This window comes from Silene latifolia, chromosome 8, assembly GCF_048544455.1.
Source record: "Silene latifolia isolate original U9 population chromosome 8, ASM4854445v1, whole genome shotgun sequence".
In the NCBI taxonomy this organism is placed as follows: Eukaryota; Viridiplantae; Streptophyta; class Magnoliopsida; order Caryophyllales; family Caryophyllaceae; genus Silene; species Silene latifolia.
The window spans coordinates 68,691,684-68,763,772 of record NC_133533.1 but is presented as its reverse complement, the minus strand read 5'-3'; the positions used below and the strand labels follow the sequence as shown (position 1 = coordinate 68,763,772).

At 36.2% G+C, this 72,089-nt stretch overlaps 3 protein-coding genes across 7 annotated transcripts; all 3 read right to left on the bottom strand.

The window, feature by feature from the left end:
- Positions 1–36,475: 36,475 nt before the first annotated feature.
- Positions 36,476–39,346, bottom strand: LOC141596923 (sucrose transport protein SUC2-like). Its single transcript, XM_074417199.1, has 6 exons — positions 38,723–39,346; positions 37,791–38,243; positions 37,100–37,405; positions 36,939–37,002; positions 36,808–36,851; positions 36,476–36,664 (listed from the first exon to the last, which is right to left on the bottom strand). The coding sequence occupies exons 1-6, from the start codon at positions 39,161–39,163 to the stop codon at positions 36,521–36,523; spliced, it is 1,452 nt and encodes a 483-aa protein (XP_074273300.1). The 5' UTR covers positions 39,164–39,346; the 3' UTR covers positions 36,476–36,520.
- Positions 39,347–41,525: 2,179 nt separating this feature from the next.
- LOC141596920 (protein PSK SIMULATOR 1-like) lies at positions 41,526–50,288 on the bottom strand. Of its 5 annotated transcripts, none has more exons than XM_074417195.1 (13): positions 49,972–50,288; positions 48,807–49,401; positions 47,280–47,605; positions 46,879–46,971; positions 46,704–46,794; positions 45,822–45,915; positions 45,150–45,247; positions 44,184–44,253; positions 43,724–43,827; positions 43,170–43,286; positions 43,006–43,082; positions 42,861–42,905; positions 41,526–42,407 (listed from the first exon to the last, which is right to left on the bottom strand). In XM_074417195.1, exons 2-13 carry the CDS (start codon positions 49,131–49,133, stop codon positions 41,885–41,887), a joined length of 1,965 nt encoding a protein of 654 aa, XP_074273296.1. In that variant the 5' UTR covers positions 49,134–49,401; positions 49,972–50,288; the 3' UTR covers positions 41,526–41,884. The 5 variants fall into 5 exon arrangements, with proteins under 5 accessions (XP_074273296.1, XP_074273294.1, XP_074273298.1 ...); XM_074417193.1 differs by having other exon boundaries at positions 41,526–42,425; positions 49,972–50,274; XM_074417197.1 differs by having other exon boundaries at positions 41,526–42,339; positions 49,972–50,274.
- An 819-nt stretch (positions 50,289–51,107) lies between these two features.
- On the bottom strand, positions 51,108–55,611 carry LOC141596919 (protein DETOXIFICATION 54-like). The gene is made up of 3 exons (XM_074417192.1): positions 55,307–55,611; positions 53,833–54,762; positions 51,108–51,829 (listed from the first exon to the last, which is right to left on the bottom strand). Exons 1-3 carry the CDS (start codon positions 55,358–55,360, stop codon positions 51,242–51,244), a joined length of 1,572 nt encoding a protein of 523 aa, XP_074273293.1. The 5' UTR covers positions 55,361–55,611; the 3' UTR covers positions 51,108–51,241.
- Positions 55,612–72,089: the final 16,478 nt, after the last annotated feature.

Here is a 72,089-nt window from a genome sequence, read left to right as displayed (position 1 = left end):
GGCGGCAAAATTGATCGTCCGCCTCCTCGTACTCCAGCAGTTGCTTGTAAACTTTCCCTAAGGGTATTGCACTATTCCCTTTCGCCACCCCGTACGCTTGCCGCCATTTATCCTTCAGCTCCTTATTCTCGGGATCGTTGGACCCCTTCTGCGAGCTCACAGGCACCAAAGGGAGAGGGTTGGGTCCGAAAGGTAACAAGAAACAGTCATGCACGTCATGCTTACTGATCATAAACTCCTTCTTCCGCGAAGCCCTGAACATATATGACCCGTCGAGAAGGACTCTAAGAACAGTGAACGTGTGCAAGTGGGAAGTCGCTAATCTTGAGCTCCAAAAGGCCACCAAACCCAATTTTCTTAACAAATGACACACGATCCTCATTAAGCTTTTCAATGAGAGAGACAAGTCTTTGAGGTCGACACGAAACCGTGATTTCATGCACCCTCTTTACCCTTGGCTTGACCTCAACCATCCTGGGAAAAGCAAGGACAACACACAAAATTAGACATATTGTAGTTGCAATTAGAGATATTTGGAACAAAGAAATAGACATACTTTGTGAATTAAAGTAATACAATAGATAGTCGAGTTATACAAAATATAAGTAAAGTTATACATTCGATAATAGAGTTAATCGAGAAAATATCAAGAGTTATACATTATGACAAAGAAAAGTTATTCAAAATGAAATCGAGTTATACAACAAATGACAACAGATTATAAAAAGGTCAAACTTTGAACACAGGGAATCGGCTCCCTTCTCGGTTACTTGGTGCATCATCCATCTCAGAGGCGACAAACAAAAAGGGATTACCATTAACAAGATACATTATACATATACATATAATCTGTAGCTGACAAACAAAAGAAGAGATAATCACTAGAGTTATACAGAATAACAGTACAGTTTGATCTATTATTAGAATGTATAATTTCAAGTATATACTGTATAACTCTAGGCATATCCTGCATAAATCTAGGCAAATATTGTATAACTCCAATTATACATTATGACAAAGAGGTTATTCAACAAATGACTGCAATGAATCTATAACTCTAGCAATAGAAAGTATAACTCGGCCATGTCTTGTATAACTCTAGCCATACAATGTATAACTCGGCCATATATTGTATAACTCGATTATACATTATGACAATGCAGGTTATTCAACAAATGACTAACAATAGAATGTAAAACTCTAGCAATAGAAAGTATAACTCTGGCCATGTAATGTATAACTCTAGCCATACAATGTATAACTCGGCCATATATTGTATAACTCCGATTATACATTATGACAAAGAAGTTATTCAACATGTAATCGTAGTTATACAACAAATGACTGCAATAGAATGTATAACTCTAGCAATATAAAGTATAACTCGGCAATATAAAGTATAACTCGGCCAAATAATGTATAACTCGGCCATACAATGTAAAAAAACGTAAGCATATACAAGATAATCTATAACTCCAGGAATAACTCCAGGTATAACTCTAGGTATAACTCCAGGCATCTAATGTATAACTCCAAAGTATAAATTGTATAACTCTAGCTATACATTGTATAAATTCAGGTATAAATAGTATAACTGTAGGCATATATTGTATAACTCTATGCATGGAAACTAATTAGAAGTATAGTTATACATATAACAATTAGACTTTGACATTATGAAAAAGGAGTTGGTCACAGAATCAAAAGAGCTATACATCTAGAACCCAGAGTTATACATCTAGATACCAGAGTTATACATATTGCGTACTAAAGTTATACATCTAGTAACCAGAGTTTTACATTAAGTAACCAGAGTTATACACATTGAGTGCTAAAGTTATACATCTAGTAAGCAGAGTTAGACATCTAGTAACGTATAAATCAAAAACAAAACTTTTAACCTGGATATCAACTCCCGTGTCAATACTTTCTACAACATCCATCTGTAGATGACAAACAATTGGGATTAGAGTTATACAGATATTTAAGTGAAGTTACACATCATTCTATAAGAGTTATACAAACAAGACGACATTTTTTACCTTCGATTCAGATTTCATGGCATTTTTCTTGGCAAAAACCATTGTTAATTATCAAATGACCTCGAATTTGATCTGCACAACCATAATTAACAATTGGACAAATCAACATCAGCAAACCCATAATTGAAGATTGAAAAATCAAATGAACTCTTTTTATGTGCGTTTAACAAAGGCAATAATTAACAAAAAACAAACTACAAATCACTAAATAAGGAATGGAAAAAATACCTTATAAAAAAATGGAGACAGACGAGTTTGCAGTCGAGTTGGAATTAATTTGTAGTGATGAAAATAGCGTTTGTTAGGATGGAGTTAATTGGTAGTGATGAAAATGGAGTTATCAGAATTGTGAAGAAAGAAAAGGAAGACGAAATGACAGGAAATAGAGGGAAAAATACCCGCAAGTTGTTTTGAATTGTCTAGAAAATGAGGAGGGAAATGATCATAGACTGATGGACAAACAGTGTAGCATGCATGGGTTAGTGGGTAAGAGGAGAGAGGTAAATCAAAAATATTAGTTTAATGGGGTTTAGTGGGGTTTGACTGCGAAATCGTGGCCATTCGTTTGATTGATCCAACCGTCCACATTAGGACTTATGGACTTAATATATCTAAGGACCTTAGTTGATCTCTTCTCTCTCTCTCTCTCTCTCTCTCTCTCTCTCTATATATATATATATATATATATATATATATATATATATATATGTGTGTGTGTGTGTGTGTGTGTGTGTGTGTGTGTATACGTATACGTATACTACCTTATGTATATATACCCCCACCTTACCCATTCATCTTTTCGATTCCATATCTCAACACAATCTCCACCCATACCACTCATCCTTACCTCATTTCCTTATCCACAACCAAAATTTAGAGAGAAGTCCTAGAGAGAAAGAGAAAAAGGAAAATGAAGATTTTGTCCCTCCGCCTCGAGATCGTAAGGTAAAACCGTCTTAAACTAGCATTTATATTATTTAATTTATACCGTTTACTCACCCGCGACTTGGACGCACCGTGTGACCTACCGTGACCACCATAGGACCACTGTTGACCGCCTAAATGGTGGTTTGACCGAGCATATAAAGGGTGTTATTGTTGTTGTTGTTGTGTGACCGTCTTAAGACGGATTTTGATCCCTCTTTCGTGGCCTGACTTGGGGAGACTTTGGGTGTTTACTGTTGTGGGTAAAATGGCGATCACGGTGGTGGTTAGGGTGGCCAGAAAATGGGTGTCAAAGGTGGTTACACGGCTGTTTTGTGTATGTTGTGTCGATTGTTGTTGTTGATGATGTCGGCTGCTAGGGTGGTTGTTGTCGGGTTCTGGGATAGTGGCTGGGTCCACCGTGGTTATGGAGAGGTCACTGTGGTGGTTCGGTCGGTCGTGGTGGCTGGTGGTGGCAAAGAGGGGAGATTGTGTCGGTGTTTGTATCTGTTGAACAATGTTGTTGTTGCTATGTATGTGTGTCGTGTTGGGCTGCCGTGGTTGTGGGCTGCTGGCCGTGGTCCACCACGGCTGGTGATGGTGGTCCACGGTGGCAGCGGGGCGTGGTTATTGTCGGGGCTAGGGTACGAGTATGAGTCGGGTTTTTTAAATAGCTTAAGACGAGTTTTATTTAATTAATTAATTCGTATTTAATTTAATTAGATTAGTTAGTAATTAAATATATTTAGTCATTATATTTAGGTGACGGTTTTTGTGGAAGATTATTATTAGCCGGATTGCTTTCGGAGTATGCTAAAAGGTAGGTTAATCCTACTCAGTTTTAATAGATGTTTGAATGGTCATGTGAGTCGTATTTTAGTGGTCATTACATTATAACATGATATTGGTTACGATGACTTGATGAGTCGATAATTGGCATATTGTGTGGCATCTTGTATTTATTGTGTTGTCATGTATATTGGAGGATATGACGGTTTACGTTGGTTACTTGTTATTGAGGAGACGTGAGGCGGTTGGGAGACCGTCTCACGCTTAGTTCGCCTCTTGGAGCTTCCCACTCCAAGAGGGATGTGCACATTAATGGCTTGAGTTACGAAGGACTCGTATGGTTGAGACACGACGTCTAGCAAGGAATCCGGTTGGCTTCCGGACCCGGTACGTCTGGGCGTGTCCCGGTACCTATTTGTGGTTGTTGGTATGTCTGGGCGTATCCCACTTTATTTATTGAGACTGGCATTTTGTATCTGTATAATTGTCACCTATTTCCGGGGTGGCATGTGTCGATCCATTTGATATTTTCGATCATATGGGGAGCAGGTTAAGTACAGGTTTTGCTTGTTGACGTGATCAGGATTTGGGCCGCGTCTTGGACTTGGAGTCGAGTGGTGTAGCATGGATGACATAGTCATAGACGAGTTGTATTTCATTTATTCATTAGTTTATGTTTGTAATAACTAAACTTGTTATTTAGTTAATGAAGTTCTTAATTGTAATTCCGATTTCACTGCCTCGGGAAACCGAGACGGTAACATTTCCTAATTACCTTGGCCGGGTAAAAAGGGGGTGTTACAAAGTGGTATCTGAGCGACGATTTTGGAACCTAAACCAATGAACCAAAATGAATATAGGAGTGTCTAATAAAATGAACCTGACATGAGTACACACTACAACAAATAAGGTAATTGGCGACCATATAAGGCGACTGAGAACAGTCGCCATTTAGAATAAAGCGACTAAGACCCGTCGCCCGCACTTCGTAGCTGGGTTTGGTCGCTTTTGGCGACAGCGTTAAATCGCCAATTTTGGCGATCTGAATTTTTTTAAAGCGGGCGACCGAAATTGCCGCCAAAATTGGCGATCATCATTAGTCGCCAATTTAGCGACTGCTATTTGTCGCCTTTTAAAAAAACACGTCATCTCCATATCCTCCAAAATGGCGACGGGTAATGGTCGCCATTTTGGCGACAGAACTTGGTCGCCATTTTGGCGACTGATATCCGTCGCCAATGGCACTGTTTTCCGTCGCCAACGTCCCTAAAATTAATTCATGATCAGAGACTTAGCGACGGAATGCCGTCGCCAAATGCCCAGTGTCCGTCGCCAAAATTACATGTTTTTTTGCCTAAAAATCGTTTTTGACCTAGCCAAATACGTAAAACCTGCAAATAAACCAACACTTCCAGCAGAGAACACATGGGAAGCCAACACAACCAAACTTCATAAAGAAAATCAAGTTCCATACACACAACTACGAGTTCTACGAGTTTGGTCATCTAACATTATCCGGGAATAACTACGAGTTCTACTACATAACTACGAAACAGGGAAACTTGCTCCCGCTCCACTACCACCTCCATGATTAGGATCTCTAGGATCCTCCATTTTATGCTAATTTCAAGATTTCAATTGGGTCCTTATCACTCCAACCTAAACCCATCAATGTACGTTTCAAGTCACTAGCAAACACACATTTGTGAATTATTAATGAGAAAAAAATCGCGAAAATTCCCCTTAGTTCTCCAAATACACAATGTGGAAAAGATACATATTCCACATATGTATTCAGAGAACATTGGAGAAATTTGCAACCAAATTCTTTTCTCATTAATAAAATCACAACTATGTGTTTACTACCTAAGTGACTTGAAACGTACAAAGACAGTCCCAAAATGGGGACTATTCAAGAATTGCTCCTAATGAGTAATTCTTGAACGGGTACTAGGTCATTATATATTAAACAAGTTGTCAAAATTATAAGGCAAATTTATACAATCCCCTAATCAAATGACATTACTAATTTAGCAAATTTATACATCATGCTCATTGTATTCAAGAAAAATGCTAATTAATTAACAAAAATGCTAATTAAATTATTCTAACTTAATTAATTTGGTTAATTATACAAGTTGTCAAAAATGCTAATTTCTAACCCTAACTCAAATTAATTAACAAAAATGCTAATTAAATCATTCTAACTTAATTTGGTTAATTATAAGGCAAATTTATACAATCCTAACATTATACTACCTTCATAAAACTATACTACCTTCAACAATACTACTTCAATATTACTAATTTAACTAAAACTAAGCATCACTAATCAAATCACATTACTAATTTAACAAAAACCCCAATTTCTACCTTCATAAAACTATACTACCTTATACAATCCCCTAATCAAATCACATTACTAATTTAACAAAAACCCCAATTTCTACCTTCATAAAACTATACTACCTTATACAATCCCCTAATCAAATCACATTACTAATTTAACAAAAACCCCAATTTCTAACCCTAACTCAAATTAATTAACAAAAATACTAATTAAATTACAACTACATACAATAATAAGCATCACTAATGTATAAATTACAACTAGATACTAAATAAGGATCACAACTTAAACAAAATATGAAGGATTGAAGTAATTAAATCGATTTGAGTCGAAAACAAACCTTTATTATAAACAAAGGGTCGGTAGGGATGTAGTGTGCGGATGGCGGCGGCGAGTGGTGGCGTCCGGTGGTCGTTGTAGTTGGTGGTGGCGTCGGAACTCTTGGCGATTTTTTTTTTGTTTTGTTGATAGATAGAATGAATGAGGGACGGGGAGAAGAATCTCAAAAAAAAAAAAAGAAACAGGCTATTGGCGATAGTTTTTGGTCGCCAAAATGGCGACGGTAATGGTCGCCAATTTGGCGACTGATTTCGGTCGCCAAATTGGATAATATTTCGTCGCCCGTGGATTTCATACGGATTTTGGATAAAAAGTTATAGTCGCCAAATTGGCGACGGATAGTGGTCGCCCGTTTTTTTTTCCCTGTCGCCAATTTGGCGACTGTAGTATGTCTGTCGCCTTTTTCGTGTTTTCTTGTAGTGACAATAGAAGGTCGGTTTTGGGTGAGAAGGATCCCTCATTTCAAAACTAGATCCTATTATTTCGGTTGGTCACTACGTGGGTGGTTATGAGTTGGGAAACGTGAAGTGAAATGTCGCATGATTATACTTGTGTTATGATTTTATTGAATATCTTGCATGATTTACTCACTCAAATGAAATGTGACCATGTATGGAAGTTGGATGAATTAATCAATGAGTGTAACATGTTTTGAAGCGATTGTTATGAATCGATGTGTGAAGACTATGTGAAATGTGATGTGCTTACATGTATTCTATACAAGTTGATAGGATTCTTACATGATGTAGTTATTCATTTGGTACATTTAATATGTGAAAATTGAATGAAAAGAGTAATGTATATAACATGTTTTGAAAATGGTTATTGCGTGTTAGTGTGTGAGGGGCACTAGCCCCGTCCTTTAACATTTTATACCATATATATGTTTGAATTTCATTAATACCATAGTAGGATGTGATTAGTAGTAATTGTTAGTAAGATAACCGCTAGTATAAGAAAAGTAATCCTTGGTAGGAAATTGCAAACCATAGAGAGGCACCCAACCGAGTGCGAGCTAGTACTCGACCGAGTACCAGTCACACGACCTAGTGAACCCTACCACTCGACCAAGTGGACCAATTTACAGAACTTGAAAATTTCTGGAAGTGAGTCACTTGACCGAGTGGAGAGGACACTCGACCGAGTGGACTTAGCACTCGACCGAGTGCCAATTTCTAGGCTGTAAATTTCGCAAAATTTTTGTTATTACCTTATTTTATTTTACCTCTTTATTATTTCGTCATTTAAAACTATATCTAAATTCCCTTGTTGATGTTTATTGTTCGGATTCGAAATTTCTACTTGATTTATCCCATAACTTGGCTAATTTCATCATATAAATGATGTCTTCTTTTCTCTTATTTCTTTTCCGAATTGGATTTTGTTTAAAACGCTAATTCCTTCAAATTTTGTCAATTAATTGCATGTTTTGCTTGATTCATGATATTAGTTACCTTTAATATCATTTATGATGTCAAGTGTAACATTTTATATTGAATTTTTGCCCAAAAATTTTATGAATCCGAAAATATGTATTCTCGAGTCAATAATTGATTTGGTGTTTGTTGCATGGTTAATTGTTTAACAAGGAATAAAGTTTGGTTGTTATTGCTAACTCTTGCCATACATTTGAATTTGGTCTTGAAAATTCTACTCCAAAATTTTCAAAGCTTTGGTGTTCATGTTTGAAGCTCATTTATTTTAGTGTTTAAAAACTTAATTTAATTGACTAATGAGACACTATCTTTGTTGGTAACGGCATGCACCATCTTGAATCAAAATCATATCTTAAAATGTTGTCCAAATCTCTTGAAATTTCATCTTAAAACGAACGATTTTGATCGCACTCAAAACATGCATGATAATTGTTCTTGATATTTAATGCTTGTTAATGTTGCATTCTATTATATTGAGCTAGCAGTTTTTTAGTTATATTGACAAATCCGATTTTATACTCCATCTTTGTTTAATTATGTTTTAAAGATTCAGATGTTGCTTAATGATGTCAAGCATGGTCTAAAAATTTGAAAATCCATTTTTAGAATTTTCTTGATTTAATTGAGTAACAAAATTTCAATTTTGTTAATAATGTTACGTATTGTCTGAAGTCAAGAAACCCACCTCAATTTTTTTTATACCATAGCTTATATAATTGAATTTCAAATTTATATTTGAGACATAGTTCCCTTGTTCCATTGTGTTGCAATCATTGCTAATGATGTATTATTTTGCTTACATATGGGTCTCAATGTTTGTTTACCGCGCGAGTTGTATGGTTTTGATGAGTAAAGACGTATAGACACACGTGGTTATGATTGAGAGGATGTGAAATGAGGGTGAGTCAGCAAGCTTATGAGAATAAATCGGCAAGTACTAATAATGTGTTATGAGTGGTATTGCATCTTGGATGTTATAAATGTGAAACATGTGTTTTATTAGGATTGGTGTAAGTTGTTCATTTTATGTGGATTTGAACCATGTGAGTAGGTAGGTGTATGATTCATGTTTGGAAATTGAAGCAGAAGAAAGTGACTTTAGCTTGCATAAGATGTCTTGAATTGAGTAAAATGATTGCGTGAGGTAATTGTGGATAATGAGTGATGTGTGATCTAAGTTGAATATCTGTTGAGTATTTGAATTTATGGATAGTGAATGAAATTTGAGTTCCATATTAAGGAATATTAGTGTTAAGCATAACTTGGAAACTTTGGTTGATAGATGATTGAGATATATGATGGTGAATTTAGTATTATCAAGTTTGGTGTTGCGGTCATGAGAGTAAGAGTGTGGCAAGTAATGCTTGAGGATTCAATCATATTGTGGAGGTATTTGATCATTCATATTATAAAGGGTAGCCGTTTAATTTGAGTAGGTGGGTATAAGTGTGAAAGTGGTTGTGTAGGAATCCGACCCTATGAGTGGTAGTATAGAGGTTGTTTGTAAATTTGCCTCCAAATCGTCCAGTAAAGCGTCTGTGGTATACATCATGATCTTGTCGTAGTGTCCATTGAGGTTTGATGTTGTTAGAGTCGTGTCCATAAGGTAGTGTAAGTGTCGTGGATACCGATGTGGCTATTGCGATTGTTGGTGACGGCATGCATGGTGATACCGTCACCGGGTATAGGGAAAATGCAATGCTTATGAAACGGATTTGAAATATCATGTTGTATCTCATTTTTTTTTAGTTGGGTTGTAATAATGGCCATAAGGCCGTGAATTTGTTTTAATTTGGTTATTTCAGGATGTAGTAGTCACCATCGGAGTCTATTAGCATTTATGTGATGAAATAAGAAAGTTTGGAATCGAGTTGAGAATGAAAACATTCTGCCCAGGTGACACTCGACCGAGTGCAACATGCATGCACTAGACCGAGTGGTCGCCTACTCGACCGAGTGGCCTCCTACACTCGACCGAGTGGCCTGCTTTGACATTTGTTTTGTCGACATTTGACCGAATATTAAGTGTGTACCCTTATTTCGAGCTTTATATTTGTTGACTTGTGCTTGGATGAGCATGTTGACCTTACATGGGTGATCTTTTGTGAATACGTTTGATTATATGGTGTGGCAATTTGCAAATAAATGGAAATCATTCATTCGACATGATTGGATTGATGACAGAAATGATGTGAATTTTTTATTTGATGTGTATTAATCGACGTGATTTTATTTGGTTGTGTAAAAGTAAGATGAAATATGCAAATTTTGTGTTGCATAGTCATCATTTGCATAATTGTGTATTGTGGCCTTCCGTATGAGCGGAAGTGTTGATGATGGATGGGAACGGATATTGAAACACAAGTGTGATCATGTGGTGGATTTGACGCGGTATATGCGTGGCATGATGTTTGGAAATGGGAATGTTGATCATGGTTGAGTCACATAACGAGAAATTTTGCATTGTTTGACTGTTTCATAGAGTCCGTATATTCGTGATTGATGTGTATGCATGTCAATGTATGAGATTTGACGTGATATAGATACGTAATAATAATCGTATTATACCCTGTGATAGATATGTATACATAATTAACACGAATGTGGAGTTATCTATAGGATTATAGATTGGAACCGTGGGTTTGACCTGACACTTGACCTTTGGGAGGCTTGTAGATGGGAGATTATATAAATAAAATTATAACTATATGAGATTTGATTACGGATTTCAGAGATAAATTTGAACCTGGATCATAGTCATTTGTGGAATTTAGTACTGATCGTATGAGAGCGGAATGTGAGGTTTGATAGTTGAACTTCGGGACGAAGTTCTCTTTTAGGGGGAGTGAATGTAACAATTCCAAAATTAAGGAAAGAGAAAGTACGGAATATGAGAAAGCAATGAGAGTGGAACAAAGAACCTTGATGTGAGAGTGATAATTAGAAAGAGCGTATACGGTTGATAAGCATGTGCGGCAAGAGAGAGTGCATGGGAATCAGTGATGAGACTTGAGAAAAGGAGAGAGAGAGGGGGGGCGAACTTCGGGGACGAAGTTCATTTTAAGAGAGGAAGACTGTAATACTCTGTATTTTATAATTATATATATTATATTGTATTGTATTTTTACGAGTTATGTTTGAGACGAAATAATAAAATAATAAAAATAACTATTATAAGATGGTAATGATGATAATAATAATAGTAGTAGTAGTAGTAGTAGTAGTAGTAGTAGTAGTAGTAGTAGTAGTAGTAGTAGTAATAGTAGTAGTAGTAGTAGTAAATAATAATAATAATAATAATAATAATAATAATAATAATAATAATAATAATAATAATAATAATAATAATAATAATAATAATAATAATAATAATAATAATAATAATACGTAATACGATACATATATACATATACGTATACTACCTTATGTATATATACTCACACCTTATCAATTCATCTTATCCATTCCATATCTCAACACAATCTCCACCCACACCACTCATCCTTACCTCATTTCCTTATCCACCACCAAAATTTAGAGAGAAAAAAGGAAAATGGAGATTTTGTCCCTCCGCCTCGGGATCATAAGGTAAAACTGTCTTAACCTATCATTTATATTATTTATTTTATACCTTTGACTCACCCGCAACTTGAACCCACAGTGTAACACACAGCGACCACTATAGGACCACCGTTGACCGCCCAAATGATGGTTTGACCGAGCATATAAAGGGTGTTATTGTTGTTGTTGTTGTTGTGTGACCGTCTTAAGACGGATTTGTATCCCCCTTTCGTGGCCTGACTTGGGGAGAATTTGGGTGGTTATTGTTGTGGGTAGAGTGGGGATCACGGTGGTGGTCTTGGGTGGTGGTTAGGGTGGCCGTAGGTGGTGAAAAATGGGTGTCAAAGGTGGTTACACAGGTTGTTTTGTGTATGTTGTGTCGGTTGTTGTTGTTGATGATGTCGACTGCTAGGGTGGTTTTTGTCGGGTTGTGGGATAGTGGTTAGGTCCACCGTGGTTAGGGGGAGGTCATGGGGTGGCTGGGTCGGCCGTGGTGGCTGGTGGTGGCAAAGAGGGCCGATTATGTCGGTGTTTGAATTTGTTGAACGATGTTGTGGTTTCTATGTGTGGATGTCGTGTTGGGCTGCCGTGGATGTGGGTTACTGGCCGTTGTCCACCACGGCTGGTGGTGGTGGTCAACGGTGGCAGTGGAGCGTGATGATTGTCGGGCCTAGGACACGGGTATGAGTCGGGTTTTTAAATAGCTTAAGACGAGTTTTATTTAATTAATTATTTCGTGTTTAATTATTATTAGTCGGATTGCTTACGGAGTATGCTAAAAGGCCTAGATTACTTATTAATTAAATATATTTAATTATTATATCTAGGTGATGGTTTTTGTGGAAAATTATTATTAGTCGGATTACTTACGGAGTATGCTAAAAGGTAGGTTAATCCTACTCAGTTTTAATATATGTTTGAATGGTCATGTGAGTCGTATTTTAGTGGTCATTGCATTATAACATGATATTGGTTACGATGACTTGATGAGTCGGTAATTGGCATATTATGTGGCATCTTGTATTTATTGTGTTGTCATGTATATTGGAGGATATGGCGGTTTGCGTTGATTACTTGTTGTTGAGGATACGTGAGGCGGTTGGGAGACCGTCTCACGCTCGGGTCACCTCTTGGAGCTTCCCACTCCAAGAGGGGTGTGCACTAGGGCTGAGCAAAACCGTATACCTGATACGGTTTTGAAAACCGTATCGGGTATACGGTTTTTAAATTCACAATTTTTTCGATACGGATCCGACCCGGTTTAACCATATACCCGGTTTTCGTATACCCGGTTTTTCCGTATATCCGGTTTTCGCATACCCGGATACAGATTTTAGTTGTTTGTTGTTCAATTTATTGCATACGCAATAAAACCGCTACACCCTAACTTAAATTTAATAATAGGTTACATATTAAAATAATTAAAATTTCAATATTCATTATACAAATGCATTAAGGAAAAAGAAAGTAGACAAGTTAAAGTGATTTTGGTTAAATTATTTAGTTTTTTGTAAGATATTTTTGGTTTTTTTTATTTCTTTTCAAAAACCGTATCAGAAACCGTATACCCGGTTTTGGTTTTGCCCGACCCGGATACGATACGGTTATTTGAAAATCGTATCGTATATACGGAAATTCGTTTAATTGAAACCGTATACGGTATAGTATCCGTATATTAAAACCGTTTCGTATATTTTTGCTCACCCCTAGTGTGCACATTAATGGCTTGAGTTACGGAAGGACTCGTGTGGCTGAGACACGACGTCTGGTAGGGGATCCGGTTTGCTTCCGGACCCGGTACGTCTGGGCGTGTCCCGGTGCCTGTTTGTAGTTATCGGCGTGTCTGGGCGTGTCCTTGTACCATGGTGGTGGTTGTTTGATAGCATGTCATTCATATCATAGTCATGTTGCATATTCTGTAACGCCCTCATTTATTCAGGAGCCTTTAGCTAGGCCTCCCAAGTAATTGAGAGTGTTACCATCTCGATTTCCCGAGGTAGTGAATAACAAAGTACAGCATACCAAAGTACTTCAGATAAAATTTAGCGATTACATGTTTATTACAAATTAACCAACTAAACAAGCTTAATATAAAATAAATTACAACTCGCAGCAGAATTAAGTAAATTGAATAATTAACTATGTGGTGTAGACTTCTAGGTAGACTGGCCAAAGTCCCCACACATTTTCTTAAGCTCTCAAGTCAGCTAATATTAAGTACCTGCCAAGTCTGCTCCCCAGTTACAGTTCATCACAATTGTTCACGAATAAACTGTCAACCACGAGGTTGAGTAAAAATAAACTAAACAACAATAATTACTTAATATAAATAAATAATTGCAGTAGCACAACCAATCGATATCAAACCATTGCCAACTCAACCAATCATACCGTAAATAAATTAATGATTTCACTGGCAGTAGCACAACTCTCTTAACACCGTGCTATGCTCAACTATATAACTGGCAATAGTACTTTTGTACCATGCTCAACTGGCTGTAGTACCCTCCGTACTATGCACAACTGTGTAACTGGCAGTGGTACTCTCATACCATGCTCAACTGGCAGTAGTACCCTTCGTACTATGCACAACAGGCAGTAGCAACTCTCTTGCTATGTACAACTGGCAGTACCATCTCTCATGCTATCCACAACTCACCACAATACTCGTATGACTTATCAATAATAATCGTAGCGGTATAAATAACAGTGACATCCATCACGACATCTAATACAAGAACGTAACGCAAGGTTGAGTAGGATATTCCTACCTGGCAAGCAAATCTTTGAGTCACACGAGTCACACAAGCAATCAAAATTGATCCTTTACAAATCCATAACCTACATAACATAATTTGTACAATTTTATATAACCAATTAACTAATCATGCACTTATCCTATGCTCATCACGTCCTAATCCTTTTGACAACTTCAAAGCTAAATTTCTAATTCTACCCTTTTACATCACAGTTCAGCCTCACTATAAAATTCATAATTAATTCAATAAAATTCCAAACGACACAAGACCAATGGAGTTAGAACCCTAAGACTCATCTCTACGGTTCTTGTGAAATATATTTTCATAAAATTTCAAACTTATCAAGGTTTTGTTAAAAGATTTATAAATACTAACGAATTCCGTCGCATAAAAAGTATCGATTCATAAAACAAGTTTAACATATGATTTTTGAGAAATTCCAATTCGTAGCATCATCTAGACTCTTCAAAGTTAATGTATGAAAAAGACGTAGAATATTTTTGACATATAAGTTAGGGTTTAGAAGCATTCTTTACAACACTAGCACATTCGCGGACCTTTCGGCGATAGGTTCATAAATAAATCACCTAAGACAAACCGTATGGAATGTTGCTACGAAATTATATATGCATAAACTAGACTTGAAATAAACCCTAAACTCTTAAATAACTTTTCGAAAAATTGCTAAAACTTTCTTTCTTTAATCTAATCATATTTAACCTAATCTTTATGTAATTAAGCTCGACTTCTAGCATAATCGTACTATAATTTAAGTCTTTAAGATGAACAATTGAATCTTAGAAAGATTAAAGGCAACTTACAAAATAAAATATCGAATCCAATACAAGCAGATGCAAAATCCTCAAATTGATTGCTCAATTCCCTTTTCCCATTTTTTCCCTTCTTATTCTCCCTCTCCCCCTCTAACCCTGATATTTTTAAAAGTGAAAAGTGATTTATGAATAGGTCTACCCTTATATTTATAATAGTAAAGGTAGGTACAATTAGGAAATTATTAGGAAACTTACCTAATTATAATATGTGTATTATTATTACTATTATTAAATAATTATTGTATACTACATATCAAATAAATTATTGTATACTATATATACGGTTACACCCCCCCAACACGAGTCACATATGCCATCCTGGCTCATCTACCATTTATTATTTATTTCCGTCTCACAACATAATTCTCTAATTAATTATAATTTATAAAATCTATTTTAAAACACATTTTAACATTTCTACCGTCTGACTAACCACTAACCAAGCCCTAAAATATGGGTTATTACAGTATTCCCTCCTTAAAAAGAACTTCGTCCCCGAAGTTCGCCCAAACTACCCAAAACTGACACCGTACATACTAATAGAAATGCTATCATTATCGACTAAAGATAAAGCAATCGTATTAAATACACATTAAACACTCACAAGAAAAATATAGCAACTCAAAACTTTAGTAGTATCACATATTCACACACTTGTGTCGTGTCACGCTTTATTTATTGAAACTAACGTTTGTATGTCTGTGTAATTATCACCTATTTCTGGACTGCTGTGTCGATCCAAATGATATTTTCGATCATATGGGGAGGAGGTTAAGTACATGTTTTGCTTGTTGATGTGATCGGGATTTGGGTCGTGCCTTGGACTCGGAGTCGGAGTCGAGTAGTGTAGCATGTATGACATAGTCATAGACGAGGTGTATTTCATTTATTCATTAGTTTATGTTTGTAATAACTAAACTTGTTATTTATTTAATGAAGTTCTTAATTGTAATTCTGATTTCACTGCCTCGGAAAACCGAGACGGTAACATTTCCTAATTACGTTGGCCGACTAAGAAGGGGTGTTACAACAACCAAAACAACTAAAAAGGAACTAATGTATAAATGTCAGCGGAAGCTAGCTAAGTGATCGGTGATGACTCAACCCCATCCAAACCCGCAAGGTATCCACAGCCATACCTGCTCAATCAATTGCTCATCATCCCCGAATGGATCACCACAGTTTTGAAAACAATAACGGGGTCAGTCAACTATATAACCAACATAAGAATTCACAAACACAATCAATACAGCCAATCCAGTTGTAGTATCATTCTCCAAACTCCATTAGTAATCAGTTACCGACTACACACCTACATGTGTATACTTGCCAGGTTACCCATCGCAACATGTAACCCTCACCAGGAGTGGAGGACCGCAGGCTTTCCCACCTAAGCCCCGCTCATCGCAACGAGTGCACTCAGATCATTAATGTGCACATTCCCCTTGTGACGGGAGCCACAAGAGGCGAACATGGGGTTGGAACCATCTCCCGAACATGGTCCCATCACAACAATTCCAACCACAATATCATCTCAACCAACATCAATCCAACAAAACATGTTATACAATTAATCACAATCACAATCAATCTCAAATCCATTATACAGTCAACTGAGTAGGAAAACCCTACCTTATTCGTAAATCTGAAATCAACAACAACAATGATGCTAGAATTGTTCTTCTATGAACTTGTTACTTAGCAAGAATAAACAATAATACTATATCACAAACCATACTAATCAGCCTTTACTCTCATCCTAATAAATTAGGACAAACCTTAAAAGATAACCACAAACTAATTAACAAGGCACTAGAGACTTACCAATGAAACCAGTACGGAAAGACAAGATGTAGACTCACGATCGATCACACTTGACTTGGGAGTGATTAGGGTGATTAGAGAAGTGGTAAACGTAGTTTAAGTTTTTGTAAAATGACTTAGTAACTGGTAATACGAAAATATATAATCTCAAATCACCTTAATCAAACTACGGAAATTAATCCCGTCAGACCGGGTACTCGGCCGAGTACGACCTACTCGGCCGAGTATCTCACAAATCGGCCGAGTGTTCCCAAACCATAGCCTATTTAAAAACACTTGACAGTCTACTCGACCGAGTATGGACTACTCGACCGAGTAAGCTAAGACTAGAAAACCATAGTATTACAGATATGACGTTGACTGCAGAGCCATCAAGCACCAGTGTCATGGGTACATTTTTCTTGAGACATGTGACAATGATATATAGAGCCACATTATGAGTGACACCAAATTGCGGTAGGTTTTCATCATCTGAGAAAGTAACTGGGTTACTTAGCTTGACAGAGTCCTGGAGGACAAGGTTGACTACATCATTGGGAGTAGAATCGGATGATATGTTTAGCTTAGCCAAAGCCTGCAGCAAAGCTTAGTGGTGTGGAAATGAACTAGCTATCAATTGACAGACTGAAAGATTAGCCTTAGTCTTCTGCAGTTGTTTATCAACACGTCAATAGCGAAATCCTCGTTTGTGTCAGTTTGAGGTATGGCACTTCCTGTAGCAGTTCGACTACTTGTTTACCTTTGAGTGGTGCTTTGGTATAGACGGTCTGACTGAGTGAGGTGGTCAATGTCGAGATCATCTAAGCTCTTGACTAGAGGACGCTCAGTGAGGTAAACATCTTCAATGTCATCACTCCACACACCATTAATTTCATTCTCCTTGAGCGTTTTCATTTGAACAATTTCAGCTTCTATTCAATAATTTGTTGGACTAAATCATCAACTACCGCGACAACCTCCTGTATAGTGGATTTTTTAGATAGAGTAGTGGCTATTTGCATAGCCATTCCCTTTGAGGTGTGGCGCTAGATCCTTTTAGCTGAGCGGCAGTGATTTCTAATTTGGTGACTTGTCGATTCACGCTTTTTGCCCATGCAACGAAATCTGAGATAGTGGGTGCAGTAGTGGAATAGGGCCCTTCTCCTTCTATCACATTGATCTCATCTTCGATTGGAGAAATAATATGGGAGCAATCGAAGGTGGATTCCTCTTCTGCAATCACTAAAATTCCAAGAGGATTTTGAGTGTTATTAGGCTTATCTGGAGGGGAAGAGGTAATTTACCATCCTCGATCATATCTTGGATGACATGCTTCATCTTGTAGCAACTTTCAGTGTTGTGCCCTTTACCCCTATGGTGCTCACATTAAGCATTACAGTCCCAGTATTTAGTCTTCTTTTCAGGAGCTAGATCAGGTGTAGGCCCTATTAGTTGCAGCCTACCTTGCTTAATTAGTCTTTTCAGTGCATTTGAGTATGTATCACCTATGTCAGTGAACTTCCTTTACGCATTATTCCTCTTAGAATTTTCCATGAGGTTAACTTCATCAGACTTGCTAGTGGGACCGTAAGAACGATTTTCAGTAGATGTTGATCCTTAATATCCGTGTCCCATGATTTGGGACAAGAGTCCTTTGCGAATATCATCTTCAATTCTCGTGCCTAGCACGGTTAGATATTTGAAAGACTTGATATTCTGGTACCTCAAATGGCTCGCATAGATTGGTTTCAAATTGACCACGAACTTCTCCACAAAAGTGGCTTCATCTGGACGTTCAACAAGTTGAATGCTAGTTTTCCTCCACCTATTAAAGAAATCAGTGAAGCCTTCTTTCTCATTTTGAGTCAAGACCTTTAAGGTGCGTATGTTGACCTGGATCTCAGTGTTATCCGTGTATTGCTCGGTAAATTCGATCGCAGCATCATCCCATGTAGTGATTTTCTTGTGGTCCAGAGAATAAAACCACTGTCTAGGGATAGTGTCTAGAGATGAAGGAAAGATCCTTAAGAACATCTCGGGTTTGATGCCCTTGATGGACATATAGTCTTTGAATGCATGGATATGATTCAGAGGATTTTCATGTCCTGTGAACTTTGGAATATCAGTCATGGTGAGGTTGGTAGGAAGTTGGGCATTCATAGCTTCATATTTCCGATTATTCTCTCTATAGATGTCATCTCCCTTGAAGTACATGAGTTACTCTTCCAGGTAGCTAAGACTTCTCGGCTTCAGTGAGCGCAGAAGGATTGGTCTCAGTTGCGCTTTTAGGCTCGGGCGTTCCCAATGGTTGAGGACTCTTAGGAGTGGGATGAGTATTTTTAGGTATGAGGCTTTATGTGGGAGGAAGTCTAGTTTCTACCGCAACGATGCGGTCTTCAATTGTTTGCAGGCGGACGTATGTGACGTCCTGACTTGTTTGGAGGCGAAGAAGTGTAGCCAAGATTTCATTCATACCATTATAATTGGGTTGGGTTTGACCATTGATGCTTGCGTGACTGTCGACATTTCCGGACATCTTGGACTGAGAAGAAACCGACGGTGTACCAATACTCATTCGACTACATTGCACACTTACCCAAAGAAAACAAAAACTCGCATATAAGGATAACATGACATGGGGTCGAGCAAGGTGAGTTCTCGAGGATGACGTGTAAATGGTGTAGAAAAGACGGGTTTTGAAATTGATTTTGAAATGTGATGCCTAGTCAATTATTGTGTGTGATTGTAGGTGAGCTGACCCTAAATGATTTGACTCGAGTGTTGAAAATGACGGCATAATTCCTAGGAATTTGACTCGAGGAACTGAAGTAAATGGAAATATATTGCAAAATCCAACACAGTTTTGACATGGTCGAATTTGATTTGAGCTATTTAAGCTTAAAAATCATTTACATTTTACATTTTGAAAAACGAAATGTTATGCTTTTAAAAAAAAGAATTTTCGGAAATTTTGAGGGAGAAAGAAGGCTTTTGAAAATTTTGACATGGTTTTGTTTATAAAAGGTGATATAAAGATTCGAACAACGCACTGAGTGTAGGTCGATTCCTAGTTCCATTCGTTCGAGTAGTGAAAGCTCTTGATACAAACATGAGTATGCATCACGGTGTGGTTGAGGTCAATCGTTATCCATCTACTAAGAACAAATAATAATTTGAGCTATCGAGACGGGACAATTGGTCGAATTGGTTTGGTTAAGAGCCTAGGAAGGCTAAATAAACGATCTAAGAAGATCGAGTAATGAAAATCAACAACTGTCTATAAAATATTTCCCCAACCTTGTTCAAGTTTCACCACGGATAACACAAAGACTTAAGTCTAAGTGTATCATCTGCAGCAGAGTCGCCAAACTGTGGACCAAGCCACCCGCGCCACGCGCATTGGAGGGAGTTAAGGCGGCGGCACTTCTCCCACTGAACTTTGTAAACAAAGCACGTCATGGGTCGTTACCGATTTGAACGCTTTGAAACAAGTGAAAGGTTGAACAAGTCTGCATTTGAGGAGTCGCCACCAATTTTTGTGGAAAATTGGAAACCGTTCGAATACTTCATGGTATGTCAACATGAAGCGTGACATAGACACTAAAGACATTTGCTGACCCTTAGCATTTTATATCTAGAATGACTCTCACGATTCCAACGAACAAGGATGTCCAAAGAGATCTTGAGTAAGGGGTGAGGGTACGTATTAGGAAGTTCTTTAATCGAACACCTAATCCCGCTCGCCTCGATAGTGGCCTCAACTAATGACCAGGGAAATCGTTTATACTCGATGTGTTGTTGATTATATGCATGCAATGCCACATCCAAAATATTAAACCTAGCATGTGAGAATTAACTATGTCGGTTGACGAACAATTTACAATTAAAGGGTCGAAATAGGAGTTTAGATTAATTACATGTGAGAAGCCAAATAAATAAATCAGATAATGCGTTATGAAAATTACATGATAAACATGGAATTAATATCGTAAAACACTCCTAAAAGAAGTTTGAAAAAAAAAAAGTTAAAAAAAAAAACTGAGAGAAGAAAAAAAAAGGTGAAAATATTAGAATTAGACAAAAGAAATACGCATTACTCGGTAAATAAAAGAAACAAACTAATTAAGTCGAGGCGAGCTGAGTTCAGAGGCAGAAATCAACTCAGAACAGGCGCAGCAGATGATGCGCCCTCTGGAAGTGATTTACGTATATTTAGTCGATTGATTTATTACCTAGACTCGAAGGAAGTGATTTAACTATATTTTGATACATTAGAATCGTCATAAATTAGGTCAGAGTAGGATTTAACGTATATTATACGGCGTTTTACAAGAACCAACCAAAGTCGGAATCAGTTTATAAATTACAAACGCGAAACTCGAACTACAAATTAGACGAAACTCAGGTTAGTTACAAAGACCGAAAGCAAAGATTTAAAATAGGAAAACGAGTTAAAATAATGTACAAAAGGCGAATTTAAGTGACTCGATATGGAGAAATCGAGCCTCTTTAATCCGGATTTTGAATTAATGACGAAAACCCGCAAATATTGAGTTATAAGGGATTTAGGGCGAAAAGGATTTGATAAAATAAATAACAAATATTAAATTGAAAGAATAAAGAATAAAGAAAGAAAGAAAGAAAGAAAGAAGAGAAAACAGAAGACGAAGTAAAAAGATACTCGAGGAAGAAGAAGAAGAACAATATCAAATAAGTAGCCTCTAGAAGAGGCGCAACAGATGCTGTGACTTTTACAGGAGGTGCATCAGCTGATGAGTTTCTTCTCGACGTCTTTCCGCTGCTGTTTCGTATAAAAGATTTAAAACTTTGATTTTTAATGAAAATTATACGACTTTAGGGATATTTTACGACATAAATTCTTACAATAAATTATAAAATAAGTAAAACAAGATTAAAAGTGGGATTTACACCCTCAGACTTACATTTTAGGGAAGCGAGATTAACTAAAGTCGTCTTTTAGCGGTAAGTAGACTCGATGTATGTAAAAAATGCCTTTAAAAAGTATTTTATAAGATTGATTGATTGATTAAGTGTAGTTGATCAAATTGGTCGGTCATGCAAATGACACTGGTACCACGAAATGATTCGGGCTTACTTGGTCGAATTAATCAAGAACGTAGACGTCAATAGCAATAGCAAGGACTTACATAGCAAAGAGAGAAGAAAAGGTCGGACACTCGCGTGAAAAATATGTGAGGCGAAGACCTCTATTTATACTAATCACGAGGGATAGGATTTAGGAAAGGAGATCCGAAAAATATCTGGAACTGACGGAAACTAAGCCCATGAGAAGGCGCAGCAGGCACTGCGACCTTTCCAAGAGACGCAGCATCATCTGCGTCCTCTCCTGTGGCCTTTCCTCCTCAGCAGGAAAGATTTCCGCGGTTTTGAAACAGGAAATAGGGAAGATATAGACTTCGTTACTCTGTAAGGTAAGATATTTCGTTAAAAATAATACTAAAATAATATTTAGAACTAATTTGCAGAATATTCCGACTCGAACTAAGACGGATTTAGAAAATAAAGACGGTTTTTGACCCGGACTCCAAATGTACTCTAATTACTGTCAAAATGACCGTATCGGCATGTAGATGATGACCAAGGGGTTGACACGACTGTTTGAGCTACCACTTGTCGATAGACTTACAAAATGTCATAAAATCGCAACGTATGCTAAACATGCGGCCTAATTATCACTGAGTGGTTGGGGGGAGGTGTAGAAATGAGGCATCTATAGAAAGCCCAGGTGCAGCAAAGTGTTCTGCCCAAGCACTGGCTGATGAAGAGGTTACTAATGCATACGATTTATTGTGATTGTCCTCCAAACAATGTCCAAATGGTTTGTCTCAGGAGATCGTTGAATCCTTAGCCGACTGCTAAATGTTAAGACAGTAGAATTATAATAGTCCTCGCTGCCTGTATGTGTACGCCGTTTCTTATTCATATATACGGATGAAGCAAAAGTGGAATAAAATTTTCTAAATTTAGATTTCTAAGCCCTCGTTAATTAAAATACGGAGATGCATATGTTTGTGTTATCTGAATTATCCAAGCAAGATTAAGTGTAATGTCTATAGTTAGATAAACTACCACTCTCTTTCAAAAATGTAATCTTATTTCCCGTTTTTAATAACCAACGTAACTTTCTTCATTTACGGTGACATATTATCCAGTGTCATCCATACAAGAGCACGTCATTAATGGATTACCTTTTTTCCCTGTTTGAGTTATGTGTAGTTGGACCAAGACTGATGTATGTGGTTTAGTTACTCCACAAGCTCCGACATACTACTAATGTCTTACATATTCCATGTAATTGTATTCTTCAACAATAAACCATTCAAACAAAAGGAGTACTTATTCTAATGCCCATTATCTAACCATAGTTTAAATGTCAGCTAAGTTTTTCTTACTGTAGTAATTTTTGTATAAATTTACCCTCTCAGTTACATTTGGAATATTATAATTTTGTGACTATCTTATAATTTGCGGGAACCCTTAAATCACTTGGATAATGTAGTTAATTTAGTAGAAAGACTGCCTCATACAATCATCTGTTCAATTATTTGATTGCTTTTCGTAATCATATCTCCCAAGGCTGTTCGATTTTTGGTTATTCTTATTGCAATTGGTGTTCTCAGTATTGATACGGTATAAAAAGATTTTACGGTAGCTTACGTTATTAAGGCGTATAAGTTATTATACTGTTGGTGTGATATGATGTTAAATTTGAGAATTTTAGTTGTTATTGTGGATGATTTTTTGGATTCTCTCCTCTATAAAGTAGGTTTCGTAATTCAAGTATAATTCAGTCTATTTAAGAGTGTTTATAATTTGGTTTTGCAACCGATTCAGCCATAAAAACAATACAACAGCAATGGTTTCATTGTGAACGTCACTCAACATGTACATACGGCCAAACCGAAATAAACAAAGAAACGTTTATAGGTGAAACACTCTATGATGAAAATATCTTGGGGGACCGTGCGCAAAGCCCATGGTGCAACAAACTAGTATATATTAATGAGGTTTTGGATATTTCACCCTCAACCTCAAACTATAATGTTTTCGTGTAAATTAAAGAAATTATTTCTTTTTTTTTTTTTTTTTATGGAATTTCGGTTTTAACTTGTACTCCGTAATTCTCATACATTTGCAAGGGAAGGAGGTATGATTGTAAGAGCTAAAATTCCACTTATTATTGTTGAGCCATCTCCTAGTAAAAATGCTGGTAAATTGCCACCTTCAAATAAACTATCCCGTGGTCCACTGATTAGTGACACCAACATCTACACAATAAACAAGAAAAAAATGCTTAGTTTTTACTTCTTTTTTTTTTGGAAATTTACAAAATGAAAGTGACGTATGTTTAGCACATATATAATTATACGTTCATAAGAGTAATTGATTTTGTTGAACTAAGTATTTACCTGTGGTACACAGATTGCCAGATTCATCAATCCCAGTGACAAACCTATTGAGAAACAACAATGATAAAGGGTCAAATAATTATGACTAATTTCTTTACTTATTTTTCATCCATGTTCATATCAAGAGCAAAAATTTTACCATGACCAGCTCTAGATTCAGATGAGTACATTGAGGCCAATGCAAAATGAATACTATAAGTGGCCTGTTACACAAATTATATACATCGGAGCTCGATCAGTAATGTAAAACGAGCAAAGAGATAGTTGAATATGTTTGTATGTATTAGAAATGGAACTTACTCTCCTGTATTGGATACAACTACTTTTTGTTATCTGATAAGTCTAACTATGAGGGAGGGACTTAGTTTATGTCTTATGGATGTTGTCTCGACTTATTTCTATGGCTCACTTGATAATGAAATATACTTGAAACTCCCTGAAGGTTTTAAGCTTCCCTACACATTAAAATCAAGTCCATAAGAGCAATATTCAATCAAGCTAAACAAATCTTTATATGGGTTGAAACAATTCAGAAGTATGTGGTATAACCGTCTCAGTGAATATTTGTAAAAAGAAGGTTATAAAAATGACTCTATTTGTCTGTGCCTATTCATAAAGAGGTCAAAATCCGAATTTATGATTAATGTTGTTTAAATTGATGATCTAAATACTCTTAGAATTTCTGAAAAGATTCCAAAAGTTGTCGATATAGGGAAATATCCGTAAAAATCCCTTAAATGTTAGGACTATAACGTATCTTTAACATGTGATTATGGTCATAAAACAAAAATACAAGAGAAAACGATAAAGAACAAGAATCAACCTCGGGTCCTTTGTGAATGCGGCCTAAGAACAGAAATCAATATAGATTTCCTCCTAATCGTTGCACCCAAGACCGTCTGAGACTATGCCCCTTGTGCTAGAAAGTACTCTCTAATTGCCTTGCAATATTGAGAGAGTTTTGTGAGGTTTTCGATGTGAGATCTAGGTTTTAGAGAGAATGCCTCCAAAAACCTAATTTTGTGTGCAAAATGAGATGATTAGGGCAAAAGGAGAGGGAGCCTCTCCTTTTGTTTGGTTCGGCCAAACCGTGTACATGGAGGAGGGAGTGGGCTTTCCACTTCCTCCTTATTTTTGGCTCGTGGTCCGACTCAAAATGCTAAAATGTATATGACGGGTTTTTATTATAAATCGTCATCGGTTATTAAAATATCAACTAGTAACATGACTCAGTCGATATATTAATACTTGTCCGACAATGACAATATTGTATAATTAATTAATTCAATATACATTAATTAAATATAATCGTTTATATTCAATTTACGAATTAACCGCTTAATTCGTCTTAGCCATTATTATTTAATCCGTATTAAATAATTATCTCACATCGCGTTTGACTAATTATTAGTCAATAACTCCGACTAACTGATTAGTCATATTAGGCATCAACATGACTGTATTTTCATACCGTCACATCTCTCAAACGTATCCTATAGGTGTGACTTTTAGGGACCAGTTGATCACCGCCATCAGTATGACAATAACGTCAAACTTATCTAGCAAGCCAACCGTTATTGATAAACGTGGACCAACTGATAATAATACAAAAGTATACCCTTTGATCCTTTTAGAGATTTATATGTCATTGCACTAACTGTAAAGGACACCAGCCCCAACAAGCTCCCACTTGTCCGTACAAGTGCATGTGCAATAACGTTATCCGCACTAACTGGAGGACACCAGCTCCAACAAACTCCCACTTGTCCGTACAAGTGTATGTGCGATAACCGGTTCTCATATCCATTTAAAATTTCTCCCACTCAATGTAAAACAATTTGCAGATCCGTATCCGGAAAGGTCGTATTTTACAATCGATCTGTATCAAGAGTGGTTTCCTCGACTAGAGAGTAACTTAACTGATAAAACGAATCCGCATTCGAGCATGGCCATGCATTTCAGTTACAGCTCCTCGAGTGGCCCTGAGAAATATCGAGTACCTGATAAAGGCTGAATATTTCCTTCAACTCGACTCCTGCCGATCTAAGCACAGCATGAAATGACCCAGAAAAAATCTACTTGGCCCTCTGTTACGGATGACCGTGAGAAAGAAACCAAAGTCACCCAAAATCCGCCTTAGTCTCAAGAGACAATCGATAGTCAAAAGAATCGACTCTTAGGATCACCATGGAGGTCCTATCCACGACCTGGCACCGAATGTTATAAAACATTTAGGACTCCACGTCGTTGTCACAATTGTGTCCTACGAGATATCCGTATAACTCGCCTCTGTGATTGGTCAGTCAACCGTTTGACTTATGGCTCGTTGAACCCACCATCAACCAACGTCACAAAATAATTGCCGAGTTATCACTCACGTGGGCAATTAAGGACCAAAAATATAATGTTTGTTCAGTTCACTTTGTGGTGTTCAAAATTGTCGTACAAATCCACATGAAAAACAAAATATATAAATATCAAAACGATGATGTCGTATAGAGTACAAAAGAGAATAAATCTAATCCATAAAAGAGTACTACAACTCAGGAACACGTTTAATTCCCATGGAATTAACATGCCCTTCATGCTTATCTTGTCGTAATGGTTTAGTGAGAGGATCTGCTATGTTATCATCTGTAGCAATCTTTTCTATCACTACCTCCTTTTGCTCCACGTAATCTCGGATTAGATGAGCTTTCCGTTGTACATGTCTAGACTTGTTGCTAGACTTAGGCTCCTTAACTTGGAAGATGGCACCTCTATTGTCGCAATAGATGGTGATCGGGTCATTCGAACTAGGCACTACAGATTGTCCTTGTAAGAATTGACGCATCCATATCGCTTCCTTTGCAGCTTCAGACGCGGTATAGTACTCGGACTCAGTCGTAGAATCTGCTGTAACACTTTTTTTGGAACTCTTCCAGCTGACTGCAGCGCCATTAAGAGTAAAAACGAATCCAGACTGAGATTTCGAGTCATCTCGATCCGTTTGGAAGCTAGCATCTGCAGAATCGGTTGCGCATAGCTTTTGTTCGCCTCCATAAGTCAATGCCCAATCTTTAGTCCTCCGTAGGTACTTAAGAATGTTCTTGACAGCCATCCAATGTGATTCACCTAGATGCTGTTGGAATCGACTTGTCATACTCAATGCATATGCCACGTCCGGACGTGTGCATATCATGGCATACATGATTGATCCTATTGCCGAGGCATAAGGAATCCGTGTCATGCGCTCTTTCTCTTCCGGTGTCTCTGGTGCCTGAGACTTGCTCAAATGCACCCCTGGAGCCATAGGAAGAAACCCCTTTTTGGAGTTAGTCATGTTGAATCTCTCTAGTATCTTGTCTATATAAGACTCCTGACTGAGAGATAACATCCGTCGTGATCTATCTCGATAGATACGGATGCCCAAAATTCTTTGTGCCTCACCCAGATCTTTCATCTGGAAATGGTTCTTCAACCATACTTTTACCGAAGTTAAGAGAGGTATGTCATTCCCAATCAGGAGTATGTCATCAACATACAATATTAGGAAGACAATCTTGCTCCCACTCGACTTGATATATAGACATGGTTCCTCGACCGATCGAGTAAATCCATTTTCTTTTATCACTTGGTCGAAACGATGATTCCAACTCCGAGAAGCTTGCTTAAGTCCATAAATGGAACGCTTAAGCTTGCACACTTTCTTAGGATGTTCAGGATCGATGAAACCTTCGGGTTGTACCATGTACAACTCTTCCTCCAAAAAACCGTTTAAGAAGGCGGTTTTCACATCCATCTGCCAAATTTCATAGTTATGAAAAGCGGCAATCGCTAAGATAATCCGAATGGAACGCAGCATGACTACGGGTGCAAAAATTTCATCGTAGTGCAAACCTGGCACTTGGGTGAAACCTTTAGCAACTAGTCGTGCTTTATAGATATCTTGTTGACCTTCCACAGAATGCTTTATCTTGTAAAGCCATTTGCATTGAAGGGGACGAACCTTAGCAGGTAAGTTAACAAGATCTCATACGTTGTTCTCATACATGGAGTCCATCTCGGATTGCATGGCCTCAAGCCATAGCTTTGAGTCAGAACTAGTCATGGCACCTTTATAGGTTGCGGGTTCACTACTCGTTAAGAGTAGAATGTCATCTATGTCATGTTCCTCGACCATACCAATGTATCTCAGGGAGGAATAGAGACTCTTCCCGACCTCCTAGGTTCCTCAAGAATATTAACTGCACTGGGATTGAAGGAACTGGTTCCTCCAATGGTTGCTCGGTATTTGGTTCTGAATCTCCGATACCGAAGGTTCTATTAGTCTTTGCATTCTCGAGAAATTCCTTCTCTAAGAATGTCACACTAGCCGCAACAAATACACGTTGTTCGGTTGGCGAATAAAAATAATGACCAAGCGTTCCTTTAGGATAACCGATAAAGTATGTCTTGACCGATCGCGGGCCGAGCTTATCCTCGTGTCTCCACTTGACATAAGCCTCGCAGCCCCAAACCCGTATAAAGGACAAGTTAGGGACCGTTCCCTTCCATAGTTCATATGGAGTCTTGTCAACAGACTTTAGACGGACTTGATTTAAGTATTAGAGCAAATGACAGAATAGCATAACCCCATAATGAGTCGAACAACACGGTGTGACTCATCATGGATCGAACCATATCAAGTAGTGTTCGATTTCTCCGTTCGGACACACCATTCAACTGAGGTGTTCCAGGTGGAGTTAACTGCAAGGCAATCCCACAGTCTTTGAGGTGTTGATCAAACTCGTGAGAAAGATAATCGCCACCACGGTCGATCGCAGTGTTTTAATCTTTCTACCCAAGAGGTTACTGTACCCGATTCTGGTATTCCTTGAATTTCTCAAAGGATTCACTTTTGTGCTTCATTAAGTAGACATAGCCATATCTACTTAAATCATCCGTGAAAGTGATGAAATACCTATAGCCTTCTCGTGCGGTGATTGACATAGGTCCACACACATCCGTATGTATGAGTCCTAATAGGTCGCCAGCCACGCATTCCAACACCTTTGAAAGAAATTCGAGTCATCTTACCAATGAGACATGATTCACACGTGCCAAATGATTGAAAATCAAAAGCCGAGATAGCTCCATTCTTTATGAGTGTTTTACGCGTTTCTCATTAATGTGTCCCATACGGCGATTACCATAGATACGTTTGATCTTTGTCACCAACCTTTAACTTCTTATTCATTACGTGTAATATTTCGGTGGTCTGATCTAAAACATAAATTCCATTCATGGAGACTGCCTTGCCATAAATCATATCGTGTAATGAGAAAATGCAAGTATTATTCTCTATTACAAATGAAAAACCAAGTTTGTCAAGTGCAGAAACTGAAATAATGTTTTTAGAAAGACTGGGTACATAATAGCAGTTATATAAAAATAACTCAAATCCGCTGGGAAGCTGGATCACGTATGTTCCCCTCGAGACGGCAGCTACTCGTGCTCCATTCCCGACACGCAGGTCCACCTCACCCTTTACAAGGGGTTCGATGTTTCGGAGCCCTTGCACATGATTACACAGATGAGAACCACAACCAGTATCTAGTACCCAAGTTCCGTAACTTGCGTGGTTAATCTCAATCATATGAATAAAAGTAGAAGAGGAAGAAGACATACCAACAGGTTTAACGCGACCTGCTTTTATGTCCTCATGGTAAACAGGACATGTACGCCTCCAATGCCCAGTCTTGTGGCAGTGATGGCATTCCATGTTTTCGGTCTTGCTCTTTGTCGCGCCTGATGAGTTGCTTGACTCACCAGGCCCACTCTTACCTGATCCCGACTTCTTAAACTTCGGTTTACCTACCGCTAGGTCTGCCTGAGCTTTGCCCTTACCCTTGCCCTTGTTTGACACAACGAGAACATCCTGTTTCAAGCTCCCACTAAACTTCATATCCTTCTCGGTCTGTACGAGAAGGGAGTGTAGTTCATGAGGACTTTTCTTCAAATCATTCATATAGTAATTCGCTCTAAAGAGCGTAAAACCATCGTGGAGTGAATGAAGCATGCGGTCAATCACGATGTTCTCGCTGATTTTACAATCAAGCGCCTCCAGTCTCTCGACATTCTCAATCATGCTGAGAATGTGTGGGCTAACCGGTTGGCCCTTCTGGAGTTTCGCATCAAAGAAGCGAGTGGTATGCTCATAGGTCACGATTCTCGGTGCTTTCGAGAATTCCTTAGTGAGCGTGGTGAAAATCTTGTTTGCACCTTGGGCTATGAAGCGTTTCTGCAAATTGGATTCCATTGCATAAATGAGTACGTTTTTAATCGCACCGGCTTCCATGACGAAATCGTTATACTTGGCGATCTCGTTAGCTCCAGCCGTGGGGCCTGGTTTGACGGGATGGGCTCTGTCGGATATTTGAGCTTCCGTCGCCGCCAGCGCAACATTCCGTAATGCCGCCTCCCGGTCCGCGAAGTTTGATCCATCATTCTTCGATTGAGTAGACTGATTCATCTGATTCATGAAGATCCGAAGCCGGGACTCACGGTCCAATGTGGCACTTGGCATTGGGTCGTCGACGGCCACCATTTTGTTATTAGCGATTTAAGTGATCGTGATCTACACTAAAAAAGAAAGGAAAAACAAAACGAAATAAGCAACTCATCGAGGTGATTTAAGTCTATTTAAAATTCATTTTAATCGTGTAGACTCATTGCACTTGCATAATTGATCTCCCTCAAGAATAATACAAGTGATCCCAAGACTCAATTTCCGTAAATTGATAAGCCAACTGTTTAGCTAGTTCTATCGTTAGAACTCTTGGTCGAAAGATTTCCGTAAATCCTATCTATAGTCCACCATAATCACAGGATCGTATTTAGTGACCATAGTGTTGAGATAAAATAGGTCAATCAGTTCCAACTTACCCGACGTAGAAGGGGTCATATTATGCCTACCGACGAAGAAGGGATTCATTGGAGTTTGACCTATAAAGACTATTCTCAATTTTTTGGTTATACGAGAAAGATCCCATCAACTTAGTTTTAATTCATTTTAAGTGAACGAAAAACTAGCATTACGTGAATGAATTAACTTAGGTGATGGCTTAATTAAAAACATGTGATATCTGTATATCAAAGAAAACTAACGCGTGACCTCTATATGAGTCAGTTTTCATGCAATTATTAGGTGGTTTGGTTTTAGGCGGAAAATGATGCAAACTATTGTTACGATAAAATAAATAAAATAATGCAAAACGTAAATAAAAGTCCTAGTGTGGCCTATCCTAGTAAAAAGAACATAATACAACTTTGGAATCCACCGTTGGACCCAAGAAGCTTGTCTTGATGTTCCATCTTTGTCCATGCAGCGGGAGTGAGGATCCGATCTCCATCTTTGGTCTTCTCAAAATTACAATTAAAATTTACAAAAATAAACCTATTTACATTCTAAATAAAAAACTGTAATTACAAGGAAAAACCAAAACGGAGATTCAAGATCTCAAAATACAACCAAGACCGTGTTCCATCATTACGGTAACACGTTCTACTAAGGCCACACTAAGTTACAACCGTTTGTAAAATTAAATACGTAATTAAAAAAACATTCAAGGCATTCAAAATAACGATAAATAAAATGCATCAACTAAAATAAAATTTATTCGTGACATAATTCCGTAATTATGTTAAATTTATCCAAACCACCTTTAATGATTAAAATTATGTGACAAAACCGCTTTAATCAACTTAATTTTAATTCATTACAATCCGTTACTTTAAATCGCTTTAAAATAACTAAATGGTACGTGAGTGAACCGTTTCACTATCAAGCGAATGCATAAAATCCGTATTATGCACAAAACATGGCCGAAAAAAAAAAATAATAAAACATGAATTTTTTTTTTTTTCTTTTCACGATTGAACCGTGACAAACAGCAAAAAACAATTTTTTTTTTTTTTTTTTAAATTTCCAGCAGCATTGCCGAGACCAAAAAGGAGAAAAAAAAAATTTCAGCAGCTAAACCGTGAGCTACAACAGTCCCAAACAAAAATCGATTTGATAAAACCAATTGCAAATTAAATCTAATCCGTATAGAAATGAATTTACAATTGATAAAACATAAACCTATTGCAATAATAATCGTTTATAATAACAATATGCAAGAACAAATCGAGAACAAAAGACCGTCTGATCAGACATGAATCGTGTGGCACAGTTTCCAAAACAAAAAAACGCAACAGCCGTGTAAAAAAAAACTTTCTGCCGAGACAAAAAAAAATGCTGCCGCACGTTTTTTTATGCAAAAAAATTATCGATTCAATTTGTTTAATGAAAATCACAATGAAAAAATTACGTGGCCTCGCTCTGATACCACTTTTAGGGAAATATCCGTAAAAATCCCTTAAATGTTAGGACTATAACGTATCTTTAACATGTGATTATGGTCATAAAACAAAAATACAAGAGAAAACGATAAAGAACAAGAATCAACCTCAGGTCCTTTGTGAATGCGGCCTAAGAACAGAAATCAATATAGATTTCCTCCTAATCGTTGCACCCAAGACCGTCTGAGACTATGCCCCTTGTGCTAGAAAGTACTCTCTAATTGCCTTGCAATATTGAGAGAGTTTTGTGAGGTTTTCGATGTGAGATCTAGGTTTTAGAGAGAATGCCTCCAAAAACCTAATTTTGTGTGCAAAATGAGATGATTAGGGCAAAAGGAGAGGGAGCCTTTCCTTTTGTTTGGTTCGGCCAAACCGTGTACATGGAGGAGGGAGTGGGCTTTCCACTTCCTCCTTATTTTTGGCTCGTGGTCCGACTCAAAATGCTAAAATGTATATGACGGGTTTTTATTATAAATCGTCATCGGTTATTAAAATATCAACTAGTAACATGACTCAGTCGATATATTAATACTTGTCCGACAATGACAATATTGTATAATTAATTAATTCAATATACATTAATTAAATATAATCGTTTATATTCAATTTACGAATTAACCGCTTAATTCGTCTTAGCCATTATTATTTAATCCGTATTAAATAATTATCTCACATCGCGTTTGACTAATTATTAGTCAATAACTCCGACTAACTGATTAGTCATATTAGGCATCAACATGACTGTATTTTCATACCGTCACATCTCTCAAACGTATCCTATAGGTGTGACTTTTAGGGACCTTTGATCACCGCCATCTGCATGACAATAACGTCAAACTTATCTAGCAAGCCAACCGTTATTGATAAACGTGGACCAATTGATAATAATACAAAAGTATACCCTTTGATCCTTTTAGAGATTTATATGTCATTGCACTAACTGTAAAGGACACCAGCCCCAACAAGCTCCCACTTGTCCGTACAAGTGCATGTGCAATAACGTTATCCGCACTAACTGGAGGACACCAGCTCCAACAGTCGAATGTTTAAGAAAAAAATTTGAGATGAAATATTTAGAAAAGACAAAATTTTGTCTTAGCCTACAAATTGAACATCTTAAAAATGGAATTTTACCATATCAAGGGATCTATATTGATAAAGTATTTAAAAACAGTTTAAGATGAATAAATCACATCCTTTGAATACTTTCATGGTTGTAAAAACACTTAATGTGAAGAACAACCCGTTTCGAGCTCGAGAGAAAAATGAAAAAGTTCTTGGTTGCGAAGTACCATATTTGAGTGCTATTGAAGTTTTGATGTATCTTGCTAGTCATACATGACCCGACATATCATTTTCAATAAATCTTAGAAAGATATAGTTGTTGTCCAACTCAGAGGCATTGGAATGGAGTTAAACATCTACTTCGCTATCTTCGAGGTACGTCTGATATGAGTTTATATTATTCTAACAAATGCAAAACAGAGTTAGTTGATTTTGTATATGCAGGTTATTTATCTGACTCACATAATGGTCGCTCGCAAACTGCTTGTGATGTGTTTATATGTGGTAATACTCCCATCTCAAGGCTCTCAGTGAAGCAAACTATAGCCGCCACTTTTTTCAAATCACGCCGATTTATTAGCAATTCATGAAGCTAGTTGAGAATGTGTATCGTTGAGATCAGCTATTCATTATATTGAAGGATCATGCGATCTATCTCCAATAAATAAGTCACCAACTATTTTACATGAAGATAATACAGTGTGCATCGCTCAACTCAAGGCAAGATTCATCAAGGGTCATAGAACGAAACACGTTTTACCGAAATTCTTTTTTACTCATGATTATAAAAAAAGATGGTGTCATTACTGTTCAATAAATTCGCTATATTAAAAATCTCGCAGATGTGTTCACTAAGGCGCTTGCGAGCAAGACATTTGAGAAGCTAATCAATCAACTCGGGTTACGTCGTCTCAAGGATGCAAAGCGATGTTTTGATGAGGAGTAGATACGCGTTGCACTCTTTTTCCCTTAGCCATGGTTTTGTCCCGCCGAGTTTTTCAGGCAAAGTTTTTAACGAGGCAACACCTAGTCCGTATTACGGAGATTGTTGTAATCTCTTTTCTTTATGAGATTTTTTTGTGTCATAGGATTTTTCTAATAAAGGATTTAGCGAGACTTTTTCTCTGGTGATGGACTTCAAAGGGAGAGTGTTATGAAATATCTTATAGATGTTATATAGATGTCCATATATTACAATATCTTTAAGAGATATTCTGTTACATAAATACAATGTAATCTTCTACTATATATACCCCCTCCCTATGAATAAAACTTTTTACTCTTTATGGTCTCTACTTTCTCTCTTATTCATAAAAGAGAGTAGATTTTATTTATCCCGCGAAATATGAAACATTTAAGACTGCTCTCAAGACTGTCTTCTTATGCTCTAAAATATATGCATGTAGGGGTGTCAACCAAGTCTTATATGAGTTATATCCCCTATCTCACGATAAAGTGGATATATCCTACAAATATGCGTGGAGAAATGGTGGGCCTTTAAGTCCTACTGTAAGTAAAGGAAGTATTAATATTGAAGATTATATACTTGAAATAATACATTTCATGCGTTCAAATTCATCTAGCATTCTAGCTTGCTCAGTTTTATATTGAGTTTAGTCTTTGGTTAGCTTTCCTATACCATATGAATATGAATTACAATATATGAGATATGCAAATATTAGTGGATTGTTTATTTCCCTAAATCAGATGAATCGGAATTCTGCGAGAACTCTAATCCTCCATTATGTAGGAAGTGATTACCTATTCCCTCGATACCTCCCATAGGTAAGTGAAAGTTTCTGTAGAACTCACTTCCTCTATTTCTACCAAACAACTTTCTCCCAATTTATGTGACATACAAAATCGTGGGAGTCGCATGTTTTTTCCGTAAAATTACAATTCTTCATATAAACTAAACGATCCCTGACTTCTACGCATTGATGACCAATGACAGTGAATGGTATAAGCGCGACTAATAAGTAGTCATCTTATTTATCCATGATTTCTTTTTGTGAAAAATTGTTTAGCTTATTGATTGGCTTTGGTTATGTCAATGAATGTCGTATGAATCCTTTTAAGTTTCACTAATTTTGGGAGAACTTGTCATCTCATAGCAGATAATACAAACTATGAAATATAAAATCTTATATATAATGTCCTTGTTTGTTAGTTAACAAAGGATGAAAATAATCTATTAATCTAAATGGTTGTTTACTAAACACCGTTAATAAAGTATTCTAGATGCATATGTTTATCAAATATGTCAATAAATCTTCTAACTAAAATGTGAATTCACAACCTGTTTTTGCCAATTTTAATCAGTTCTTAGTGAAACATGACCAATACTGTATAAATAATTTTCAATTTTAGCTATTTTAAGATTATTTTTCATTTTCTAGTACAAGTAATAACAAAATCGAGAAAGATTATAGTCCTTCTTACCATTCAAAAATAGGAAATCTTATATATCATTCTTTTTTTTTCTTTCAGAGATAAAGACGATCTTACAACATCATCATAACATTAAGATTAACTCATGTCTTACACATAGCAAATTATTCTTGAGACATTATGAAGTATTTCATAAGGATACACTTTTACAAACTTGTGCAAGTATCCTATATAACACAATCCGATGACATGCCTTATGAATAATTTGCGTCATTTGAGGTGAGAACAATATATAAATGAGGTTTTGGATATTTTACCCTCAACCTCAAAATATAATATTTCCGTGTAAGTTAAAGAAAATGATTTTCTTTTTCTTTTTTGGAATTTCGGGTTTAAGTTATACTCTATAATTCTCATGCATTTGCACTGGAAGGAGGGATGATTGTAAGAGCTAAAATCCCACTTATTATTGCTGAGCCACCTCCTAATAAAAATGCTGGTAAATTGCCACCTCCAAATAAACTATCCCATGGTCCACTGATTAGTGACACCAACATCTACACAATAAACAAGAAAAAAATGGTTAGTTTTTACTTCCTTTTGTTTTTTGGAAATTTACAAAGTGAAAGTGAAGTATGTTTAGCACATCTATAATTACACGTTCATAATAGTAATTGATTTTGTTGTACGAAATATTTACCTGTGGTACACAGATTGCCAAATTCATTAATCCCAGTGACAAACCTATTAAGAAACAACAATGATAAAGAGTCAAATAATTATGACTAATAGTTTTACTTATTTTTCATGGATCAAAGGCAAAACTTTTACCATGGCCAGCTCCAGAGTCGGATGAGTACATTGAGGCCAATGCAAAAGGAATACTATAAGTGGCCTGTTACATAAATTATATACATCATAGCTCGATCAGTAATGTAAAACGAGCAAAGAGATAGCTGAATCCCTTAATATGTAGTAGTAATGGAACTTACCGCTTGTGGAATACCAGTTACGGCAAAAAGGAATAATGTGGCGGTTTTAATACTGCTACTAGGTGGTGTGCCAGGAGGCAAATGCCTCCTAGCACGCTCAGCCGATTTGGTTATGGGCAATGTACATATTAAGGCTGCCGCCAACACGAAATTGACAACACCCCATGTCCTTCTTGCACCACCCAACATTCTTGACATTGGGTCTATAAGTAGAGACATTAATCCGAGTGTTGCTGCAGTTAACATTAGCCCTAGTGACCCCGCTCTTACTCCCATGTCATATACCCTCTTTTGATCTTCCGTTCCCTATTAAATAGAATCATGTAACTTGTCAAAATTAAGGTGCATATACCACCCATTTTATTTTTTCAATTTCGAGTTAGAATATGTCACATGAGTAATTTTAATCTTGGTGGATGCAAACTCATGTGATATGTGATCAACATTCATAAATTTTATCAAATAAGGGTTCAAATAAAGTAATATGAGGCTCTGGAAAGCAACAAACTATATCCCGGTTATTGGCCCAAAAAAAATACTTGTTTTAGATGATAAGAGTATTATTCGTCTTACTACTTAAGGTATAGGTATCTTATATTGATCGGCTTATGGGGACTTAATAAATTCGGTAAAAACGTTAAAATTGTCATTATTTATGTAATACTTCTACTCTGTAGGATATAAACGTTACCTGAGGTTTACCGCCATAGATTTCAAGACCAACCCAATCAGTGTTAAACATGATAAAAGGGAACCAAGCAATCCAATTGAATGCGGTAACAAGGAAAAGAATCCACATTGGCCTTCCAAGATTTTTAAAAGAGGTCTTGACTTGCGCAAAGAAGGGGACACCATCGTCATGAACACTCTCGGGTTCTGGCTCTGCCACTATGAACAACGGAACCACAACGACTAACAAAAGGAACACAATGTCTACTATAAAGCATGTTTTGAGGTTGGCACAATATGTGTCACAAGAAGTTGTCTTTGTGAAAGGAAGGAACTTGTACGATGCTGGAAGCGACCCGACTGCATAACCTAAAATGTTCCCTACTGCCATGAAAAACGAGAAGAACCCGTTTGCTAATCTCATCTTTTTGTGGTTGTGCCTTGAGAGATCAGCCAAAAATGCTCTACTTGGGTCCTGTGATTATTAGCATCAACAAGTAATGGTTTAAGTAAAATTGTATTTTTGGTTGACTTTAAATTAGGGATCGGAAAATGTTGTTTTTATTCAATTATTCTTTATTATGCATCATTTATTCCGAATCCTTATCGTCTCACAAATTTTTGTGGATAATGAAAAGTTTACATTAATTTTACTCTTTATGGACCTTAAGATTCCTACAAGTAACATACTATCATAAAATACAGACGTGACAATTTTGTAACACATAAGATTTCAAATCCAAAGTTCATAAAATTTCGAAATCTGATCAAATACTTTGTTTTAACATATGCTAAAATAATTTTATCCGAATTTCTAACTAAAAATTTTATTTATAATGTATAATAAAGATAGATAAAACTGTCTTATTACATAATAACGTAAACTACTCAATTTTAACATTTTAAATTTTATATTTTGCGTTAAAAATAATGAGATAAAACGTAAAAAAAAACCTGAACTATGTTATTGGCAATGTCAAGGATCCAAAACCCAATGACAAAAAGGGCAACGGCTCTAGGTTTAGTCTTCTTAGTAAGATCATCACCCAAATTATGGCCAAGATCCGCAGCAAAACCAATTAAAAGCACAGCAATGCATATTAAAGTGGTACCGGTTGCAATAAAAGGCTTTCTTCGTCCGAGGCGAGATTTGGACCGATCACTCGAATAGCCCACAATTGGTTGGACCAATATACCAGATATTGGTCCACACAACCAAATTAAGGACGACATTGCATGACTAACACCTAAAAGTTGTACGTAGGGGGTCAAGAGTGATAGTTGAAGGGCCCACCCAAATTGCACTCCGGCCGCTATCGATGCAACCGAGATGATCTTCCATATTGGTGTCGTATCTGATGATGACATGTGCTTTTTAAGCTCGTCGGAACTCATATTAATCAAGATCACTCTAGTTTGATATCAAGTTTATACTTTTTCACCAATAAATTATAAAATAGAACGCTTGTAAAAATTTTAATTTGTATGAGACTGGAACTCCTAAAATTTGAGTGATTATAGAGTAAAGTTTTTAAGATGGAAAATAAATGTTGTCTTTATAAATTGTTGAAGTAATTTAAATTAAATTGATGAGAAAATGAACTATTTTATATGATTTGTGAACAAGTAGGAAGGATGTGGTAAGAGTGAGATAAATACGTTAAACCAATAAATTAGATAAAACTGAGTTAATATATAACAAATTTGTTTCCTTATATGGAAGAAGTGACTCAATATTATCTACTAATAGGAAATTTACAAGACAACTTTGAATTATTACTCCTAATTAGTTGGTTTCGACATATTAATCAGACTTTTCTACTGCTTTGTTGGCTTGTTTTATGGGATAAAAGATAAGTTTTTGTTAATTTTCAGACATGTGTATTAAGCAGTAGGATCCTAGCTGTTTTAAACAAATTGTTACGATCATTTAAACCAAATTTTCCAAATAGAATTATTTGTTATTTAAAGGATACAGTGTTAATATTAAAGCGCTGTTTGGTAAACGGCATATTGACCAATTTTTAGCATATTCAAGGGTTTTAGCATGTTTGACCAATCAATATGCTAATTTTAGTGTTTGGTAAACAACATATTGAAACAGTATATTTGGGGGCAATATGCTATTTTACAATATGCTGCTTACCCCAGCATATTGGTTAGCATATTGTAAAATATGAAATTTTTCTCCATTTTTACAAAGAAAGGTAAAAATCTACTAATCGTAATCTGCCAATTACCAAACACTCAAATTAATTCTGCTAATTATAATATGCTAGTCAAACCTTCTGATAAAATCTGTCATTTATAATCTGCTTTTGCAATTTGCTTATGCTGAAATTAATCTGCTGTTTACCAAACAGATTGTGGAATGTTTTTTTTTTTCCTGAGACATCCAGTGATATATAGTACTATACTAGTCTTAAAATGAGAATTTGTGATAGTACTTGTAATATGTTAACATTTTATACAAAAGAAAAGAAAAATAAATTGTTACTTTAATCGCTATAACATTAAATGAGGTGCATAGCCTAGTGTATGATTGTTCTTAAGTCCTACAAGTCTACAACGTGTCAACGTTCTTCTTTAAGTGTGTATTGCTAGATCATGAATAGGGATGTCAGCGAGGCGGGTACAAGTGGGTACCGCCCCGCACCCGCCGCTGTTGGGATGGGGATAGGTAGAGCTTTGGCGGGTGGTGGGGCGGGTACGAAAATTGTACCCGCCACGGGTAATGGGGCGGGGATGGATTTTGCATCTTACCCACCTCATACCCGCCAATCATTAAAAAAAATTAATACGATTATGACAATTTTTTAAATCTTATTTAGTTATAATTAAGATATAACGTTAATAATAGCAATTTTATAAATTTTCTTACTAACTTGTTTGGTGAAAAACTAAAATTATAAAGATAAATTCAAAAAACAAATGGAAATTAATAGTGATAAAATCAACTTTTGCGAAAAAATTTATCGAATAAAATTATAGTGTAGCGGGTTAATGGGTAAGCGGGGCGAGTACGGTTTTATATTTTCGCCCGTTGGACCGGGGATGGTTTTGGAAACTTGTACCCGCCACGGGTGGGGGAGCGGGGATGGATACAAGTTTTTCTTGGTGGGTACAGCTATGGGGGAGCCTATATCCACCACCGTCCCGCCCCAATGATATCCCTAATCATGAATGTAAATATCATAAAATACTTGATTACAAAAACATACTAAATGATTTATCTATGTAAGTTGAACGTGAGTAATTGATTTGTCATAAACACTTGGCAAAATCAAGCTAATTTGATTAACCTGACCCAATAAGGTAGGTTTGAGACCGGAATTGCAGAATGACCCCAACTTGATCAGATTTTGATGACTCGTAATTGTTCTGACCCAAAATGACCCAATCTACAGCAAACGAATCATAAATAACTCAAACTGACCAATATAAAGCTTAAAATAAATATTGAAATTGAAATTACACTCAGTATTACCGAAAATAAAATAAAGATTTTAATCATCAAACCTAATTTATGAATGCGTAAGCCTCCGAACATACTTTTGCAGTCAAATTAATTAACTTATCTCATTTAATAACATATCCGAATATAACCCGACTCTAGTAACCCGAAATGACTCGAAATAACATTCCCGAAACAATCCCAATTTAATCCACACGGGAACTAACTTAACCAGCCTGCACCGAACCTAGCCAAACTGACCCGTTTGGCAAGTCTAGACATCACTAGTTCACTACTAAACGATTTTAAACCGAAAACTGTAGCTTAATTACATCCAAATGATCCAACCAAATATATACACCAAGAGACGTCTAACACAACACGTTGGAAAAAAAATGATATTATTCTCATGAGTATATCTGAAGTATCCTATACAACCCTTAACTCTAATGTTTTCTCGTGGTGCTTCAAATTCAAAGGAATATGATCACAGCACAAAGCTGGCTGCTGGACTCCTAGTCTTAAGGTGTAATCAGTTAATCACAGTGCCTTGTGAATGTAGCAATACGAAAACTCAATAAGGACAGCTTGGCCATCTTCCGGTTCTCCCAGGTTTGAGCCTGGAGTCGATGGTGCAAGCCGAAAGAGAAAAAGAGGGCCAGTCACAAACTCCCAAGAATGTCAACTCGATCAATAACATCCAATGCTTTGGCCCGGTCAATGTCGAAGTTAAAGATTGGTACCGATGAAGAACGCATTGTGCAATACAATTCTCTCTTATTTTCTCGAACGGGAGAATGGCTAATACTCTTGCACAACCGATGATGCTTACTCAAGTGGTGGTTTTTGGAAGTCTGGAATTCTTGGCTCTTACTAATTCCGGGAGTGAGTTTCCTTGTTGGTACATCGCTAAGCATGAGACGGTCTTCCATGGTGAGTGTCGGGGATGAACAGGCAGCCTTTTGTGGGGACGGATAGATGATCTTTTGGTTTGATGACCCTATTGGAGACTTAATGGGAGATCGAGTGCCAGAATGTGGAGTAACTCGAGAAATGGTGACGAGATGGTGAAGCCACACCACTAGGTCAAGTATGTAAGACTCGGTTTTGGCTTTGTCTGCATGATATAATGTCTCGATTCTCAGTAAGTCACTTTGGCCTGCTGATTTCTGGTTGAAATCCGCACTGAGAAAGTTGAGTAAACTGTCAAATGGGCCGTATACAATTTTTTTATGATACAATCTCGTTATAAAGTTATGGTCACTGATACATGGTTCAGGACTGTCAGCCAGAACATGAACCAGATCGTGTGTACTAGAGCGAGTTCGTTTGGGAGCTAGGTCGCCAGTGCTTTTTATATTCAAACATGTTCTCCAAACCATGCACTAGTTATCGTCAAATTTTTGGGATGTTACAATAAAAGCAAAGGTTGTAAGATAAAATGGTGAGTTTGTGAAATTTCAAAAAAAAAAAAAACGTTTTTAAAAATTCAGAAAACACGCTCTAATTTTTAAACATCCTTATTATGAAAGTTCCTACGTATACCCAGACGTCCATAAGCTAACAAAAGGTTTCGGGATTTTATTAGATTATATTTTCAATTGTAAGCAACAGAAAGAAACATATCAACCGACTTACCCTGTATTTGCCCATTCGCCAACCCAACCGAATCCATGATGAGCTCTGCATTTGTACCACGTTTGAAATTAATGTGTGATGTTGATCGGCATACAATCTTTTTGTAAAGATATAGTAACCTATATATAACAGGTTAGCGACTTACTTGGTAGTGTTTGTAGCAATCGGAACAAGCCAGTCCAAAGTTTTTTCCATTTCAGCCTTTATTTGTGGGATAGTAAGCTGCCGTAAGTAATCAAGAAAACATGTGAATCATTGAAAAATCTGGACAACAATTGTGAATTTTATAAAGAAAAAAATAAACAATACCTCCTGATGAAGCTGAAATGATTGTAATTTAGCTCTTAAAGCTGATTTAACATTAGGCGGAAGTGCGTGGTATAAAGCATCTCTACTGGTCGGTGGGACGGACATTGACCGGGACATCTGGGGACAGAATTTCAAAAATAAAATAAAATAGCTTACATCAAAGGCATCCAAATACCGAAGATTCTTAAATTTTCTAGGTTCATACTTCATACAGTTGTCTTCCTATAGATGCTTTTTTAAGGACCAACAACTGTAGGGAAGTATGGGAAACGAGAGAGGCATATGCCATTCCAAATGGGGTGCATATGTATTACTCCATTTTCATGAGCTTGACTTTTGTATTTCGGTTCACCTCTCATTCACTTTTCACTTTTCACTTTTCTCTTTCTATCTCTTTGCATTTTGTGGTGTGTATGACTCAATGACGGTTCTAAAGGATGATTCACGTCGACCCACCTCAAATCATTTTGGGATTAAGGCTCTGATGTTGTTTGCTCCTATTTAAGAAACAATAAACTAAAAACTTCAGGAAAAAAACGGAAGGTTAAACTCACAAGAGTATCAATTTGAGTAATAATGTTGGCATAATGCAAGGCTAGGCCCGCTGACCCCAACTTATTATGATTGCTTGAAGATGACTTCACAGGATTATTGCTATCTGCAAGGCCATAATGAAACTCGGTGTTACTAAAGAGTTGCGGAGTAATACTCACCCAAAAAATACTCCCTTTGTCTCATTCATTTGTTTACCTTTTTTTATCTTTTAAATTATTTGTGAAGGGTAATTTAATCAACGGTAAACAAATGATTGGGAGAGAGGGAGTAACCAATAATGGAAATTTTGAGCTAAAAATGGTTAGGAAAATACAAAGTGAATGAAATAACCAGACGACAAATAATCAAAGATTTGAAATAGAGGAATCCTACTTCGACGACGGATCTATACAAACATCATTAAAAAAAATGTAAACTGGAAAAAAAAAATAGCTTAGCTGGAAAATTGCCAATGCATACCAACATTACCAAAGGCTTCATAGATCTCCAAATGCAAAAATTGAACTATGTCTACAAGCTTCTTCATTACCTACATGTACATAAAACAAATTACTCTGTATCAAGTATTCCCTCCTATTCAAGTGTTCTGTTAGTCCGATACACATTACTTTTTGACATGTTCAATGATCCTTTACGTTTTCATTTTAGAAAACTTTACACAAATACAATTACCAACTTAACCCTTATCGAACCACTACCGTCATCTCCTCCCGCCCTCATTTCACTCAACCAATCCAAGCACCACCTTCCAACCAGAAATCAGCCCATCACCACTAACCGCACCACCAACCTGTCAAAAATATGACCCTACCCCTTGAAACACTATACCCCTCTCCCAAAGCCCACCTCATCCCTCGAAAAATCCACGCCACCACATATCCCCCTTCCCCACCGTCGAAAATGTCTATCGAAGTTTGGAGGTGTTTCAAGGAGAGAGGAACTGAATGGGTTTCATGAATTTGAACAAGATTTGGAGAAGCAACAATATATGACAGTGTCAAAGAAAAGTAGTTGCATCCCTTTGTATAAGAAAAAAAAAATGATGTTCAAGATTGTTCTAACTACCACAGAATTAAACTCACGAGTCATACGAAAACTATGGGAGCAAGTGAGTGAACAAATGCTGAAGAAATGTGTTAAGATCTCAAAAAAAACTCTCTGGATTCATGCTTGAGTCTTGAGAGATTGACTACGGAAGCAATTTATCTTATTACACAAATGATAGAACACTATTAAAGTAAAAAGAAAAACCTACATTGTATTTTACGTATATAACCTGCATTGATGGTTTACACTTTACAGGATGATTAATATCAAACGACCCAAAATAAATTTGGGATTAAGGCTCTACTGTTGTTATATTCAAAGTCAAGTTTGAGTAAAGGGAACATTTTGAAGTATAAATCACATATTAGAACTACCAACCTCTTCCAATATTCTTGACCAAAGTGATTTCTTTTTTAAGCTTCTAACATGCTTTCTTTGACTCTTCAGTTCTGCTCTCAGAATCGTCAAACTGTCTCCTGCAAGCCACAATTAAGTTGGAACATAAGTCATAACTACTAATTTTCACACGCAAATAATAGCATTACCCCTATGCCTCAAAATGCTTCTACCTATGGTCCGGTAAGACGGTCATAAATACACGGCCTTAGTGCCTTACTCCTCAATAGATCCAACACACAGGTTGCTTTTGGATGATCCATAAATAAAAAATGTCGAGACAAAACAATGCAAAAAAAAACAATTTTTATTCAGGCAGAAAATTATCAGAAAACAATTGTTGGTACAAAAAAAAAAAAATAGCAATCAGAAAACATAGAAATTCCACCACATTCTCTTCACTTAATCTAGTAGCAAAGTCCAAGTGCAATGGATACTTTGAAACTAGCTACCACATATTATTCCGCCCAATCACCCGTGCTAGAAGGGGTTATGGATATGAGATCAAGAGGTCAACAAAAAAGAGTCAACCTTTTTGTTTAATTAATAAGGGATTTTATGATTGGTGGTTCAACATTTAAGTTAATGGTAGACAAGTACAATGCAGCCAGACTTGACAGAAGGTTAGAAACACATAACAGAAACTCTGAATACCTCTCTGAGCTGTGCTAGTGTTGTCATCCTCATGTAGCTTTCGCCGATAGTCTTGTTCAACTCTGTCCAAAGCATGCAACTCGTGATACAACTCCTGGGTTTGAGGTTTCAATATTGATGTTATAAGTTGCACATCCATAATTTGTTACAATATAACACAACACACATATTTTACAGTAGTAGTGGAGCATCTTCTAGGTGGAGCTGTAATAAAGCGCTTATTTACAGGATATAGCGTTCTTTCAACGGAAGTTATGGTTATAACTTCTTAAACTACAAAAGGGGCTAGTATCTCATCTTCAACACCTACATAACATCATACAGTCATCAAAAGAGAGCCATACAAAATCCAATATATGACTAATAAAGTACTAATGATATTATTTTATTGGTATAGTAGATTTTTTCATATGTATATCATTTAAAACCCTCCCCCGACAAGAACAACATTACCCCCATTCTCTGAGGGGGCCACCAAACGCATCCATAAAATGAGAGAATGTCTGGATGACCGATAATCGAGAACTGAATCGAATGATTACTATCTCACAATAAACGAAAGCACCATTAGTTTAGAGCTTATTGTGCTTTTATCCATCACAATAAAAAATTAATGAAAATGTGATTCCATTGGCAACGGAACCCCCACCCGAAGGAAAAAAAAAATGAAAGATCCCTCTTACAGTAGTACCATACCTACACCCACCCTATTACAGACGAAAACACAGCTGCTAAGGACTGTGCCCTGTCCCATAAGTACACAACTATGGTATATATACCCACATGTAACATATTAGGCGTGAAAGCACACATGGGAACTGCATGGCAATATATGGGTTCCTTAACACAAACAATAACTAGGAACAACAACGTAATACTCACAGCAGTGAACTGAACCAACACCACAAGTTGCTGCATTATTGTCTTGGCTTCCTTTTTTAACTGTTTTTGAGGAGTGAGTTCGGAAGCCAGTCTGAGAAGAACAGAAGAGTATATTATCACCTTTTCATATATTGACGTGTACAGATGACTAAACAACACATGGTACTAGCCTTACTTATCAAAATAGCGATCCAAATTATGATATTGAGGATCTTTGCAATAATTTCCGAACCGAACCACTTCCCCTGAAAATACCTTTAATTCTTCCCTGGTAAATACACCAAAGAACAAAAAAAAAACATTACTTTTCAGAGGTAAGTTCATCAATAATGTACTGACTAGTAAAAACATGTATTCCCACTATCCTTGCCAGTACTTTTTACATGTTCCAGTGTGTTCTGTTCCAGCTAATAGTTTACATTACCATTTTAGGCATATTTTGTGTGGTGGAGACTGAGTTTATAGCTCTTTAACCCAATTGCATTATATTACAAGCCAAACCAAAAACAAAAATAATAGTATAATACATTGGCGGGAACAGAGGGAGTATAATTATGACATTCCTCCAACATATACCTCTTGTCAGCTGCAGCAATCCTATTGAGCTCATCTATATCTTTGGATACCAAACTTTGCACGCCTTCTGACCGAAGTACCACCTCCTTGAGATGTCTGATGTTATCCTCGGAAACAGACTGCATAAGGTTTGCACCCTTCATGACAGTGTTGGCAACCTCAAAAGCCAATATAGAAATTTTATTCCCTTTTGTTGTCACACCAGAGACAAAACTACCACTATGGTTCAAGCTTGTCATGCTACTACCGAGCGTGTCTAAGACTTCCACAGCCTTGTCAAAGCCAGCAGATCCAGCTTTATTCAAAAGGAAACTCACCTCTGAGACCTGCTCATAATGGACAAAAGAATGACCCTGACATTTATTTAAAATATTAAATAAAATAAACGAAACCACTAGCTAGTTCTTCAGAGAATCAGAATACTAACACATATGCTTCATAAAGAACCTACGTCAAAGGATCAACCATAGATGGACAGCAGCAAAAATGAAACATCGTAGAAGTTGAAGGAAACAAGAAAGAGATAATCATCCTTAGCCAAACATTACATCTAATTTCTCATAAAACTTCTCATCCAAGGAAAGGGAGAGAGTGAGAGACTGCTTGTTATCAACTACTAGACTATATATGAGGAAGCTGATGGCCTCGCAATTATGTCTAACTCGAAGTATGCAAAAGCAGCTAACGACTGAATGTGGAACGGTAGTATATTTCATGTCATATTTGTGTGCCTGCAAGATTGTAGAGTCTAAAAATCTTCTTGTGGTACATGAACGTCCTTAGATACCTAATACAAAGTAACCAAGAGTAAACATACAGAAAACAGATTTCTTATTTCCTTCTCTACATACCCATCATCCAAGCAGCTATGCTTGCTATAATGCTATCTATATGTTACTTCGACTCTTCTGATTCTCCCACATACCTGTGTCCGACACTGGACACTCGGACAAGGATATGACACTTCGACACGTCATTTTAGGCCAAAATATGCATATTTTTCATAAAAATTACCGAGTCCGACACTTGGACAGGCACCCGTGTCGGATACTTGTAAACGAGTCTGAGCAACATATTATGCTATAGGATAACCGGAGTTGCAAATACGATTCTCATTCCACATCTCACACGGTGGAGTGACAATTCAACTACGTTACTTTGGCATTTCACTTTGGCTGTGTGTCATGTGTTCAACACTCCGATCTTCTAACATAACAGTCCGACACTTCATTTTAGTCCAAAAATATGAAATTTCTTCACAACATAGACATGTCCACGACTCGATACCGTGCGACGTGTAATAGTCGAAACCATCTCGGGTCCGACACTTGTAGCCAAGTCTTGAAAGACATAGTGATTCAGCAAAGACGCACTTATTTCGTGAAATAACAGCCAGTCAACATGTACAAAACAAAAACAAACTTCTACTCGTATCATATAACGGCACTAATTCTACAAATAAAACAGCACAGTGGAAAAGATTATGTCAAGAAGTTTGAACATAGGCAAAATATAATATACCCTTACCTTTGACTTTGTTGACCTCGATTTTTGCGAAAAGACCCTAGACATTTGCGGAATTCCATCATAATTATCATCCAGAGCCTTTCCATATGAGAGCACATCGGCATCCACAGTATTGGCACCTAACTCAGTTAACGAAGAAGGCAGCCCTAGCGGCTTATCCACATATTCTTCACCACTTGGTAGAGTCAACTCTGAGATCCCATTCGTTTGAAATGCATTGAACCCCGGAAACAATCCAGCACCACAATCACTATGGCCATTACTTTGTGAATAACGACTACTAGGAACATCGTCAACAGTGGCACTCCTTGAACAAAATCCACCCATTACAGTTATTCACACGGTGGAAATTATTTCACACTTCAGTTGATATACATAATCCCTTGTGTAAAACCTTCCCAATATCGCAATGTCTGAAGCAAAAAGAAGCCTAGTGAAAAGTTACGGCACAAAATCCTCTATTAATCACTAAACCTACTCCGGGTCTCAGTTACGGAGTCTATTACAACAAATACTTCAACCAGGGTTTTACTTGTATTCCATCAGTCTCACTGAATCCCATTTTTTATCACCCACAGAAATTCTAGTTTCAAAGCTGTAAATAGAGGGGGGAAACAATACACATTAATTCAACTATCAGATTAGTACGAAATAACCTCTAATCGAGACAAAATAACATTTGAAGAAACTCCTCCAATGAGACAATGATTCAGAAGTGACAAAAATAAACACACAAAACAAAAAGTTAATTACCAAAAAACCCATCAAAGCAAAATTAAAACTTGTAAGAATCTCCCACAAACCCAAGTGCAAAATGCAGCAAAATTGGGTAGATTAACCAAAAATTAATACTTTCAGAAACAGGAGAGAAACCTAACAGATTAGTACTAAAAAAGGTGACAAAATACAACAATAACATAGAGCCTTGACCCCAAAGGATTTGGAGTCGGCTGACATGAATCATCCTTCAGAACCGTCATGGAAGAATCGCACACCGAATCATTCAAAGTAATAAGAAACATAAACACTTGTCATCTAATCTAAGCAAAAGTGAAAATTGCAAGTATTAAGCACAAACCCAAGTCGGATACAAGTAGCAGAAATGGGTAGATTAACAATGCCAATAATTATTACATGAACAAAATAGGATAGATATATAACATACCCAGAAGAAAAGAAGTAAGTATAAAGAAGTTAAACAAATTGGTGAATGGAATTAAAATGAGCAAGGGAAGATTTGGGAATACTGGATTTTTTTAGAAAGATTATACTAGGACTTTGAAATGGGAGACAAAAACAATGAAATCATTGGTTAATTAGTTTTGATAGGTAGATAATGATGATTATTAGGGATGAAGTTGAAGATTATGGTAAACAGTGAAAAGAATTTAACTTTGATTAAGAATGAGGAGTGTAGGAGCAACTTTGTACTTGCTACATAAGCCTATAAGAGAGACTGGGAAAGAGAGAGAGTCAAACACCCAAAAAAATGTCATCAATTTGACTCGAGTATTGTTACTTGTTAGTTGTTACCAGGCGTTGAATAATTAGAACCACTAGTTCACGACGGTGATACGCTTGTGATATTTCATGTCTGATTTAAAAAATATTAAAGAATGAAAGAAGATTGTAAGACGTCACAAGCTCGTGACAGTTACAAGCCAAACGTGTTAATGTAGAAGTATAGATTCATGCACTCATGAACACTTAGATTAACCGCCAAAGGTTTTGTGTTTGCGGCTTGCGAATGCAAGAGTGTTAAAACTCATTAGGAAGAGTTTTTCTGTTAATTTTATATACCCTTCTAGAAGAAGAATTGTAGCTGACTTTTGAAATGAGGTATTGAGATTAACGACATATCACGAGGCTAAAAGAACATGACAAGATTTTAAGATTTTGGATACTCGTAAAAAGATCTTATGAGCTAGTATCAGGTGATATATCAAAAATTGTAATAGATCAAATTAATTGTACTATGTATTACTTTAGTTATTATGGAGTACAAAGATATACTAGGCGTATCCATCGTCTAACGATTAAGTTACATTACACTTAAAATCTTTTATGGAAAAGAAGAAACATAATTCCAGATATCCAGCTGCCAAAAAAAAAATAAAAAAATCCAGATATCCAAAATCCCGAAATGATTTAGAAGGTTTATATGCCTCTTCTCCAAACCAAAAGTTCAAGAAAATTTATTCAATTCACATAGCAAGGCTTGACATTGTACCCTAGACGTTCATCTTTCCATTCCAATTTATGCATAAGATTAGTTTTCATCAGTAAAACATAGACACCATCTTGAAAAACACAACAAACATGCAAATGAACTTGGCCAATGTAATGTGCAGAAATCAAAATACATTGAGGAAAAACACCTCAAAATCATAAACTCGGCACCAAAATAACTTTTACAAGATTTATTTTTTAAAACATTATGACAAGAGATTGTTCATATTGTCCCTCTCTAATTTCTCAATTTCCAAAAATCTTTTCTCTTCATCTTCATTTACCCCATTACAATTATTAACACATGATTTCCCCATCTCGACACCCCCAGCGAGTTTCCGAGCCTTCAAGGACTCAGCCTCCCAATCAGTGCATCCCAATACAGCATACAATACCCACACTGCACAGGCCACTTGGGCCGACAGTAGACCATACCACAGCCCGCCAAACCCGACCTTAAACCAGAAGGCCAGTCCCACAGCCACTGGAGTGCCCACGAAATAGAATGACCCTAGGTTGATTCGAGCCCCAACAGCAGGACGTGCCGTGCCACGTAGGATGCCACAGCCTGTGGTTTGTGGACAGTTGCCTAGCTCACAGAGGCCCATTATGGGCATCACTGAAGCTACTAAACCAGTCACAGCTGTGTCAGGTGTAAAGATTTCACCCCATTTTTGTCTGAAGATTACTGTCCATATCACATTCATGATTCCAATTAGAAATGCACAACTTAATGCTACCATTGCTGCCAGCCTTGCTTTGTAGGGCTTTCCTGCACCTAGCTCATTGCCTACCTGCAACCAGTTACTGTGTCATGCATAAAATACCTTCAAAAATGGATGGCAGAGCCAGGAAATAAATTTTACAGGGCGAAAAAAAGCCTCGTACGACGTTAATATAAGGAAATTTAAAAATATTATGATTCCAGGGGACTAGTTTTACTTTCTATACAAGTTAAACCATAAAGGCATAAATTACTACTAGCATAGTATTAAATACTCATATTAATTTTAGCCATGGTCCCAAGAACATTTGTTACAGACTAAGCTCAGTCTTTGGAACAAGATGCAACCAACACTGGTCATATCGCTTCAAAATCTTTACAAAGCGGCCGTGATGTGGTGTGATGATACTATCACTGAGGCTACTAAACCTTAGCAGAAGTGTAAGAGATTTTGAAGTGCTTACTGAATACTGACTAATCCTTTCATCAAAATAATAACAATATTGCCTACCGTTTTCATTTATTTTCATCGTGGATTCGTGGTGTACTGGTTTTATAGAGAAACAGTACTCCCGTCATCATTTGTTTACCTTTAACTAAAATACCAAAATACCTCTGGCAAAGAATAAAAAAAAGGTAAACAATATCACGACCCAAAAAAAGACTCCTATAATACAAATACTCAGAACAAAAGCCTAACATCACCCAAGTTACAACTCGAGTAGCCATAAATGAGCCTTCCATCAAATAAAATACAGTAATGCACATGACAAAAGCAGATGATTTAGACCACTTGTTATTAATTTTAGTTGAATGTTTTGGTGACAACATACATAAATAATGGAGATTTCATACTAAAAAAAGAGATAAAAGTACTTGGCCTACAATTCTCAACTAGTTTTGTCAATCACATTGGTGATGCAAACTTATATCTAAGTGTATGCACTTTAACATGGATAGAATAAACAAGATACATCTTTCTTCCCTAATTTAGTGTCTTCATGTGGGGATTGGACAACATTCTTGATATGTCCACTTCTTTGTTACATAAGATGGTCCATAACCCTATCACTATTTTTTCCTATTTAGTACTGCCATAAGCCTAACACATAAGAAAGCACACACAACATAAAGCAACAATGTGCAATTAATATTGGTTATAGTACCTTAGTTTGTGGCTTACTGTTCCCAAAAGTTGCATTGCAACAATGCATGCTAAACTAACTAGATCCTAAGCATGAATTATTATTCTACCTTTCACTTGCTCCCATTATCCAACTTCTGCTTTATTCCTCAAATCTTAATTATTTATTGAGTCATGAAACTTTCATTAGCAAAGATCCGATCTTGACATTCGTTTGAGCAGTAAAGTAAACTAGTTAAGTGATCAAATGACACGATGAGTAATACAATCAACTGCAAGTCCGTCATTGTCATCTTCATAGTTTATATTCTAACCAAGAAAAAATATATATTGTCAAATGAACAAGCTATATTCCATAGCAAGATGGAGGAAAACTATTTGTTCAGATGGTGTCAAATTAAAAAGAATTAGAATATAAACCAACCATCCATCCTTTTCTACCCTATATTGTTCTTTGCATTTGTCTATAAACAATACTAATTTCCTAGTTTGAGATTCACATTGTCAAACTTTACTAATTATTATAACACTCTCCATAAAGCCATGTCTCAAATCATTGATCGAATGGCGAATATCATAAGGTCAGAATCTGACACGAAAAAATGGATTGATTGTACCTGTGCCATACAATCACAATATTTAAAGTATTTAGAGAACAAGCCCAATAACTGTGTGTAGTGTGTACACAAAGCACATTCGCTTAATGTAGACCAAATTAACGAATTCATTGTATCTTTATAGTCGAAAATGTGAGCTATCCTAGCTCGTAAAGTCAAATTGATGATCCTCGAGAACTACCGGAATCAAAATTGCAACACTCCACAATTATATTGGTACACAACTACACATTCATATCAAATTATCAACAGACATAAGATAAACAAGGAAAGAAATTAAAAAAAGAAATCAATAGGAAAAACATGACTTACCCTTGCAGAGACACAACCAGCCAAGGCCATAGGAACAGTGTACATAAGACTAGTTGTTTGAATCAAAATCCCAGTAGCAGCAACAGCAACCTTAGGATCATCCAAGTACCCCGAAAGAACGGTAACAATTTCATACCACCACCACTCCAAGCAAATCCCAAGACAACTCGGTACAGCCAACCTTAACAATGGCCCAATACCCTCAACTCCTTTCATCTCCAAAGACAACCACCTTAATCCGACCTTACCCTTACCACCAACACCATGATTATCACCAAGACTCCAACTAATATCCCTCTTCCTCTCCTTGAAATAAACATAACCTGCCATCATAACTGCCATATTCAAGTTCGTAACAACGGAAGAAATCGCAACGCCTTTAACACCCCAACCCAACACAATCACAACCCAATAATTCATTGGCACATGAAAAAGCACAGCAATCAAAGTACACCACATTTGAGGTTTAGTCACCCCTTGTGACCTAAGATAAACCCTCAAAGGTTGCAATATTGTGTTAGTAACCAAATCAGGCAAAGAGTAAATACAATAAATGGCAGCCATTGATGTAACCTCAAGATCTTGACCCAAGAAAACCATAATAGGTCCAAGATTAACCCACAAAAAACTTATGGGTATGATTGCAAGAAACAATATGAAGATCATACGACGAAGAGAAAGCGATAAAAGATCCCAATTTTGCGAACCATACGCTTGCGAGCACACGGGTTCTAACCCTGATGCTAACCCTACCAGAACAGAATAACCAGTGATGTTAGTAAACCCTATTGAAAGGGCCCCACCTGCAAGTTCCAAACTTCCTAATCTCCCTAAGAAGAGTACTGAAACTACTGCTCTTATGTAGACTAAGCAGTTCATTGCGGTAATTGGGAATGCCATGCTCCATAGCTCCTTCACTTCTTCTATTATCTGCAAGAAAAAACAGGGGATGTTATTTTTTGTTGGAGGTTAAAAATGTTATAAAGGTGGGAGCTTTTTAGGGTTATTTTCGATGTTGACGGTTTTGAACCTATAGGGAATTAGGGATAATGCAGATGTAATTTTGACAGTGTCGCTGCCAAAAGAAAATAATGTTGATGGGTTTTGAATCCTGGTTGACCGTATTTACAACTTCTAATACTGAAAATGACTAAAAATGTAAATATTCTAGTTACGGACTATAATTTTCAATATTTTTTTAGTTTCGTTAAATTTTCTTACTTTTTGCTCCAAGAAACCGAAATAATCGCATGTGAGTATCGATTGGTCACTGGAACCCGTTTTCACGAAATTTCAACCGAGTTCTTGAACAGGGGGGAAGCAAGCGTTTAGTTGAAGGCAAAAAATAAAAAAGTAAAAGATGATAACTTTTGAAATTCATGCATAATGTATTGTACAAGATTAAAACCCGAGAAATAACAACATTACCCGAGTGCCTCTAATAGAAGAAAGACGATGGTAGCGAGTAGCGTACCTGAGAGGGAGAAGGGTGTTTGTGAGAAGAGAAATCAAGGTCTTTTTCTGACATTATTACTTCTCTTATGTACTTCGAAAAGTTTAGTTATGCAAGTAGTGGTGCAAGTACAAGTAAAGTATGGAGCAGATTTATATAGTGAAGTAAGGGTGTTGGTTGAGATATTTAGAGGAGTGAAAATGGAGAGAAGGAAGAAAATGAAGGGTCAAAATGGAGGGAAGAAGTCAGAAGTGAAAGGGTGTGTGTGAGTGTGTCTATTAACTGAGTAATAAAGGTGGAGGTTAGAATAGTTTGTTATTAAATGTAAGAATTAGGAATTTGTGTGAGACTCTTTTTTAAATTAAAAAGAAGTGAAGAAGAGAGTAGGGGCATTATGAAAGGCGGCTATTAGTCAAGTGACCTCTTGGAGGGACACTCTGGCCTACCTCAGATTTTCAGTCGCTCAGGAAAATTATTGGCGAACTAAGGGCATCGTAAAACGGCATAGCGACTAATTTAATCGGTTTAAATACAAGTGTATTATTGCCTAAATGGTTACACTAATTCTCATTCACAAATTCGCATTTATAACATATGCTAATTTTAGTATTTGATAAACAGCATGTTATTTGGGGTTAATATGTTGTTTTATAATATGCTATTTACCTCAATATATTGTAAAACTAGTTTGAATGCCCGTGCGTTGCAACGGGGTAATTAGCTTATTTATAATGCAAAAAAAAAAACGTTATAAGCGTCTAATGTTTACATTATATGTCTAATAATTTGTTTACATATTATTAAAATATCTCTTTCAAAAAAAAAAAGATTAATATATACGGGGGTTAACTCTTATTTATAATCATATAATCACCCCACCTTATACTAATCTTTCGATGTGGGACAATTCTACTATTTATAAGTAATATATTCACAAAAATTGGATTTTTTTTCTGATGTGGGACAATTCTAATATTTATATGTAATTTTTAACAGGTGACAGGGGGTAATGTAAAGGGTAACATAGCTGTGGGTCCCATATTCACCTTCTTACCTTTCATTCTCCCCTGACTTCTTACTTTTTCCTCTTCACCCGCCATTAATTTCCCTGCGTCCTTACTCTTTACTTCTCCATCTCCTTCTTCTCCCTATTTCAATTCTCCATTAATTTCTACCGCTTTACTAAGAATAATAATCTTCTACAGTTTTAAAAAAAAAAGAAACTTGTTCCAACTCCCCCAACTATGAAGAGTGAGTTCTTGAGCTTCTGCTTACAATCAATATATTGACCAAAAAAATTGCAAATCAATCCATCTTAATCAGTAATCACGATACTAAATCAAGGTCACGACCCTAAAACGCGACTGAAAATGTTTAAAGATGGAGAAAGAGATAGTGGCAATTTTGGGTGAAATAATTGGCATCGAATCGTTGGTTAGTCGATATAATTTGAGGTTGGTATTTACAGAGGTCTGATCCGATTTTATGGGCTTTGATGTCGAAAAATTGGGGGTTTGAGGCTGGCAATCGAATTTGTAGTATGTCAGTTATGAGGCAACGTGTTGATTTTCGTTGACAAGGACGGTACGACGGGAGAGTGGGAGGTCGAGTTGAAGGAGAGCCAGAGGACGAGGAAGGTTCAGGGGGAAAAAACTAAGAAGTGGAGATTGAAGTTCGGTGAGGTCATGTGTCGGTGGTGGTAACGTAGAAGGTGAGTTGTGGTGGTGAATGGTGCCTATGGTGGTAATGAGGCAGTCGGTTCGTCGGAGTTGATTTGGGTTGGTATTGAAGAGTGTGATTTTTGGAATTATTGTAATGGAGGTTGATTGTGAGAGCGGAAGAAAAATGATTACTTTTAACGGTATCCTAAGGTTTACCTGGTCTATTATGGGAAGAGGATACCTGAACTTGTGTTTATTCTGAGTTAAAATGTAGTTCGGATTATTAAGAGCAGATGAGCAATAGTTGGGATTATTGTCGTCAAATAACCCTTATTTAAACATAGTATATTTACCACACTTATATTATTCTTCAATATGGGACATATAAAATCTACAGGTAGAAAATATAATGATATAAACTTTTAAGAGCTCTCTAAGACAATACTTAAGCGACTCAAAAGATTTTGGGTTGATGCCTAAGTTCCAAGGATGCTCATAGAATCACCCACCTTATGCTATATTTCGATGTGGGAAAATTCTATTTTTTATATGTAATATATTTATCACACCTATATTATTTTTCAATGTGGGAGATATAACATACTATGAAATACACCATCTTTAATATGTGCAAATTATATGAAATCTATATATACTCTAATGATAGCATTTCTTACCATGAATCTAATAATATTATTTTCATAATTTTTTTACCTACATTATTTTGTCAAATGAAATTTAAAAGTTTTTATATAAAAATTAGAAACATTACTTGAATATAAAATAAACATAGTATATATTATAATAACTAAAAGATTTTCCAAACATTAACTTAGGTTAGAAACCATTATTGTAGAGACAGTAATACAAACTCTTTTAAGAGTTATCTCTGACAATACTTAAGGGAATCAAAAGATTTTGGGTTATGACTTCTATTTATAATCATAAGATCACCATGCCTTATGGTAATCTTTCGATGTGGGACAATTCTAATATTTATACATAGTATATTCACCACACTTACGTTACTTTTCAATGTAAGACAAATAACATACTAAGTACACCATTTTTTTTGCACCTACTTTAACATCAACCCGATTTAATAATGAGAAAATACAATACAATACAATATACATTCTAATGATAACATTTTTTTTTTCACAATCTAATTATATAATTTTCATATGATACTTTTTTTTTTCAAATGAAATATAAAGTTTTTATATCAAAATTATAAACATCACTTTAATATAATATAGAAAATGTAAATATATATGGGACATTTCTATTATTTATACATAATATATTCACAACACCTACATTATTTTTCAATGTGGGACATATAACATACTAAAAAGTCTATATCTTTTATATCAAAATTTTTTGGATTAATACATAAGTTTCAAGGATGCCTCCTATTTATATTTATAGAATCACCCTACCGTATACTATTATTTCAATGTGAGATACATAATTTAGTTATTTAGACGTAGTATGTTCATAATGCCTACATTATTTTTCAATGTGGAAGATATAACATATCAAGAAATACATATGTCTTCTTAAAAAACCACTATTGTATACATATTATTTTTCTTTGAAGGTAAAATCACTTAGTCTCGATCATTAGATATGGATCTCTACATCGTACATATAACGACTCATTAACGCTCTATTAGTGCATTCAGAAGACAACCATTAGTAAAATCTTTAGTTTTGTATTGTGTCAGGAGACCACCATTAGTAAAACCTTTAGTTATTTTTTGATTTTCTTGTTCATGTTCTTAACTCTTTTCCGGGTAGTTCCCAACGATTTCCACATTATTTTTTATATCATATCATAAATAATGATAGAAAATCTTAAGAGCTCTTTAAAACAATATTTATGAGACTCAAAAATTTTTGGGTGGATACATAAATTCCAAATATGCATCCTATTTATAATCATAGGATCACATCACCTTATACTAATCTTTCGATGTGGGACAATTCTACTATTTATATGTACTATATTCATCACACCTACTTATTTTCCAATGTGGGACAAAACATACTAAAAAGTACACAATTTTACGTATTAAGAAGTACACCATCTTTAATATGTGCAAATACTATGAAATTTATACTCTAATGATAGCATTTTTTAACACAAAGCTAATTATATTATTTTCATAATTTTTTTAACGATATTTTTTTGCCAAATGAAATGTAAAAGTTTGATATAAAAATTGGAAATATCACTTGAATATAATTTAGGAAATATACATATTATAATAATTAAAAGATTTTCCACTTTATTTTTTACATCAAAAATTATAATTTCCTAAATTGATTTTTGATGATGTGGACGCTCTCAGATCGCTCGAAAAAACTCTCTTTTATATATATATATAGATAGGAAAATTTTCTCCATGTTGCAAAGAAAACTAACAATCTACTTATCGTAATCTGGCAATTACCAAACACTCAAATTAATTATGCTAATTATAATATGCTAGTCAAACGTTCTGATAAAATTTGTCATTTATAATCTGCTTATGCTAAAATTAATCCGTTGTTTACCAAACATGGCCTTAGTTTATTTACGCATTACTTCTGGATCTACATACTTTAATTACGGTATTCATTAATCTCTCTTTAGTTATTGTTAATTCAATTCCCAGTTTACACAATTAATTCATTGTTCATCTTATTTATGCTTTCAATTATGTTTGCTCTCAATATTATTGTTGTTTTTATTACTAGTATGCGTACCTAAACTATTAATTTAAGGTAAAAGGGATCTAGGTTGTTAGAAGGGGGTTTAATTAATGAATTGATAGTTAAATTGCTTCTTTGTTGTTGTTGTTGTTCAGTTGATTGTTTTGAATCTAGTTGATTGATTACTGCAGGATTGATTAATTAAAATTGCAAAGTAGGATTTACACCGACCGGGTTAAAACTAGTATAGGCTACGATAATTGAATATAACTGACTTAATGATAACGACCGCATGTTAAGTTAGATCTAAAGGGCATATTCGAATCGACCGATCCTATGACCTTAAACAACATAAATTGCCTTGTTAATGAATTAAATATTAACCTTGGAAAACTACCTAGTGAACTTGCCTAGACTTTTAAATCTTATTGAATTCATCTTTTACTTTATTGCAATTAGTTTTACAAATCAAACATTCAAAACCCCAGAAATTGTTACCTTAAGACAGACTTAGATAAAAGCAAACTAGATAATTACTGTCTCCCTGGTGGATACGGTTGTGGACATGGCCCACCTGCGTATGCCCAGCCGATCTGTGGACAATGGCAGCGGTCTTTTTGAAAGCCACGCTCGGCGGCGTAAGAATGCTTTTGACCGAATCGTTTTAGATCGGTCGATTTCGTCTCGACAAGGGTCTCGAAACGATGCAAGAAATGTTTGGAGTCGCCACCAAGGTCAGCCAAGGCAAAAAGCGGTGTTTGACATAGGTACTAAAGATAAGGAATCGTCCCTCTTTAGCATCCTATCTCTAGAATGACTCTCGTACGCCCTGGATAAGGTCGTCTACTATCCAAAGTTTCTTAGTAAGAGGTGAAGGTACATATTGGGAAACCCTTTAATAAGACACCCAATCCCGATCGCGGTAGTAGCGGTCTCTACTGATCGATCTTGGTTGGTTAAATGAAAAAATTGATAAAACGGTTTAAATGCATGAATGCGCATCCAAAAGTTTGAACCTAACATGTGAGCTTTCTATGTCGGTTTGTTTAATCCAAGTATCAAGTATAAGATGTCAAGTTGGATTTAACGTTGATTTGCATGCAAGACGGAAATTAAACATTCATTTACCGAATTAGATTCATGGTGCATAACGTGATCCATTTCTCTTAGTAAGGCGTTTTGCAAATATGATGTTGAATGGGCAGATTCGTCATCTGACCCGTCTTGTATTCGGGTTAACCGAAGTCGGGGTTATCCTGGACAAATGCTAGAAGGGGAACATACCCTGCATCAGGTAGCCATAAGGGGTGCGAGCCTATTGTGATGCAAAGGGGTCTCCCCTGGTTTGAAAATGGGAAAAATGAATGGCCTGTTTAGGCGCAGGTCAGCACACGATGGGAGACGTGTTCTGACCATTGAAAAAGTTTGTAAAATGTTTTGAAGAACGGGTGTTTGAACCTATTTTGGTTTGAAAAGGCAGTTTAGGCCGCTTTTGTGTTGATTTGAAGAACGACACTTGAATAATCGTCATTGTTTTGACAATATTCGATGTCAGGTTCGATTTTGCAAGCTTGACATGAATAGTTTTGAAAATAATTATGAACTAATTGTTTTAAGTTCAGTTATTTGTAATTAGTCAATATTCATCATCGTACTCGGGTTAAAATCCGACATGGTATATGGAACCACGGATGACTTTGTGTTGGTGACTAATACATTTGCTTTGAAAATGTAAAGCAATGATGAAAGGCTTTAAATACCCTTCAAAATGTAAATAAATGAAATAAAAGGTTTTAAAATACCCCTTTAAAATGTAATTAACCAAATATTATCATCGAAACACGGATTAAACAGTCATGGTATTAAGAACCAAGGGTGAAAAATGTTTTATGGTTAAAAACTTGTCATAAAAAAAGGTTTGAAAATACTTGAAATGGTAAAAACCGATTACAAATATGAAGTAAAAATGAAGGAGATGAAGAGACCAAATACGGTTTGGATTTGAGGTTGGGCAGGCTGCTTTAGGCGCGAGCCCGTGTGCTACGTAAGTAGCCTCTGCCTCAACCAAAAATCCGGTTTTGGCTCATTCTTCCCATGTTTTGGACCATGTTATGCATGATTTGGCATGTTATAGTCATGAAACATATGAAAACATGATAAAAGAAGATTTTTACACCCTCATACTTACATGATAGGCTTATGGCGAGAAATCGACGAAAGTGTATCAACTTGTTTGGTCGGAAAACTCGGTTTAAAACCGTTTTAGTAAGTAAAAAGAGTGTTTTGTTAAGCTTAGTGATGGTGTAGTGGTCGAGAAGGTCGGTCAAGTGATTTAATGCATGATGACGGTACCAAACAATGTGTAAGGCTTGTGTTTACGATCAGTAGGTCGTAAACACGTGTCGGATTGTGACTTGAGAAGTCGAGTCTAGAATTTTAAGGGAGCGGTGAGGGGGCGGACGCTTGCGTAACTCTCAAATGGTGGCATTTGAGGGGTATTTATAGGAGAATGATGTTGGAAAATGTGTCCTCAACAATTGTGCGATCATATGATTTAATATCATATAATTAAATCTCATATTAAGAATACGTGAGGGATGATTCTTTATATAGTCGACTGATCGTCATTAATCGGTAATGATTGGCTAACTAGAGTTTGACATTACTGTCGTGTGACGGTGGTGGTCAGTTGCTCCCTTTAGGTCACACCTATAGGATGAGGACCAAATAGATATTTAATTAATTATATGTGATACAGATTAATTAATTCCTTAATTATGGGAGTATAATTTTGCGTCTTATTGTAATGATTAAATAAGATTTAATTTAGTATTTAAGTGTTAAATTGCTAAATTACTTGAGGTTATATATAAGTTTTGAGGTAGAGGTAATTGGTTATTTAAGGTTACAAGAAGTTGTAATTTTAACTAACTAGTAATTATAAGACCCATTATATGTTGATATAATGGTAGTCTACTACTCATATAGGGAGTGTATATTATATTATTAATTGTAATATTTAAGAGTTAAATGATTACATTAATAATCAATTATGTAAGATAGTTAAACATATGACTTATAAGCATTTGTGGGACAAATGACAAAAGGCAAAAATGGATCAAAATGGCTCCATTATTTCGGCCAAATGAAAGAGCAAAAGATGCTCTTTTGTCTTTTGTTTGTTTTGATTAAAGTGTGATTGTGACACAACACATGAGCTTTAATCATACATATTCTTACACTACTCTACCTACACTAAACAAATGAGTAAAAACAAAAGGAAAAATATTCCCCCTTTTGCATGGAGCCACCGGTTTTGTGCTCTTTAAATGAGCACTTGTTGCTCATTTTTCCTACACTAGTTTTTGCTCATTTTGCTTCATCTTTCCTCACATGCAAAGTCATAAAACTCTCTAAAAGTACTAATACTCTCCATCCATTACTAGAGGTAGTAATACTAGAAATATTAGTATTATTAAGGTTACATTTCTACTACATATCTAGTTAATATTAGTAGGAATTTTTGGGATTAATCTTGGGTGCAACTTATTGGAGTGTCTTCTATACTTGGAGTCTTAGGAGGATCATCCATCATATTAAGCTCAAGAACAAGTGAAAGAAGGTGACCTTACTTGTGCCCATATTTTCGAACCAACTACCAATGTAAGAGACATTGTTTTTCTTATAAATCTCTTATTTTGTTATGCATGCACTAGATCTAAAGAACATAAAATTAACAAGTTAATTAGTTCATTATTAGAGGAGTATAATAATAGGTATATGAACCTAACAAGTGGTATCAGAGCATAAGGATGTTGCATGCATAATCGGTTATTGTTTTTCCGAGTTAAAAGGTTAACATATAAAACTAAAAATTTGTGATTTATAAGTATAAGCCACGAAATCACTATGCATATTATATATTCTAGTCCTAAAATGTTTTTAGGTCATTTTTATGATTTATGGAAATTTATTGCTCATTTTAATGATTTTTGGTTGTTTTATTACATTTTTATGATTAAAATGAGAATTAAAATGCTAAAAATAGTTAATCTAAGTTTATGAACTTGAAAATTTTATATGACCTCACATGCATATTTTAAAAGTTGTGTGTAAAATTTCGTATTAATTGGATTAATATTGCATGATTTATGATTTTTATGAGATAAAAATGGATTAAAAGAGGTTAAATGGTTAAAAATAGTTATACTTCGAATTGGGCCATGGAATTTTAATATGTTGTCACATGCATAATTTACAGAGTGTATGTAAATTTCGAGATTAAAGTATCTCATTTAGCATGATTTATGAATTTTTAGAGTAAAAATGGCATAAATAGTGACTATTTTAGCATAAATAGCTAAAACGATTTGCATGGCATGAGAAAATTATTTTAGGTTGCATATATATCTCACTTATCAGATATAAAGTTGTAAAATTAATGGGAATAATTTTTGGATACTTTAGATGTTTTATTAGATAAAACCGATAAAATGCAACTATATTTTCTCAAAATTAATTCGAAAATTTTAACCATGATTTTTAATATTATGAGTGTTATGGAATTATTCTAGAATGTTCAAAAATTTAAAATTCAAATTTTGAAATTTTTATAATTTAATTTGGATTTACTTCATAAATAATATGATTTTAAGGTAAAAAATGAGCATAAAATTAAATCAAGTTGAATTATTGTCAAAAATTGAGTGATGACTAATTTTTGAGTCCTAAAAGGTGTTAGGATAATTAACTTGAGCTTAGATGTGATTTAAGTGTTAATTAGTGATTTTAAAAAGTTATTATCACGCTTTTCCATAAAACCGGGTTATATATACGACATAAGTTAAATAGGGCGATTTGGCACATCATTTGGCATGATAGGTACATATTATAATGCTGCATATTTCAATTGTTGAATGTCTTTTATTTATATAATTTTGAATTATGTAATTTTATCTTAGTATGGCCTTAGTTTAATCAATATTACCCGTAATAAAAGGGAATATTGATTCGGTTGTAATTTAATGTGATCTCGTATCACTTTTATTTTTACTAGTTTTTCCATTTTACAAATGTATAATAGGAATAGCTTTGCATTTTTCTTATTATTTGTAATTATGGAGTATCTTCAAAGACGGTGCCATTCGGAAAGGTGATCCGACGAAGGCGGTGTCTTGGGAGGCGTGCCAATTGAAGATTCAAGGGACCAAAGGAGTTGGTTTCCGAATATGTAATAGATTATTTGATTTTCTATTTTAGAAAGGCCATACTAGGAATTTTATTTATTACTTTGCATTTCTCTTAATATGTTACATGCATTGCCAAATCGCCATAACAACAACATGCATATCATATCGAGTCATCGACCATGTCAATTATAATTATTGTAGTTCACTGCTTTAGTTCAATTAAAACGTGATAGATGATAAATTGACAAGACCTCTCACATATAATAATTGAGAATTAGCCTTGCCAAAAAGTAGAAACCATGAATCTCAATTTCATAAGGGAGTTGAGCCGGCTTTACCGTAATACAAACCTTGTTACGTTGGGTAAGTGGGTAATAAAATGTTATTACATCGAAATTTGGATTGAGCTCAACGGAAGTATTCGTGACCGTAGTCGCATGTGTTCTGGGCTAAAGATGAAAGTTAGAGTAATTTTTATCGACCGAGAGTTCTAAAAGTAGAATCGATTAAGAGGTTAATCCACCGAGTTATATTAATAAGGGATGACTCGGCTTACCGTACCCGTATTAATATGAATTTGGATCTCGGAATCATTTATATTAGTTGGGTGGAGGTCACTATATAAATGTTAAAACTTGTTTAAAAATGTTTACAAGTTTAATTAAAATGACAAATGTTAATATTTCCTTTACCTCCAAATTTGTAGTTGATATATATCACAATGGATCCATCACAAGCAACACACCAATTACCATTGAGTCGTATCACAACTTATTCGACGAAATTTGCTCCAACCACCAACTCGATACTACTAGAGAGCTTCATTTTGGGATCGGTTCCGATGGAAACCTCAATTTCATCACTTCCTCCATACCTCCTACTATAACTAGGCCTTGTGTGAATGTGTCTCGGGTAGACCATGTCACTAAGTCTATGAGATCCCTATCTTTAGAAGAAAGGGATGCCGAAGTAAGTGGGAGTTCTAGCAAGCAAGTTCTTGCTACTAAAGGGAAATGGTTCAAGAGGAAGGGAAGGAAAGGGAGACGATGGTAACAAAGGTACTAGTGGGACTAGTAGAGGAGCCAAAGTTGATGATGAATGCCATTATTGTCATGGCATGGGACATTGGATGAGAAATTGCCCCATATATTTGGGAAATATAAGGGATGGACTTGTCATTCCACTTGGTAAAATTTCTACTGAGATTTATGTTATTGATGTAAATTTCACTTCCACCACAACATGGGTACTAGATACTGGTTGTGTGGTTCTCACCTTTGTAATCATTTACAGGGGCTAAGAAACGTGGAAAAGCTGAGCAAAGGCAGTGTTGATCTCCGACTTGGGAATGGAGCTAGGGTAGCGGCCATGTCCAAGGGTACTTATGTACTTGTTCTAGAGAATGGATTTGAATTGTATTTGCATAATTGTTTTTATGTACCTACTCTATCTAAGAACATCATTTCAGTTGCTATGTTAGACATAGAAGGCTTTAATTTTGCCATCAAGAACAATTGTTGTACTATTTCAAGAAATGACTTGGTCATAGGCCGAGGTTCATCTATTAATGGCATTTATGTTCTAGAAACATCAAGTCCAAAGAATGACATCTATAATATACAAACCAAGAAACTCAATTCAAGTGATCCAAATGAGTCGTACATTTGGCATTGTCGATTGGGTCATATCAATGAGAATTGCATTAAGAGATTAGTTTCTACTAACGTGATCAAACCATTTGATTTCCAATCTTATGGTATATGCGAATCATGCCTCCTAGGCAAAATGACTCGTAGTCCTTTAGTGGTAAAGGGACACGAGCTAGTGAGCTTTTGGGCCTTATACATAATGATGTGTGTGGACCAATGAGTGTCACCGCTAGGGGTAATTATGATTACTTCATTACCTTCACCGATGATTTAAGTAGATATGGGTATATCTACTTAATGAAATATAAGAGTGAAGCTTTTGAGAAATTTAAACAATTTCAGAATAAAGTTGAGAACCAATTGAACAAAAGGATAAAGACACTATGATATGATCGTGGTGGAGAATATCTCAGTAATGAATTTGATTCACACTTGAAAAGTTGTGGCATTGTGTCACAACTTACTCCACCTGGAACACCACAACTAATTGGTGTAGTCAAGAGGAGAAATCGAACCCTACTAGATATGGTTCGATCTATGATGAGTCAAACTGAGTTACTTGACTCGTTTTGGGGTTTTGCAATTCAAACCGCAATTATCTCATTGAATTATAGTCCATCAAAAGCAATCGAAAAGACACCATATGAGATGTGGAAAGGAAGGGTTCCTAATATTTCCTACATGAAGATTTGGGGATGTGATGCTTACGTCAAGGTAAAGACCGACAACAAGCTAGCCCCCCGATTCGAAAAATGGACCTTTGTAGGTTATCCTACCAACTCACGAGGCTACTACTTCTACAAACCTCTTGAAAACAAAGTGTTTGTGTCTAATGAGGCTGTCTTCTTAGAAAGTGATTTTATTTCTAAGAGACAGAGTGGGAGAAATTTTGAACTTAATGAAGTTCAAGAGACACAAACCGAAGTAGAGACAAATGGAGAAGCACGTGAAGACGTTCCTTCGTCATCTAATTCGGAAGTCATTCCTCATTTGAGGAGGCCGGGTCGAGAAATTCGCCATCCTGATAGATACGTGGGTCTTATCGAAGAGGATGGGAGTCTTGATGTGTTGCTTCTAGAAAGCGACGAACCCGCCACCTACAAAGCTGCAATCTCTAGTCCTAATTCAGCTTTATGGCTTCAAGTCATGGAATCCGAAATTAGTTCTATGCATGAAAATCAAGTTTGGAACTTGATGGATTTGCCTGAAGGGGTGAGACCTATTCAATGCAAATGGATCTTCAAAATAAAGAATGGCATAGAAGGACATGATGATGTCTACAAGGCTAGGCTAGTAGCAAAGGGTTTTACCCAAGTTCAGGGTCTTCACTATGATGAAACCTTTTCCCCTGTAGCCATGCTAAGATCCATTCGAATATTGTTAGCGATTGCCGCATTTCATGGCTATGAAATATGACAAATGGATGTAAAGACCGCTTTTCTAAATGGGCATTTAGAAGAGGAGGTGTACATGTTACAACCTGAAGGTTTTGTAGATCCGAAAAATCCTAACAAAGTATGCAAGATTAAGAGATCCATTTATGGTCTTAAGTAAGCATCTAGAAGCTGGAATCATTGATTCAATCATGTTATAAGAGAAAATGGTTTTACTCGAAGTGTTGAGGAACCATGTTTATACATGAAGTTCAGTGGGAGCAATGTTGTGTTCCTAATATTGTATGTGGATGACATATTACTTATTGGAAATGATATTCTAATGTTATCCTCCGTCAAGGAGTATTCGGGAAATTATTTCCAAATGAAGGATTTAGGAGAAGCACAACGCATACTAGGTATCCGGGTCTATAGAGATAGATTCAAAAGGATATTGGCATTGAGTCAAAAATCTTATATTGAAAAGATTCTTCGACGTTTCAGCATGGAAAAGTCCAAGAGAGGCTTAATTCCTATGGGTAGTGGAATCATTTTAAGCAAGTCTCAATCTCCTTCCAAACCCGAAGATGTTGAACGCATGAAGTTGATTCCTTATGCTTCCGCTGTTGGATCAATCATGTATGCCATGATATGCACTCGTCCGGATGTCTCATATGCTTTAAACATAACTAGTATATATCAAGAGAATCCAGGTGAGAGTCACTGGATAGCTGTGAAGAATATCCTTAAGTACTTGCGAAAGACTAAGGATTTTATCTTAGTGTTTGGAGGTGACTCCGAGTTATGTGTTAAGGGTTACACAGACTCAAGTTTTCAAACAGATAGAGATGAAATGAAATCCCAGGCTGGATTTATATACATGCTCAATGGTGGTGCCATAAGCTGGAGAAGCTTCAAAGAAGCTGTGATTGCGGATTCTACTACGGAGGCTGAGTACATTGCAGCATCAGAAGCTGGCAAGGAAGCCGTGTGGATTAGGCAATTAATGGAAGGGCTAAAGGTAGTTCCCACCGCCAAAGATCCTATCACGATCTTCTGTGACAATAGTGGGGCGATCTTTCAAGTTAAAGAACCCAAGTCTAGCAATAAGTCTAGACACGTACTTAGAAAATTCCATGTAATTAGGGATTTCATTGAAAGAAAGGAAGTAGCGATTTGTAAGGTTGGAACGGATGACAACATAGCTGATCCATTGACCAAACCTTTATCGCAAACAAAGCATGACCATCTTGTTGTATCCATGGGTCTAAGGCGTATGCCAAATTTGTATTAGATTATAAGATATGAAATGAAAAATCTGATTTTTTGGTTCATATATGATATTCGCATTTGTCGTTTGAGTTTATTTATACAAACTCGTTTATTTATAACCTTGTTCTATCCAAATGGGTTGTAGAGACAAATTGAACCCCATTAAAGTGAACTGGATTAACATGGTATTCGCCCCTAGTTACTTGTATGAGGTGACGTCTCGAAGTGACTAGAGTGTGATGCGATTGATGGCAAGTTCAAGTGCCATAGAGTCATATGGGATGACTAGTCGATCACATAGGCAGACTGTATGGGACACTCTGTCGGGCAGTGACCGCTTATAGAGTTCTGGTAATTCACAAAGCCTGGTCGTGGCAAGAGCTACTATAGTATTTTTATGATTCAATTCTTTTGACTAAAGACTATTCGCCCAAGTTGGCACAGATTTCTGATTAGCTTTGATTTATACTCTACGATTTCGTAAATGAGGTCAAACTGGGTATATTTTGGGTTATGATGAACTGTGGCTGAACAACGGGAATAGTGCAATAGGAATTGTCTACCCCGTGTCAGGGTTGTTTAAAATCTCAAGGCCACTCGAGGAGTAGTTAACTGGAAATGCGTGGCCACGCTCGGAAGGTATCTATGGGAGATAATTCCGGTCAGACAGTTACTCTCCAGATCGAGGAAACCACTCAAGATATGATCAAGTGTAAGTACGACCTGCAAGACACCTTGCATTGAGTGGGACATTGGAATAGGACAAGAGAATTGGCGACGCACACTTGTCTCGGACAAGTGGGAGATTGTTGGAAAATGTGTCCTCAACAATAGTGCGATCACATGATTTAATATAATAATTAAATCTCATACTAAGAATACGTGAGGGGTGATTCTTTATATAGTCGACTGATCGTCATTAATCGGTAATGATTGGCTAACTAGAGTTTGACATTACTGTCGTGTGACGGTGGTGGTCAGTTGATCCCTTTAGGTCACACCTATAGGATGAGGCCCAAATAGATATTTAATTAATTGTATGTGATACAGATTAATTAATTCCTTAATTATGGGAGTATAATTTTGCGTCTTATTGTAATGTGATTAAATAAGATTTAATTTAGTATTTAAGTGTTAAATTGCTAAATTATTTGAGGTTATATATAAGTTTTGAGGTATAGGTAATTGGTTATTTAAAGTTACAAGAAGTTGTAATTTTAACTAACTAGTAATTATAAGACCCATTATATGTTGATATAATGGTAGTATACTACTCATATAGTGGAGTGTATATTATATTATTAATTATAATATTTAAGAGTTAAATGATTACATTAATAATCAATTATGTAAGATAGTTAAACATATGACTTATAAGCATTTGTGGGACAAATGACAAAAGGCAAAAATGGACCAAAATGGCTCCATTATTTCGGCCAAATGAAAGAGCAAAAGATGCTCTTTTGTCTTTTGTTTGTTTTGATTAAAGTGTGATTGTGACACAACACATGAGGTTTAATCATACCTATTCTTACACTACTCTACCTACACTAAACAAATGAGCAAAAACAAAAGGAAAAATATTCCCCCTTTTGCATGGAGCCACTGGTTTTGTGCTCTTTAAATGAGCACTTGTTGCTCATTTTTCCTACACTAGTTTTTGCTCATTTTGCTTCATCTTTCCTCACTTGCAAAGTCATAAAACTCTCTAAAAATACTAACACTCTCCATCTATTACTAGAGGTAGTAATACTAGTGTAGATACCTCATTTCTGCACCTCCCGCAAACCACCCGGTGATGATTGGGCCGCATGTTTGATACGCGGAACGATTTGTGACAGTTCGTAAGATTATCGTCAAGTGATTGCTCAAATATTAAATGTCGACCACTTAGTTGTCATCTACGTCCCGATACGGTCGTTTTGGCAGTAATTAGAGTACATTCGGAGTCCGGGTCAAAAACCGTCTCCATTATCTGATAGCTGTTAAATCCCGAGTCGGAATATTCTGGAATGTTCCGGATATTTCTATTCCATATTTCATAAATTTTATCTTTTGGCAAAATAATATCCCGTAATATTCACAAGATAATCGAATTATTTCCGTCCTACCATAACTCAAACGCGGAAATCTTTCTTCAGCAGGAGGAAACCTCCTGGGAATAGACGCAGTCTTTGCGCCTCTTCCAAGAGACGCAGTGGCTGCTGCGCCCTTTCCCAGGCCCTTCTTTGCATGTCTTACGTATCTTTTTCATATCTTTCCGAGATTCACTTCCAAAGAGTCTCCGAAACCCTATTCCCTCCGCGTGATTAGTATAAATAGGAGCCTTTGTTCCTCATATTTCTCACGCGAGTGTCCGCCCTTCTCTTCTCCCTTTGCATTCTAGACTTTGTTCTTACTAATTGGCGCCTACGTGCTTGGACTTCCGACCACGTAAGCTCAGATCTTTCCGGGTACCAGCCTCTCCGTTGCATGACCGACCAATTTGACCAACTACACAATAATCAACTTAATTAATCAATCGTTTTCCTCTTACGAGGGCACTTTCTTTGCATTCGCGTCGAGCATTCACTAGTCGATATCTCAGTTCATCTCGTTTCGTCAACATGTAAGTCTGAGGGTGTATAATCCTTATTTATTTATTGTATTTTACTTTTCGTATCATCAATTGTAAGGTTTACGTCGAAAATACCATTAAAACCGATTTCTAAAACCCTTTGTTAAAACCTGTTTTGCGGATTTCCAGTAGATAACCATCGAGAAAGGACGCAGAATCGCTGCGCCTCTTGAAGGAGCGCGATTCTGCTGCGCCTCTTCGTGAGGCTGCCGCAGTTTCTGCTTCCTTTCTTCTTCGTTTGTCCTCTGTTTATTCATCAAAGTTCTTTTATTTGTTCCGTTTGTTCGTTAATTCTTCACCATGATAGTATATAGTTCACATGTATATTATAATCATCATCATT

Bases quoted from the DNA above. Each gene is read 5' to 3' on its own strand.
- LOC141596923 (XM_074417199.1), bottom strand. From the start codon at position 39,163: ATGAGTTCCGACGAGCTTAAAAAGCACATGTCATCATCAGATACGACA. The intron at 37,406-37,790 runs GTAACGTTTATA...TCTATTTAATAG, and splicing joins TCTATGGCGGTAAACCTCAG to GGAACGGAAGATCAAAAGAG. The intron at 36,852-36,938 runs GTAAAAGTTTTG...GTTTCTTAATAG, and splicing joins CGACTCTGGAGCTGGCCATG to GTTTGTCACTGGGATTAATG.
- LOC141596920 (XM_074417193.1), bottom strand. From the start codon at position 49,133: ATGGGTGGATTTTGTTCAAGGAGTGCCACTGTTGACGATGTTCCTAGT. The intron at 43,287-43,723 runs GTGAGTTTAACC...TTCTGTCCCCAG, and splicing joins TTACTCAAATTGATACTCTT to ATGTCCCGGTCAATGTCCGT. The intron at 42,426-42,860 runs GTAAGTCGGTTG...CCCATTTGACAG, and splicing joins GGCGAATGGGCAAATACAGG to TTTACTCAACTTTCTCAGTG.
- LOC141596919 (XM_074417192.1), bottom strand. From the start codon at position 55,360: ATGTCAGAAAAAGACCTTGATTTCTCTTCTCACAAACACCCTTCTCCC. The intron at 54,763-55,306 runs GTACGCTACTCG...TTTTTCTTGCAG, and splicing joins AACACCCTTCTCCCTCTCAG to ATAATAGAAGAAGTGAAGGA. The intron at 51,830-53,832 runs GTAAGTCATGTT...AACTGGTTGCAG, and splicing joins CTGGTTGTGTCTCTGCAAGG to GTAGGCAATGAGCTAGGTGC.